We start from the raw sequence: 72,089 nt of genomic DNA on the forward strand, positions 1-72,089 counted from the left end.
ATCCACCCTGTGGCACAGGCTAAATGTTCTGGACCCACCAATGGACTTTTTTTGTGGATATCCAGAGAGTGCTTTCTGGACTGGAAAGCACTGGGTGAAAGAGGCGGTCTTGTATCTACCAGTTCATGAAGGAGGACAAGGCCTAATTGATTTAAAATCCAGGTATGCGGCTTTTAGTCTTAAGACTGTCCAACAACTTCTTTACCATCAAGATCAGAATTGGATGGAAGTGGCATGTGCCCTCTTGAGGAGGGTGGGTCGTCTGGGTCTCGACAGACATCTGTTCTTAATGAACTTGAAGAATATGGACCTTAACGGACTCACATCTTTTTATGCTTCAGCTTTACAAGTGTGGCAGATTTTTTCTGTGGAAAGAGTTAATGTCTGGAATTTGGAAGAACCTTTGTTTTTTAATGGACTTTTGTCTACTGAACTGCTGAATTCAGCCACTCTACGTAATAATCTGATAAAAACTGGCATTTGTAAGATTGGACATTTAAAGATTAACAACCAGTGGTTTACAGCAGAAGAATTGCATCTTAAAACAGATATTCGGTCTCTTCGAGTTCTTCAAAGATTGCTGGAGGAAATAAAGAATCTTTTGTGTCTTCGGATACTAGATTTGGAGAACTTTGAAGGATTATTCCCTGAAATACGTGTGTCTGCGGAAGTGGGAGATTGGGAAGAGGCTGAAGGGAGTCTATTGACTTTTAGAACACCTGAACTTGGAAACTTTGAACTTCTTTCCAAGAAAGCCCTGTATACGATTTGGGTTAAAACTCTTAATCTAAGAGCTCTTGACAAAGTGATCGAGTCAAAGTGGTTCGGAGTGGTTGAGCAAGGATCTTCCCCGAAGGGTAGTTGGAGGTCCCTATACAAGAGGCCCACTGAAAAAAGATTAGGTGATTTTCAGTGGCGGATTGTACATTGGGCAATAGCCACAAACAGATACAAAGCACATCTGGATCCTTTGCATAGTGTAGAGTGTAGTTTTTGTGGGGAATCTGAAACAGTTAATCATCTTTTTGTTGAATGTTCAAGATTAAGTGGACTTTTTTGGTTGTTAAAAGAAGTTTGCCAAAGGTTAGGTTTTTTGTTTACTAATGGGTTATTTATATTTGGGCCAAAATATAGAGCTGCAAATAAACAAAAAGTTGTATTACTGAATTTTATTTTTGGTAAAGCAAAGATGGCAATTTGGTTAACTAGGAAAAACAAGACTCTTAATTTAAGTGGAGTAGATCCAGTGCATATGTTAAAAGGTTTTATAAAGGGACGCTTGATGCTGGAGTTTGCTTATTATGAAATGATCAATGATATTGAGACTTTTTTTTTTATGTGGGGAACCGAAGGTGTGTTGTGTAAGCCCAGTGAAGGGCAAGATTATCAGATAAGTTTTGGAGTGTTATAAAACATTTTTTTTTTTTTTTTTTTTTTAAGGTGTTTGAATAATGTTTTAAGGTGGTTTTGATTATGTTTTGCAAAACTTATTGTAAAATAAATCTGTAAAATAAAGATCTCTCTCTCACACACACACACACTCTCTCTCTCTCTCTCACACACACACACACACACGCAAATCAATTCAATTCAGAAAGCTTTATTGGCATGACAAAAACATACATTTTGTATTGCCAAAGCATTAAAACAACATAGAAAGTGATTTAGAATTTCTTAACATTTAGTAAAGCTTAGAGAAAATAATAGTAATAATGAAACTAAATAAAGGCATTATTATATAAACACATGGCTAGCAGTGGCGGCTGCTGGTCTTTCAAAGAGGGGAAGCTAATTTTCGGCCTACATCATAAAAATTGTCCATTTATTTATACGTAAATTCTGCCATCGTGTGCAGTTTGCTAGCTGGCTAGTTCACCGCCTGGCCTACTGTATGAATGAATGAATGAACAAACGATCTAAAAAAACATTAAACTCGACGGAGGAAATGTGGGAATTAGGTTAAACTGAAACAAGGAATGTGGTGTATAATTGTGTGAAATGTATAATGAAAATTGGCCAGCAATTTCACCAAGCAAATATCAAGAAATAGTTGCAGCAGTTTGTCTTTTGACTACACTTGCAAAGTCCACTATGGGACTGAGCTCGAATCAGTGTTGCCAACTTCTTTCGATGGAAAGTAGCTGATGACGAAATCAAATAATGCACACAAGATAAGACAAGACAATTCCTGTGCTGTGATTTCGGCTATATTTGCATGTAAAATTAGAGAAGCAACATAATATCTATTTGAACTGAACGCGCTGCTCCTCTCAGCCGCTCACTGAACAGAGAAAGAGGTGCGTGCACGCTGACCTCGCGTCGTTGCGGCAGTACCAGCGATCACAGAGACTCGCTAAGGTTTGTCAAAGAAGTCGCTAGATTTGTCGCTAGTCACTTTTGGGGAGAAAGGTCGCTAGGGTGGTCTGAAAAGTCGCTAAGATGGCAACACTGGCTCGAATAGCTTCAGCATCAGCGACTTCTTATAGGACACAATCGGTGTCAATCAAAAGGAGATGCAGTCTTTCGACAAACCCTCCAATCATCACGCAGAAGCCCGGAGTCCAGCCCCGCCCACTCCTCCATTCACCCCCAGAGATGCTGAGCGTCCGGGGGCGGGACATAATCGCAGCATTTATCCAATGAGCATCTAGTTTTGAAGCACTGAAAAAAACTATTCAAAGCAGCCCCATTGAAGTCAATGGACGCTGGGCTTCAACAGGCAAATACACTGATGCTACGGGAATATATGAGAAGGAAATCGAGTCACCTGCTATATGTAGCTGATTCTGAACGAACTCGTCTTCGAGATGAACGTGTTCTAACGCATTTTTAATCAATAAAATGTTAACACAATAATACATGTTTGACCATTAATTTTTTGACATTATAGGGGAAGCCGAGCTTCCCTTGCAGTCTTAAAGAAATCCCCACTGATGGCTAGATATAGCGAAAATAAATAAATAAAATAATAGTGTTAATAAAATATTAATAAAATAAATAAAGAATTATAATAATAAATAAAAGATTATACTACAGACATAATGTAACAACTGAACTTAGAAATTTGAACATTGTATACATATGTGTGTAGATCTAATGGGTGTGTGTTTGGGCTGTGAGTGGGTGTGTGTTTATTGGCTGTTTGTTTCTCTCTGGCTGTCCCTCAGGAGATGACAAGATGCTACAAATCTTGCAGCTATATTAGAACATTTGGCTTCTTTGCCAAGAATGAAACTGAGGACACTCTCTCACACACACACACGCTCTCTCTCTCACACACACACACACACACACACACACACACACACACACACACACACTCTCTCTCTCTCTCTCTCTCTCTCTCTCTCTCTCGCACACACACACACACACACACACGCACACACTCTCTCGCTCTCTCTCACACACACACACACACACTCACACACTCAATTAAATTCAATTCAGAAAGCTTTATTGGCATGACAAAAACATACATTTTGTATTGCCAAAGCATTAAAACAACATAGAAAGTGATTTAGAATATCTGAACATTTAGGAAAGCCTAGAGAAAATAATAGTAATAATGAAGCTAAATAAAAAAAAGGCAATATTATAATATTAATAATAATATATACACACTCTCTCACACACACACAGAGATTCTACATAACCAAAGTTGCCCATCCCAGACAGATACACACACATGTTGGTTTTTGTGATTTATGGGGACTCTCCATAGGCGTAATGGTTTTTATACTGAACAAACTGTGTGTGCTATTGCCCTACACCTAAACGTAGCCCTCACAGGAGACTTTGCATTTTTAGATTTTCAAAAGAACACCATTTAGTATGTTTTTTAAGCCTTTTGAATTACAGGGACATAGGCAGTGTTCTCATAAACCACCTTCATATTGTAATACCTCTGTCATACCCATGTCATTATACAAATTTGTGTCCTCATAAACCACATAAACATGCACACACACACACACACACACACTTTCAGTGGCCCTCCAGGACTGAAGTTGCCCATCGTTGGTGTGCTGTTTGCAGTATCTACCACTGTAATATGTTTACATCTTCCAGTGTCTGTATATACACACCGTACAAAGACATTGGTAGATGTAACAGATATACATGCATACGTACACATTGTAAAAGACATAGGTAGTGGTCATCTACCTATGTCTTTTTTACAATGTGTACATAGGCGTGTATATCTGTTAAATCTACCAATGTCTTTGTACGGTGTGTATATACAGACACTGGAAGATGTAAACATATTGCAGTGGTAGATACTGCAAAAAGACCTTGTGGTATGTGTGTTTATATGGCTATAAATACAATTAGTGTCAATGTCACAATGTCTTATTGTTTTATTTTTTAGGTCCTATTCCAAACAATTTGGCTCTCTCTTCCATGGAATCTTTAAGGAGTGTCAGACCACAGCCACTGATCTGCAAGGTTCTGCATGGCTTGTCAGAAATTAATCTGGTGCAGTCAAAAGTTTGGTCTTGTGCCCAAAGGTTCTGTGCTGTCCTATCAGTGCCCTTCTGTGTCATCAAGGGATATTGTCAAGCATGCAGAAGCCCCAACCTTCCCTACACTTCCTTTGGATGGGTACAAATTAGATGGGAGATTTAAATTTGTCCCTAATTACCATGAGGTGTGGTTCCTAGAAAGTTTGGCAGTAACACAAGAGCTCAGCACAATAATCAGAATCAGAATCAGAATCAGAATGAGCTTTATTGGCCAAGTATGTTTACACATACAAGGAATTTGTTGAAGTGACAGAAGCTCCACAGTGCAACAGAAAGACAGCAACAGGACAGGACACAGATAATAAAAGAATAACAACAAACCAAATAGGCAATGCACAAAGCAGCAAAAACACAATATATAATATAGACAACTATGTATGTACAGGTCAAGTATGTGCAAATTAGAAATGAGTAAATAAAAATAAAATTAGTGAGTGTGGTGAATGGATAATGCATTAGTTGTGTGTTCCACGTTTATTGTTGAGTGTTCATGAGATGGATTGCCTGAGGGAAGAAACTGTTCCTGTGTCTGGTCGTTCTGGTGCTCAGAGCTCTGTAGCGTCGACCAGACGGTAACAGTTCAAAGAGGGAGTGTGCTGGATGTGAGGGGTCCAGAGTGATTTTACCAGCCCTTTTGCTCACTCTGGATGAGTACAGTTCTTGGAGAGTGGGGAGGGTTGTACCAATGATTCGCTCAGCAGTCCAGACTACCCTCCGTAGTCTTCTGAGGTCAGATTTGGTCTTCTGAGGTCAGATTTGAGAATTGAGAAAGACACGCGGGATCAGTCACAGTCTCCTCTATGGAACCAAATGCACGAATTACGTCAAGGGGATTCCGTGAGGGTAGAAACATCCAGCCTGGCACTAGCTGTCCGAATAAATAAAGGGGTTCGGCAGACTTCTGCAATGAAGCGTGGATTTGAACTAGAGCCTGAAGTCCTACTTCAGTACTCTGACATGATGAATGTCAATGTTTCACAGTGTGGGTTTGTTGTGCATCCTGATGCGCCACACCTCAGCACAAGCCCTGATGGCAGAGTTTATGACCCATCTGAAAACCCTCCCTTTGGACTTGCAGAGGTGAAATGCCCTGATGTTGACGACATTTCTCATGTAACACACATCAAATTTCTAAACGGTCAAGCAAAGCTAAAGGAAAGCCACAAATACTACTGGCAGGTTCAGGGACAGCTGGCAGTAACGGGTCTGAGCTGGTGTGATTTTATAACAAACACCAAACTGATGTCACCATTGAGTGCATCTGGAGGGATGACAGATTTATTGACTTGATGAGTCAATAAATAAACTTAACTTGTTTTTCTTCAACACATACATGGATGTGTATCTTGCCTCTAAGAGCTGCTAAGCTAGTTGTGATGTTGATTTGTAAATTATGTAATAATTTTTTTTTTCTCAATTTTTATGATTCTGCCAATGTAAATTTTTTTTTTGGTCTTTTACATTTATTTTTAATGAATAAGCAATGTTAATAAAAGTTTTATCTTTTAAGGGTTAGTGAGGGTGAGTTGACCATATTTATCCTTTTGTAACTGTAAAAATGTTGTAATGTGTATTATAAAAAGATATAGTAACATTGTAAATATTGTACAAATGAAAGAGACAGGTTAACATTTCACTTTTTATTAGTATCACAACAATGCAATCCATATTTGTACATGTGTCATATCTGTTTTAAAGCAATGCAACAAATATTTTCACTTTTTACATTTATTCTGTTTAGTTATCTTGTTTTAAAATCATTACAAATAAATTTTGAAACATCAAATACAAGTTTTTCATGTTTGTGTATTATTTTTGTAAAGTTAAACTATAAACAACTTTATAAACTATATACAAATGTGTCACTATAAATAAACTATAATCAAAAGCTCATTCTTGGAAGCAAATATTACATCATGAAATTGTTTAATTGTGGGTGAATTGTGTGTTATGCGTGTACAAAACAGTTACAAAACAACATCATCTTTGGCATCAAGGTGGCCTTGATAAATAGCCATTAAACAAGAGTTTGCCCAAATCTGGTTCACTGTGCCTGTGAGTGTGAGAGGAATGGTTGAGTCCCAGATGTGATTTTCCTTAATCCGTCGAATGACTCTCTCTCTACCACAATCCATAGACGGGCTATTGCTTGTGTGCGGTTTGTCTCCTCTTTTGAGAGTTGGGCTGCTCGTTTGAAAGGAGGAATGACAAGTCTGGCTCCCACATTCTCTAGCAGTCTCCCTATGGTACAGCCTTTATCTGCCATACAACAGTCTCCAGGCTCCAGCAGGTCCAAAAGTCCTGACTGCTTTGTTATCTCTCTGTCAGAGATGGATCCAGTGAAAAGCTGAAAAACAAAGGTTATTACCCCACATGGAGCAACTCCAATCAAGCCTTTAACCTGTTAAAGGTGGGGTAGTTTTTGTAATGGGAAAACATCTCAGATTGCAGTTTCAGTGCTGTGGGGTTTTCACACCCGATCTCAGTACAGTCTAAAATTACACGGACATCTGCGCAGTACTTCAGAAATTTTGCTGGCATGGTTGCCCTTACTTGCTCTCTTGTCATCCATATAGGCAAGGATCCCAAAATCAGGTACAGAAAATTTGCCCATGTTATGATGACTCTGCTGACAGCTGTTGTACTCACATTAAAGATATCTGCCAAGTCCTTCTCTCGTAGACCTGCAGAAAAAACTCAATGAGCTGGAGCTTCCTGTTAGGGCTTGATCCTAGTACTGTCTCAAGTCCCTGTCTCTGCGCCTTTGACCAGTAAACAAGGTTTGATGCCGATGGCTCAATAGATTCCCAGAAGATCCTGAAAACTCTCTCTGAAGCAAAACGTGTGTAAAATCGGAAATCGTCATCTGAGACAAAATTGATCTATGTGTATGTGAGTGACAGAAAGACCTTGGACCTTAGCCTCCAACTCTCTTATTCTCTCTGCTGCAGCATCCAAAACACCAGGAGAAGGGCCCGTTGAGTAGTCGTGTTCCACCAGTGAAAAGGGTCCGTAACAGACTGCAGGCTGTTTATTGCCGAGCTTAGATCCACTGTAATTTTGGCACGTTATCCTATCCAATACATTTGGACGTTTTTGGTGAACATTACCCCAGTTCTTCCATTCGAATCTCGATGGTATAACTCCTCGCTTCAGGTGTTTACGCCCGGTTGTAGACGTGTAGTCAAGACCCTGTGAAATGCTGGCTGCACACATACGTACTCCCTCTCGAAACAGCAAAGCTTTTGCCTTCATCCCACCGAATAGCGTGAATCCACCTTTTCTTAGTTTCTTCCTCAGTTGGAAAATAATGAAAACTAAGATAGGGTTGTTTGGTTGAACTATTAGAGCACTTAGGGACGCAACAACAATTTCTCCCTGTTCTCGCCGCCATTGACACAGACTAGAGCAGAAGTTTTTTTACGCTACTATTTGAAACTTCTGCTTTTCGAACACGGAAGTGTGATAAAGGCCTATGGCAATTTAAGTACTATTAAGTACAGACGAATTCCAAAATATATCATCTGATCAATGTGCTGAGGTGTGGCAACCGTAGTATAAGCAAATAATTGACTCCGGACGGTTGAATTATTAGAAAAATAATGCACACCCGAGGTGTAACGGCAACAACGTGCATTATTTTTCTAATAATTCAATGGCCCGTCGTCAATTATTCCTTACATAATTCTTACTTCTGCGCTAAAATTTTTAAAGGACTGATAGCACAAATCCAAAGGACTGATTTTGAGCAAACTAAACAAAGTTCCAAACCGACACAACTTTCAAAACAATGTACTATTCTTTAATTGCTGATGGAACAACACAGCCAAGCTAGATGTTTTTGAGGTACAGTACAGTACAAACTGATGACTGATGTCCTACTCTGTGTTTTTTGTTTAGAGACACCCTTAACATTGGTGATAGGTGGTATATTGGATAGCTGCTTGTCACTTTCATTCATTCATTTTCCTAAAAAAAAAAATAATAAATCAAAACAACATCCTTTTAATCTCCAATAGCAGTGAAAGTGTTAGGGCTACAAGTCAAGCACCCCACACCCCTTTAAACGATTCTGCATTCTTATAACAACAGTTTTGTCAATACAAGAACCTCTCATTTGAACTGGACAATTTTTTAATTGGACTTAAGGGAATATGATTTCAATCCCTTATATATAGAAAAGGTTTGGCTTTCTCTGACAATCTTCTGTTGTTTTCTTTTCATTTTACATTATTGACACTATTTTCCTTTTTTGATATTGTGCAGTTGCTTTGACACAATTTACATTGTTAAAAGCGCTATATAAATAAAGGTGACTTGACTTGACGTTTCCTCTAAATAAATAGAAAGGCAAGTTAACTGCACAGGTTTAAAAACAGCATTATATAACACAAAAAGGTGACGGATGTGTGTACTTAGCACAGGTGCAAAACAAAAAAACTATGTCTGATCATTCATCATTACATCAGATTTTTGTTCAAAATAACATAACACAGGAGGACATACATTATATTTTCTTCTACTATGTAAATCATTGCCCACCTTCCCTGACCTTTATTCTCAGAGTCACCGTGAAACCCACTATGCTTTCACCCTTTGCAGGTGCAAGTGGTTTGGATTTGCCTCTCAGTAAGGTGAGCCCTATAGAGCTGTTGCAGAACATTTCCCCCAGAAAATCCTCTGCAGTCTGATGTAAACAGGCATAGGGACAGCTCCAGTTTCTGGACAGTGTCATGCATCAAATTCCCATCAGGTTCAACCATTATAGCAGAGGAGAAGTGAAAATAGACCATAGTTTTCAAAAGAACTTGTCATCAATACGGAAGTGAGGTCGTGTGACGTCATCAGGGTTGATGAACACAGAGATAGACTTCCCTGGATTCTCGGTCACTAACTGCTGTAGCTTCTTTGCCAGCCGGTCATCTGATTGCTGGTGATCAGCCGAGGAGGGCTCCACAAGCGGAGCGAGCAGTCCTGAGGAACTCCCACGACGCTGCATCTCCTGCGTCAGTCTGTTGGCTGCCTTGGCCTGCTCAATAATGGAGCGCAGGTGCTCGGCTGGAGCCGAGCGTACTAGCGCTAGCTTACGAGCATGAAACATAGCAGTCTCATAACACAAGTGCTCCAACATATTACACTGTGGGATGAAATAGTTAGGGCAGGTCTTGTTGACAAGGCAGTGCTGCAGGTCATCTATGAGACCTAGCAGGAAATGCGCAACATAGTCTTCCTGTAACAAATAGCTTGCAGGTAGTCGGTCACAGGCCCACAACATAATGCTACGTATGTAATAGGGACTGACAGATGTAGGTTGGGCTAGTAGCTTAAGAACTATTGCCTTACAAGCCTGGTAAGCTTGCATGAGGCCTGGTGAGATACACTTTTTCAACTGAACCTCGCTGCGGGCAAAAGAGAGACGCCACTCGTTCTTTCTGCAACCTGAGGCTGAGCAGGCAGGCAGCAGATAGAAACCGCTGATAACCTCCTCCTCTGTGATTTTGCCATCCCAGAAGTGGTTCTCCATCAACCAGCTCTGAGCAACTGCAGGCCAGCCTTTAAAAGACACCACAGGAACAATGTCATAAAGTATGCGGCTGCTGCCCACACCTAAAACTATAGTGAGCAGCGTGTTGTGATGCTCAACTCGCTCCACCCTCGGGGTGCCCCTTTGTGGCTTGCGCTGTAACTCTGCCAGTACTAGTCCAACAGCTTCTTGGAACCAGTCGGCTACCAGTGAAGGTGAGAAGAAGTAGTTGGTGGTGCCATTCAGATGATCAGTAAGCGTGCAGCAGTCCCGCCAACGGTTAATGGTACCCTCGTCAAAAAGTCGCAAGCTGAGCCAAGAGTGACCAAGTGCTGACTGGCGCATGTCCAGCGTGACAGGCTGGTTGCGGTCGTGCAATTTAAGTGCAGGAACCAACAGGGTGAAGGCCATGTCATAGTTGGAGCCACGGTTGTAGATGCCAAGCTCATTGAGGTCCATGTCCACCACACCTTCTCGCACACCACCAGACAACAACAGGTACTCATTTGCGACAGGCAGTTTTTGGTCCAGCTTTTGCACCATGCCTGAAACAGAGACAAAACAGAGTCCAGTTACATAACCTTTATTTATATAGCATTTTATACAATACAGATTATGACAAAGCAGCTTAAAGGGGTCATATGATGCTTTTTTAACGATCATTATTTTGTGTATTTGGTGTATCAGAATATGTTGACATCCTTTAATGTTCAAAAAACACATTATTTTTTTAAATACTCTACATTATTTTAGGTCCTCTATGCCCCGCCTCTCTCAAACGCTTTTCTACAAAGCCCCTCCTTCAGACAAACACTGCTCCGATTGGCCAGCTAGCACAGTGCATTGTGATTGGCCAACACCACAAGCACTCGTTGGAAATGTAACACCCCTTTCCATAATCGCGAGCGTCAGCTTTCAAAATAAACTTAAAGACAGTAAATAATGTCCTTAGTTTATCAGTTCAAGCCCGAAAGGGGAACAGAGTCGCGTGACAGACACAGTGATGAAGTTATGTGTTTGCACACATGCCGCTATTAAGAATGCTGACACTCTCTCTCTCTCTCTCTCTCTCTCACACACACACACACGCGCACACACCCACACCCACACGACGCGCAAAAGTCCGCATTTGAACAGTGCCAGATTGTCATAGAAAAGTCAGAATTACCTCCTCTCCTAGGTTCATGAAACGGTCGTCCATAAAATGCTTTGCTGTTCTGGTTGTAAGTAGGGATGCACCGATACCAGTATCGGGTATCGGGCGATACTTTGTTAAAATACTCGTACTCGTATTCGTACATAAATTGCTGATACCACGCACCGATACCACTCAACAGTATTTCACTACGCGGATGTGATTTGCTATCCTACCTGACTTCAATGTCTAGAGGGAGACAACGAGCCGGAAACTTGGCTTTGGAGATTCTGGCCAGAAGCTTGTGTGTGAAAGCATCAAGACCAGACCGGTATATTTTCACCGAGAACGGTAAACAATGTCAGCAATTTGGGAATATTTTAAGATAAAAGACGACGATAGGAGTAAGGCAGCTTGTAAGATCTGTACCGCTAGTGTCAAGGGGTGGAAAGGAAAGAACATCATTTAACACAAGCAGTTTGATTAAACATCTGAAGACGCACCATAGTGCTAAGTACACAGAGTTCACTAATGCTAGTGCAAGACCGCGGCAGCAACAAAGCTTACCTAATGTCTTGCAAAAGCGAGCACAACTGTCCAAAGACAGCCAACGGGCCATAAAAAAAACAGAGGCACTTACTCACTTTATAGCGCTCGATGACCAGCCACTTTCGGTTGTCGATAATGTCGGATTTCGCCATCTCCTTGGCGTGCTAGAGCCAAGGTATGACATTCCCAGTCGCCCCTACGTCACAGATGTAATGTTGCCAAAGGTGTACGATGGAGTGAAAAATCACGTTATGTCCCTGGTGCATGATGCTACGGCAATAAGCTTCACAACTGATATATGGACTAGTAGTGTCTGCCCAATGTCTCTCCTCAGTTTAACAGCCCAGTGGATAGACAAGGCGTTTACGGCTCACCACATCATGTTACAAGCGAAACCATTTCGGGGCTCTCACACCAGCCAAGCTATAGCTAATATATTCGAAGACATGCTACAGATTTGGGGCATCCCAAAAAGTGCTGTCCATGTTGTGCTCCGAGATAACGCGAAAAATATGATTAAGGCCATGGCTGATGCTGGACTCCCTAGCCTGTCTTGTGCTGCTCACACTCTCCAGCTAGTGGTTCACGAGGGGCTCCTCTCTCAGAGAAGTGTTGCTGATGCTGTGGCTGTCGGTCGCAGAATAGTTGGGCATTTTAAACATTCTGCTTTAGCCTACTCCCGCCTCGAAGACATCCAGTTACAGATAAATCAGCCCACAAAACGACTCCAACAAGATGTCCAAACACGCTGGAACAGTACCTTTTACATGATCCAGTCCCTGGTCGAACAGAAACGGGCGCTAGGTATATACTGTATGCGTCTGAATACGAGCTCCCTGACAATCTCATGGCTAACCAGTGGACACTGCTGGAGAAGACGGCAACTATTCTGGGTCCATTTGAGGAGTTGACGCGAAGAGTAAGCTCTTTGGATGCCATGGCAGCAGACCTGATTCCTGCGATCACTGTGTTGCTAAGATTTCTATCTAGAAAGACAGAGGATGACCACGGCATCAAAACTATGAAGGGAACGTTAGCTGCAGCCGTCAAGAAGAGATTTGGCGATATTGAAGGAAACCCCCTCTACAGCCTTGCAACTTTACTCGATCCGAGGTAGGCCTCCTATGTATCTGTGTGTGTCTGCGCAGGTGTGTGTGCGTGCACGTGTGTGTGTGTGTGTGTGTGTGTGTGTGCGTGTGTGTGTGTGTGCGCGTGTACTCAGAGGTGAACGCTGAATAGGATTCCATGCAAGTTACTTGGCTGGCATGTCTTTGTGGAATTCCCAAATGACCAAACAATGATCCTACATGTTTTGTATGTTTTAGGTATAAAGGTGTTTTTTTCTCAAACACCGACACTGCTGCAAATCCCAAGGGGATGGTAATGATTGAGCTGCAGAGGCTGACTGCAGAAGAGGATAAGCAGCAGGAAGATCACAACCAGCATGAACCACCTAACAGAAAACCACGCAGGGACCAGGCCAGCAGCAGTTTAGACAATATATTTGATGAAATTGCAAATGAGCAAGCATCAGCAGCACTGACCCCATCTGCTGTAGGTTTTACTGCACAATTAGACATACCTTGGGGAGGCCCCAATGGCCCGTGAGGACAAACCACTGCAATACTGGGAGGTTAACAAAGTGAGGTTCCCTTCTCTGACCAAAATGGCAAACAGATACCTCTCAGCACCGTGCAGTAGTGTTTACAGTGAACGACTGTTTAGCTCAGTGTCACACATTGTGAATGACAGCAGAAACAGATTAACACCTGACCACGCAGAGATGATTCTGTTCATCAAAAAAAATCTCCCTCTCACTTTCCCCAAAAATACATAGCGCTAGTTCAGAGGCTGCAACATTGTTTGTTAATAGTCAACAACATAGTGTGTTGGTTTGTTTAATAATAGAATAGTGCCACATAGTTTAAGTGAAAGTTTGTGTACTTAAAAGCAGGAGGCTGTTTTGAGACTTTGTGTAACTGAATGCTGATAAGTAATAGTTCTGCTCACTTTTTGTTAAATTGGGTGTTGTTAACTATGCAGCACTTTTCATTTACTTTATCTGGTTATGTTTATCTGCCATTTTGAGAGGATTGCACTGCCGTTCCACTATTGAGTTCAGGGCAGTATTTTGATTTTCTGTCGTGATTGTTGAAAATGTCACCACTGTTTGTCATTCATTTTGCATCGAGAATTGCAAAAATAACTCTGATCATCGTTCTGACAGAATACTGGACAATGCAGTGTTTTTTCTTCTTTTCTCAGTGTAAAAACACCAAGGGAAGACACCTGATAGTAAATCTATTAATAATGTTACCTATTAAACCCACTGCCTGTCACTCAATAAAAGAATCAATAAAAGATTGTAGCTCCGCTTTTTTATTGAATCTTTACCTTACTTTCACTCTCTGTTGTTTAAAGTGATAATATATAACTTAATTCCCACCATATTTCTGATATTATCTATCAAACTAATTTAACTAATTTGATAGTTCACTTTTAAAACCACTCATTCACATTTCTATTATTCGCTCCTACCACTCATTCGCGCCTATTATTGTTTTCTTTTTTCTCGCTCCGTTTTCATTTCTCTCTCGCTCCATTTTTCACGAGTTCATCAAACAACAGTGGTAAGTGGTAAGTTAAGTTGGTATCATTCATCAATCAAGGTGAGTAATGGCTTCTCCTGCTATTGTTGTTTGCACTGCTTGCCACATGTACAGTTTATCTATCTCTGTCGGCGATGAGAGATTCACATGTAATAAATGCAGGGAAATAGGCTGACAGAGATTTTAGAACTAGAGACACGCATCCAAACTTTAGTTGAGGATAGTAAGAATGTGAGGGCTGTAGATACGGCCTTGGATGCGACTAGCTCAGGGAGTCTTGTACATTGTTCGGTTCCGGCATTAGAGCCCATGCAGCAGGGCAACTGGTTGACTGTAAGGCGGCCTAGTCGCGGGTCAAAACACCGATCTTCCGTTCCGATCAGAACATCAAACAGGTTCTCCCCACTCATTGATGTACCCACTGAGAAACCTGATGTAAGTGCTCTAGTTATTGGCGATTCTATTGTACCGAATGTGAAAATAGAAACACCAGCCACCATAGTCTAATGTTTACCGGGAGCCAGAGCGCCTGACATCTTGGGAAATTTAAAAGTGCTGGCTAATGCTAAACGTAAATTCAGTAAGATTGTTATCCACGTCGGCACTAATGATCGACTTCGCCAGTCGGAGATCACTAAAAATAATGTTAAAGAGGTGTGTGAACTTGCAAGTATGATGTCAGACACTGTAATATGCTCTGGCCAGCTCCCTGCTTACCGGGGTGATGAGATACATAGCAGACTGTCGTCACTCAATGGCTGGATGTCTAAGTGGTGCCCACAGAATAGCATAGACTTTATAGACTATTGGACGAGTTTTTGGGGCAGACCTGACCTGTTGAAAAGAGATGGTCTTCATCCCTCCTGGGGTGGTGCCGCTCTTCTCTCTAGAAATATGGCACATAGTCTTAGAGTTCGTACCTGACTGGGGCCCAGGTCAGGAAGCAGACAGACTGGCTAAACCGACCGTCTGCTAGCCGCCTCACGACACAGAAGTCTGTTAATTCTCAGCACATAGAGACTCCTTCACCTAGATATCACACTATAGAGACTGTGTCTGTTCCCCGAACTAGAAAATACAGAAAACGTCCAAACCAAATTAGGAGTAACAATTTAATTGATGTTCAACAAATAAAAAATGTTTACAATACAGAGAAACATTTGATAAAACTTGGCTTACTGAATATCAGGTCCCTTTTTGTAAATTATTTGATCAATGATCATAACCTAGATTTGCTCTGTTTGACAGAAACATGGCTAAAACCAGATGAATACATTACTTTATATGAGTCTACCCCACAAGATTACTGCTATAAAAATGAGCCACGTCCAAAAGGTAAAGGGGGAGGTATTGCTACAATTTATAGCAATAGTCTCAGTATTTGTCAGAGGGCAGGCTTTAAGTATAACTTATTTGAAGTTATGGTGCTGCGTATAACATTATCTAGAGAAACACGTGTTAGTGATAAATCCCCAGCGATGTTTGTACTGGCTACTGTATACAGGCCACCAGGGCACCATACAGACTTTATTAAAGAGTTTGCTGATTTTCTATCTGAGTTAGTACTGGCTGCAGATAAAGTCTTAATTGTTGGTGATTTTAATATCCATGTCGATAATGAAAAAGATGCATTAAGATCAGCATTCATAGACATTCTGAACTCTATTGGGGTTAGACAACACGTTTAGATACAGTTGCTCCTTTACGCTTAAGGAAGATCAAAGAAAACAGTCTGACTCCGTGGTATAATGAGCACACACGCACCCTAAAGAGAGCAGCCCGGAAAATGGAGAGCAGCTAGAGGAAAACAAAACTAGAGGTATTTCGTATAGCTTGGCGGGAAAGTACCCTATCCTACAGAAAAGGATTAAAACTGCTAGATGTGATTACTTCTCGTCTCTTCTAGAAGAAAACAAACATAACCCCCGGTATTTATTCAATACAGTCACTAAATTAACGAAAAATAAAGCATCAGCAGGTGTTGGCATTTCCCAAGAGCACAGCAGTAATGACTTTATGAACTACTTTACTTCCAAGATCGATACTATCAGAGATGAAATTGTAACCATTCAGCCGTCAGCTACAGTATCGCATCAGATATATATATCGCACTATAGATCCCCTGAGGAACAATTCCACTCATTCTCTACTATAGGAGAGGAAAATTTTTATAAACTTGTTACATCATCTAAACCAACAACATGTATGTTAGACCCTATTGTAGCATTTTGACCAATCAGACAAATAATTTTGCATTTGATTTAACAAATCAATTAGTTATTAGATTAACAAATGGTCACAGACCCCCCCCCCCCCCCCCCCCACCACCTAATACACATACTGGTGCTGGTGTGTCTGTCAACGACTCCAGGTCTCTGGTTCCATGGCAACCCATCTGATAACACTGGTTTTATTGCTCAAAGGAATGCGGGTAGAGCAACACTTCCTCTTAGGAAAGACACATTACACCATAAAAATGGACTCTTCTCTACTTAATTCATAGAAAACCCTTCTTTGAATGAACACACATATTTTTAGGTCATTGTGTATATTATTACTGTTCTTGTATATTTTTGTGTATTGTGCACTGTTTTCTGCATGCTTATGATAGATCACTAGTTAATATCACTTTAGCTGCATCTTGTTTAGTCTCTATCAATTTGTCTTCGGATGATCTAATTGAGAGTGAATATTACATGTCGATACCTATGCAACATATTAGTGTCCTAAGAATTTTTAGAAGTTTGTGCATTAACCCAGGCGAATTACCTATGCAAATTACCATGTTCAGAGACAAAGGGTCGTAAAAGTTTCCCTCCAAAAATCCAGGACTCCATTGGGTATTTGACACCCCAGAGGTGTGACCTCTACAGCAGATAAGCGCTCACTTCAGAGATGCCCAAGCAGTCTGCGGTTTTGTTAGATCCTAAGAGGATGTGAGCTAGAACTTGTTCACAAGTTTTTGTGCCAGGCCTTTGCGGCCTTGTCTTTCCATTCAACCAAGCTCCTTGGACCTCAGCAGATCTCTTTCTTCGCTCTTTTCCACTTTCTACCTGGAAAGAACATTTCTACTTCAGAACATCTTTGGAATTCATCACTCTTCAACCCGGAAGAACGTGATCGGGAGTCCAAAACTTTGAAACCATTGAGACTTTCATCTGAGACTGCATTCCGGACACCCGACCAAAGGCAGTGCAAGTATAACATTTAACTAAACGAAACAGAGGTTTAGTATAAGTTATAGACCCCATTATAAATGGTGCTGATGGTTTTACTCAGGTAGTTAAATGACTTTCTCCATAACTGCATTCTCTGGTTTTCCTGATGGTTTCATCCATCAACGCTCATTAGCCTTTCCCATGTATGAGTGATTGTATGTTTGTTTGTTTGTTAGACTAGTCTACGTTAGTGTTTCGTTAATAAAAGTTGTGTGCACAAATTACATGAGTTTCTGATTCTGCCTTGCATATTAAATGTCCCTTTACGATTTTGACCCTTGCTACAATGCTCTAATGCATTAATAGGAAAGTATTTTCTGTGGCCAAGGAAATACCGTTTCTTAGAGTTGATACAAACTTACACTGAATGTTCACTGGACAGACAAATCAGCTGATGGCAATTTAATTCTGCGACAGTTATTACTGGCAGCCGATATAAATAACTGTCATTAATCATAATTAATCGTAATTATTTAAATACAATTCCCTTTTGAGCTTATACATTGTTAGACTATTCCATCTAAACTACTAAAAGAGCTGCTTCCAGAAGTCATAGATCCTCTTTTGGCTATTATTAATTCATCATTGTCATTAGGATATGTCCTCAAAACCTTCAAATTGGCTGTTATTAAGCATCTCATTAAAAAACCACAACTTGACCCCAAAGATCTAGTTAATTGCAGACCGATCTCAAATCTCCCTTTTCTGTCAAAGATACTAGAAAATGTAGTATCCTCACAATTATATTCCTTCTTAAAGAAAAATGGTATCTGTGAGGAATTCCAGTCAGGATTTAGACCGTATCATAGTACTGAGACTGCTCTCATTAGAGTTATAAATGACCTGCTTCTATCATCTGATCATGGTTGTATCTCTTTATTAGTTCTACTGGATCTTAGCGCTGCGTTCGACACTATCGACCACAACATTCTTTTGAATAGACTAGAACACTTTGTTGGTATTAGTGGAAGTGCCTTAGCATGGTTCAAATCGTACTTATCTGACCGCCATCAGTTCGTAGCAGTGAATGAAGAGGTATCATATCGATCACAAGTGCAGTATGGAGTACATCAAGGCTCAGTACTAGGGCCGTTACTTTTCACGCTTTACATGTTACCCTTGGGAGATATTATCAGGAGACATGGTGTTAGCTTTCACTGTTATGCTGATGAGACTCAGCTCTGTATTTCTTCACAGTTCCGGTTGATCTAATTAATGCAGCCTACGATCGTCGGCGGAGGCCGGACACCTGGATGAGCCCCGGGGACATATCCCCAGTGAAGACCTTGACTAAAAATACAATACAACTAAAAATAAAAGAAAATAACTAAAAATATAATAAAATACCTAACAACATAATACTATTATTGTTAGAAATTGCAACAATATAAAAATAGAAATATAATACATTTAAAATTTTAATTAAAACAATAAGTAAACAATAAATAAACAATAATATCCTGGCCAGAGGAGAACTGGCCCCCCGACTGAGACTGGTTTCTCCCAAGGTTCTTTTTTTCTCCATTCTGTCACAGAGGGAGTTTTGGTTCCTTGCCACTGTCACCTCTTGCTTGCTCAGTTGGGGACACTTAATTTCTAGTGATTATTATCAATTTGATTTCAAAGATACTATTTAAACTAAACTGAGTTAGTCAATGACATCTCTGAATTCAATAATGAAATGCCTTTAACTGAAAATTGAGTGTTTAATCTTATTATTATACATTACTGACACTCTATCCTCCAATTTGATACTGTTAAGTGCTTTGACAATCTGTATTGTTAAAAGCGCTGTATAAATAAAGGTGACTTGACTTGACTTGAAAAACTCAAAATATGAACTTTAAATACTGTCTTTAGCATTTTCTTTATTACGATTTCTAAAGGGACGAAAGCGCTTAACGTTCAAGTAAACATGTGCATTAATATTCTGGCCTCATCTGCATGTCTTTTTAGCATCACTGTCTTACTACATTAAGCCAGCATTTTAAAATGCCACAAAACTGTTCACAAACTAGATTTAATTCTAGTTGTCATTTGTTGAAATAAATATTAGTGTGCTTGTGTCTGTCTGCTGAATGTGACCAAATCTGAATGAATCTGATTCTCCTCCGTGGCCATGGAAAAATTAAGATTTACAATGACAACAATTATACTTCATTAACCTTTCCAACAAAGAAATGGATCGACTTCTGTCAGAGCTTGCCCCAGCTTGCAACGCGGCATGACGTACCTTCACATTCTCTTTAGAAACACCCAGCATCATGGCTGCATCAACACTACTGTGGTTAAACCACGCCTTACGCAAATATTTCCACATCGTGACGTAGACACGTAGACATGTGGGGGCGTGTTTGAATGAGCCGTTTTAGGGGCGCGTGGCAGAGTCTTAACTTTGATAAAGAATATCTCTTTGGTTTTGAGACTTTAGTCTTTACAATTCAGGGATCTTATCTATGCACAATCAGCTTGTAACACTCCAAAGAGAAAGCAAAACTTGAAATCGTATCATATGACCCCTTTAACAGTGTTAAACAGGAAAATAGTGTCAATAGTGGAAACAAAATTCTGCTGTAGAGCAGCTCAAAAAAGAGGACAATAGTAAACAGGAAATGTTTCAGTTAAAGTCAATTTATCATTGATTCAGTGACATCATAGTCCAGCTCAGTTTAGTTCTCTTCAAATAGTGTATGTGGAATAAAGTTGACAATATTGCCAAAAATGAAGTGCCTCCAACTAAGCAAATCAAAGGTGACAGTGGCAAAGAACCCTAAGTCCATCAGTGACAGAATGGAGAAAAACCAGGTCCAGTTGGGGGGGCCAGATGAACCAACATGATGTGAAGTGAAGTGACATTCAAAAAAGTATGGTGACCCATACTCGGAATTCGTGCTCTGCATTTAACCCATCCAACGTGCACACACACAGCAGTGAACACACACACACCGTGAATACACACCCGGAGCAGTGGGCAGCCATTTATGCTGCGGCGCCCGGGGAGCAGTTGGGGGTTCGGTGCCATGCTCAAGGGCACCTCAGTCGTGGTATTGAGGGTGGAGAGAGAGCGCTGGAAATTCACTCTCCCCACCTACAATTCCTGCCGGCCGGGGACTCGAACCCGCAACCTTTGGATTACAAGGCCGACTCTCTAACCATTAGGCCACGACTTCCACCGTGGTTTAATTCCAAGCTTCAACAAAAGTCAGACTGTGCAAAGCACTTGTCTGGTGCACTGAGACAAAGATTCTTACAGCTGATAATTGTATAAAAATTAAAATATTTATTTTCAATTAATTTTAACTTTGAACAATAATAATAATAATATGAATAAATATTCATATTATATAATATATATAAAATATTCAATAAATAAACACACATATGAAATGCATTAATGTTTTCTCTACTGTAAATTATCAGTTTGCTGGTTGTGTGCATATATTGCACATTGTTTGTTGTTTACACATTTTTAAAACTGAATAAAATTGCATTACGATTCTAACTGAATCATTCTAAATTTGCTAAAAGTCTAACCAAACATTATAAAATAATGCTGCCCCACCAAGTTTTCGAACCACTGTGCTACTGCACACTTCCTGTCACGTGACCAAAGGTCTTCCACTTAACTGCAGACAGCAGAGCACTCTCCTTTGGCATCTATTTTCAGTTGGTCGATAAGAGGACCTGAAAGTCAGCACCAGCACTTGAAAAAAAGAGGCAGATCAATAACAGAGGAATGTGATGTTCTTTAGAGTTGTTTACATTCTATCGTGTGTCTACTGGCTTTTAGAGCATAGAGGGAGACATACAATCAGTTACTGAGTATAGATGCAGCCGGCAGTTTAATGTTCTCATGCATGTGTAATTGTTCTTCAGCATCCAGGCCCACTATAAGCTGAGATTTATCTGTCCCCTTTGAGGAATGGGATGCACTCTAATATAGCTCTTCCCTATGGAAGCAGATTGGTCTCAATAATAATTCACGCAAAAGACACGATGCACACATACGTAACTAAATTCACATGAATTTATGTGCACCAAATAAATATATACTCTCCAAAACCAATTCACGTGCGCAAAATAAGAATATTCATAAAATACGTTTCACAAATGCAAAACACAATTCACAGATGTACAATTGTGTACAAAACTTTTGAATGTTTAAAATTTACAAGTGTATCATGGACTGTCAATGTGTGAATCACCTTGGATTTGTGTGTGTATTTTTGAGACTTTCCTGGCAGCGAACTCCTCCCACACGGGACACTCGTACTCTTTAGCCAATCAAATTTGAGTCTGCCAGTCAACCAAACATAACCCGCTGTGGGCGTGCCCACCTGGATGTTATGTCATCATCGCGAGACCACAGTTTGAGTTACTATTCAGCAGCAGTATATTCCCTGGAAGAAAGTTTGGTCATTACCTCACAAATATTTAATTACTAACAAAATGAGAGGAATTGCATTTAAGTTGATTCATAGAGTTTACCCGGATAAGTGCTCTCTTAAAAGACTTAAAAATTATATTAATACCAACTGTTCTTTCTGTTTAGAAAACAATGAAACATCTTTACATTTATTCTGGAATTGCTCTTACACAACATCATTTTGGTGTGACATTCTTGACTTTATCAAATGTTATGTGAATCCTAATTTTGATTTTACTTATAGCAATGTCATTTTTGGCTTTCATGAATGTGAAAAAAAAAAGTGATGCTTATTTTATAAACCTTATTTTCCTGTTAGCTAAATATCATATTCATAAATGTAAATTTTCTAAATGCAAACCTCTTTTTTTAAGATTCAAACTTGAAATGAAAATGTATTTTGATTCTATTGAGTTCTCTATGAACATAAAAGCAATAAGAACAATGACTTTGTTGAAGGTCTTGGCACTTCCTTTGGACCGAAAGACTGAATGTGCCTGAACGGTTGTTGTATTGTTCTGTTCTGTCGATGACGGTTGTTACTGTTTTTTTTTTTTTTTTTTGTCTTTTTTCAAGCATTCAATAATAAAACAAACAAACAAAAACTATTCAGCAGAGGTATGTGCAGCTGATTGTTTAATTTCAGTTAACTAGCCAAGTAAAGGTGTATTGTTTTATTTTTGCATGTTTACCGAAGTTTAAGAAGTTAAAGCCGCTGTTTAGACACACTCGTTAATGTGACCAATGTAAGCCAGCAGCTGCTATGAATACAGATAGTGTTGCCAAAAATGCAGCTGCCTTGTGTTAGCTACAATGTCTTTTATACTGGCCAAAATGAAAAAGGAATTATGCTCATTGACCTATTTTTGTTCAGCAACGCTGGGTGGCCGATGTCCAGCCGAGATCCCACTTAGCGCTGACCCTCCCCTCATCATCATATATATTATTTTGAATTCTTTATATAATGATGAATAGACCTTACAAAAACAGTGTCTGAATAACGGTATGTTTGTACGTACCATTTGTGCAACAGGATGCATTGTTTAATTAATACACACTAATTGTTTTCCTTGCATTTTTCAGGATTTAAACACTTTGGCACAACATCTGGATGAGTTACAATCCTCTTCCTTCACAATAATCTTTGTCTTTTATGTACTTTACCTTTATGTATTCATCTCTTAATGTAATCAATATTCATTTACTTATTTTTTATATTTTATTACTGTGATTAACTATTGTTAATGTTTAATCTTATGTTGAGTTGTGATGTACAAATCTTTGAGATTACAATACACAAGATGATGTTGGGAAGCAGCAATTGTATTTTCTTGGTAACAGTTGTGGAATTTATGCTGGTCAGACAAAGACAGAATGATCATAAAAAGGAATGTAACAAAGATTGTTCAGTAAATTTGATCACTTTATCTCATGCTTCCTGCTCTTTCTGTATCTGCATCTCTTAAAAAAGTATAAGCCAAAAGTATTAACAAGCCAAGGTGTTAACTGCTTTGAATATCAGACTAAAATCTGGCACACCCTGACTTCTGACAGAGAGAGATAGTGTTGACTGGATCTAACACATTTGATTCATTAAATTTTGACAATGTATTACACCGATACATGTATTTATCATTCGGCCATGAAATTTACTTTAAAAGAATGCTACAGACTCTAAATGGGACACTATACCAGCCATTGAGTGTAATTGAGGTTTGAATACCCTTTGACTGAAGAACTTCTAGCACATTGTCAAACTGGTATCGAGCCAATCTCAGCTGTAGTTGTGCTACGCTTGTACTCCCTCAAAACTGTCAATTCATATTTCATGTTACAAGCACATTACAGTTAATCATGGTCAGGTCATTTCATGGATATTTTAAAGTATTCAGAAAAACTTAACAAAATTTTAACTTTAATAAATTAATAAATATTATACATCAACTGTAACAACTGACTTGTTTTGAATGTTTTAATTCTGACATAAAACCAGAACAATAACAAGAACATTTTACAATGCAAAACAAAGCTTTATGCCTTAACGTAGGGTACTGTTCTAAAATAAATGTAGTAATAATGCATGACTTGGAAAAAATCTGTTGAAATTGTCAAAATGGATAGGTTGCAATATGACTGTTTTGGAAGAGTTATAGTTCCAAATGAAACTTCAAGATTCACATCACCTTACAACTTGTGGTAGGGATAGTGAAGTTGGAATAGCAGGGTCATGGTTGTCTCAGCAGCTACTTGTACATCATCAGCCTCACAATTCTGAAATAAATAGTATCTGCAGCACAAACAAACTTAAATGAAAAGTACATGGTTTCCAATGTGTGCATGTTATTACATATATCATCATCAGCTGAATGCATGCCATCGCAGAACTTGAGACGCAAGGCAAGCTCTGTTGTGACAGCTCTCTCGTATCTTCAATAAACAAAAACACAGAGATGCTTGAAAAATATCCAAAAACTGTATTTTCATAATCTTCTATTTAAGACATATCCCATCAGTCAAAATCTTATTTTATGCTTTGCATTGAGTCTATGAATCAAATAACTTAATGTGGTATATGGTATCCACATGAATAATGATTATTTATTAAATAAACATAAGAATCGATCAATATTAAATCAAACCACACTCTGGACTAATCAAGATTGATCACGTTATACATTGGTCACGTTAACGAGTGTGTCTAAAAAACGGCTTTAACTTCTTAAACTTTGGTAAACATGCAAAAATAAAACAATACACCTTTACTTGGCTAGCTAACTGAAATGAAACGATCAACTGCACATACCTCTGCTGAGGCGGCCATTGTAAGTCTGCAAGACCAAAAGTGCACATGAAGGCCATTCCTCAAATGGAAGGCTGCATACTCCAGAGGTTGCATTTGCAGGCTGCATACGTCATCAAGCCTGGTTTATTTCAGTTAACTGAGCATTATATTCGCGGGTCATAAGCATATTACAACAATTTACACTTAACCAAAGACTATAGAATACCCAAGATGTCACTCGTATAGCTTTGAATGGGGAAAAATGCAACGCTTAATATGGCCACTCAAACGCAGGAAGCCCCGCCTTCTGAATGAAAGAGCCAATCGCTAATCGGGAAAGTCAGCACGTCACTGCAGATGCCGTTAGAAGTCCTGGTTGCTACAGAAACAGTCAGTGCTCTGAGACACGCGCTCAGGACTGCGCATGTGCTCTGGCTGATCCAGCCTGAAAAATAAGCTTCTTATAACGCTATTTGAGCAAAACAAACAACATTTATGACACAGTTGTTGTCCAATTTCATTGGTGATTTCAAATATGAATTTTAATCATAAGCTTAGTGAACAGTTTTGGAGAATTTGATGTTTCCCCATACAAAGTGATAGGAGCTGCACTTGGATGCCCGAGAGGCGTTTCAAAGATGGCCGCAGAGTGACATTACTTGTCTTAAAGTGACTTTGGCTTAACTAAGAATAATGGTAAAATTTATAACTGTTACTATTCTAAAATGAGATCATCTTTATGACGTATGCAGCCTACAAATGCAACCTCCGAAGAATGCAGCATTCCATTTGAGAAAACAGCCGAAGTGTTCCATTTGGAACAGGGCCTGAATCGTAACTCGAACTATGGTCTCGCGCTGATGACGTAACATCCAGGTCGGCACGCCCACAGCGGGTTATGATTGGTCAACTGACAGGCTCAAAACTGATTGGCTAAAGAGTACGAGAGTTCCAAGTGGGAGGAGTTTGCTGCCAGGAAAATCTCAAAAATACACACACAAATCCAAGGTGATTCACACATTCACAGTCTATGATACACTGGTGAATTTTAAACATTAAAACATTTTGTACACAATTGAACATCTGTGATGCATTTGTGAAATGTATTTTATAAATATATATTCTTATTTTGTGCACGTGAATTGGTTTTGTGAGTATTTTTTTTTCGTGCACGTAAATTGGGTTTCATGGATGTGAATTTGGTTACGTATGTGTGCATCGTGTCTTCTGCGTGAATTATTATTGAGACCAATCCACTTCCATATTTCCCTGAATGAGACAGCATGACTCAGTGCCCTTGGAATCACTTACTATGGTCAAGTTCTTTGCTTTCTTTTGCCACTTAATGTATATTTTTAATCTGTCTTCAACACTTCTTATGCCAGCTTCCCCGAAAAAAAAGTAGGACTGCACTTTTTTCAAAAAAACATGTTCACATAGGCTACTGATTAGGGATGTGCAGGTCTAGTCGACTAAACAGTACAGCTCCTACTAGTCGACACTGAAAACAATAGTTGATTACACGTGAGAGAGAAAAAAAATATAATTCAAATTACCATAATTTTTACGTTACATTTGACATTTTAAATAAGTTAAAATAAAATGTTTAAAAAATAATACTTAAAAAAAAAAAATATTAAAGTGTATCGGGCGGAAACTACATTTTTACCTCAGACCTAGCATATGCAATTTCTTTGTGTCAGTTATTGCGGCGAGCTCAAAAATGACCATGCGAAAGACGAGCAAGGTGTGGGATTATTTTGAATTAGAAGGAAACTGAAAAGTTGTGTGTAAATTGTGTAATGGCAAATTGGCATACAATAACTCTACTGGAGCGATGCGTAATCATATTCAGTACAGGCACGTAGGAGTTAACTTAGAGGCTAGCCAAAGCCAGCAAATGCCAATAACGTCATTCACTACAACCTGCCGCCGCTGTGATGTCGTCCGCACTGAAAAAATAACCGAGCTGATCTCTGAGATGATATCAAGAGACCTGTTGCCACTCAGTTTTGTCGAAGGAGAAGGCTTCCGCAAACTCATGGACTTTGTTGAGCCTGAATACAGAGTACCAGGGAGGAAAATGATCACGTCACGTTTGGAGCTGGCGCATCAGAACATACTTGTGAATATGAAGAAGACAGATTATGTAGCAATAACTACAGATTGCTGGACATCATTAAAAACAGAGGCTTACATGACCATAACTTGCCACTTTATCATCGAAGGCGAATTCAAAAGTAGCATACTACAGACTCGCGCACTCGATGAACGCCACACCGCGGAAAATTTAGCAGAGCACCTCTGAACAGCAATTACAAATTGGGATCTGAATGGCAAGGTCACTGCCTGTATCCACGACAATGCAAGCAACATCGTGCTGGCCAACCAACACCTCGAGTGGGAGTCAGTTGCATGCTTTGCCCACACGCTCCAGTTAGCGGTAACGGATGGATTTAAAGCTAACGCCATGACACGGTTAATTGGTGCATGCACAAGACTAGTGAGCCATTTTCACCATAGCACTGTTGCAACCGTTGCACTCAAGAAAAAGCAGGAACAGCAAGCTTTGCCCCAACACACACTAATACAGTCCTGCAAAACTCGCTGGAATTCAGTCAGCGATATGTTTGCACGCCTAAACGAACAGAGATGGGCCATTTCTGCTGTATTATCTGACAGATCCGTCACCAAACTTTCAGACGCCAGGACTTTGGAGTTGTCTGATGAGAACTGGATGACCATCGAAACCATGCTACCCGTACTGGAGTCTCTCAAAAGTGCTTTATGCAGCGAGACATATGTGTTGGTTTCCATTGTGTTTCCCGTGACAATAAGCTTACTGAACAGGTAAATAAATATAGCCAAATATAGACTACATTATATTTAATATAGTGTTTGTATTATTATTAATAATAATATGATCTTTAATCTTTATCTGCAAATTAAATTGTTTTATCAATAAATCCTCCTAGGCATCTCTGCCCAGCAGCAGGTGATTCAAACAAAGTTGCCGAGTTCAAAGGGACGGTTGCAGCATCATTGGAGAGAAGGATAGGTACCGTGGATACAGAAAAGGCCGGAAGTGCAGCACTGCTTGCCTCTGCACTTGACCCGCGACACAAGCATCTTAGCTTTCTACAAGTGGGCATGCAACAGGCTGTGAGAGACAATATCGCATCACTGTACCAAAGCCTCCCATCAAATGATGATGAAAACAGCGTTACTGTTGATGAAGACTGCACCAGCACTCCAAAACAGAAGAAAATGTGTCTGAGTGCTTTCTTTAGGGATGACTACAGAGAGTCCATGAATGAAGACGAGCTGGAGCTCTACTGGAAGGAGCCGTCAATTCCTCTAAACGAAGACCCACTTCGGTGGTGGTGCATGATGTACAGACGCTTTCCGAAACTCTATCGGCTTGCCTGCCGTTATCACTGCGTGTCTGAGACTTCAGTTCCGGCCGAGCATGTTTTTTCGAGTGCATGAATAATTGTTAATCGCCTCCGGTTGTCACGAATCCTGGCCATGCTCTTCCGTTAACTCGCCACCAGATGTCACTCACTCACCACATGGACTCGTACAGCACACCGGACTACAGTTCCCACAATACATTGCACTGACGACACGCACAGCTGTTCTCTATCTCGCCCACACCTGATCATCATTTCAATCACCACCACACACCATATAAGCCTGGGACTTGCTCTTGCTCAGGGCCGAGTATTGACCTGCGTATAGTGCTCACCCAGCGCTAGCTGCTTTACCGTGCCATTCCGTGTTTCTGTTTTGTTCCTGTAATTGTTAGCGGTTATCACTCACCAAGCGATAGCAACTTTACAGAGCCATAGTCATTGTCACAGTCTTAGTCTTGCCTTGTGTTCCTGCCGTGTCTGACCCTGCCCTTGTTTACTGGATTTATCCTTTGCCTCTGCCGTTTGGACTCTGTTCGCTCCCCGTTTGGACTATTGCTCCCGTTTCTGGATTATCTCTCTGCCTTGCCCCTTTGGATACTGTTCGCTGATCGTCGACCCTCGCTTGTTCCACGGATTGCTCTGTCTTGCCCTTGCCATACCTGTTTGCCGATGTCTGACCCTGCCTGTTTCTGACCATGTTTTATAATAAAGCCTTGCATATGGATCCGCACGTCTCACGTCTCGTCAGCCCCGTAACAGAATACTCGGCCAAAAGAGGATCCAGCGGCTTTTCTAACAGACATTGGCCAGGTATGGACACTGCACTACTGTTGTTAACCCTCGAGCAGGGTTCGAGACCGCTCGAGGAATACATACAGGAGTACTTAGACCTCGCCTATTTTTCTGATCTGCCGGACTATGCACTAATAGACTTTTTTTGTGAGGGCATTAATCAGCCGCTCAAACGACAGTTAATCCGTGAGGGTCCCCGTGCGTCACTCAGTCAATTCATGGATTATGCCTTGCTGTGTGTGGGCTCTCCGTTCACTGTGGGTGTCGCGGAGGAACCCAACACCGCACTCACTCGCAAAATGGTGGCAACAACAACACCCCTTCACGTCATGCCTGCCAAGCCAGAGTCTGCTCACGTCGTCGCTGTCAAGCCAGAGTCTGCTCACGTCGTCGCTGTCAAGCCAGAGTCTGCTCACGTCGTCGCTGTCAAGCCAGAGTCTGCTCACGTCGTCGCTGTCAAGCCAGAGTCTGCTCACGTCGTCGCTGTCAAGCCAGAGTCACACCACGTCACAGTGCTCCAGCCAGAGTCTGTCACACCCAAGGATTTAAGGTCAGTCCTTCAAGTTCCCTGTCTGATATCCAGTGTGATGGACCCACCACTGATGTCAGTGCGAGTAGCTGGCATTCCCAGGACCTCAACCCTGTCTGTTACAGAGACTGTTCCCCTGACCTCAGTACTTCCCGTTATGGCGGTTGCCATTTTGAGTGTGTGGGCTGCACACTGTGCTCCTGAGGCCTCTCCTGTCCACGAGTCTGCTCCAGTGCCTCCAGAGGTGGCGGCTTCCGCTGCAGAACCTCCCGAAGTGGTGGCACCTACTCCTGAACTCACGGTCTGCCTTGTCATGGCCACGGAGGCCGTTCCTGACCTCATGGTCTGCCCTGTCATGGCCATGGAGGCCGTTCCTGAACTTACGGTCTGCCTTGTCACGGCCACGGAGGCCGTTCCTGACCTCATGGTCTGCCCTGTCATGGCCATGGAGGCCGTTCCTGAACTCACTGTCTGCCCTGTCACGGCCATGGAGACCGTTCCTGAACTCACTGTCTGCCCTGTCACGGCCATGGAGACAGTTTCTGAACTCACTGTCTGCCCTGTCACGGTCATGAAGGCCGCCCCTGAACTCACTGTCTGTCCTGTCACGGCCAAAGAGGCCGTCTGTGAGCTCACGCCCTGTTCTGTCACGGCCAAAGAGGCTGTCTGTGAGCTCATGCCCTGTCCTGTCACGGCTAAAGAGGCCGTCTGTGAGCTCTCGCCCTGTCCTGTCACGGCTAAAGATGCCGTCTGTGAGCTCACGCCTTGTCCTGTCACGGCTATAAACGCAGTCTATGAATCCTCGTCCTGCCCTGCCACGCCCCCTGAGATCATGAATGCTCTCCCTGTATTGTCTGTCTCTGCTCTCCCTGTGTTGTCTGTCTCTGTTTCCCCCAGATCTCAGACTCTGCCATGGTTTCCTGCCCAGTCTGCTTCCTGGCGAGGGTCTTCTGCTCAGGTCTGGTGGTCCTCTGCCCCGCCATGGTGGTCTTCTGCTCGGGTCTGGTGGTCGTCTGCTCCGCCGTGGTGGTCTTCTACTCCGGTCTGGTGGGCTCCTGGTCCGTCTACTCCGCCCTGGTGGGCTCTTGCTCGGGTCTGGTGGTCGTCTGCTCCGCCGTGGTGGTCTTCTACTCCGGTCTGGTGGGCTCCTGGTCCGTCTACTCCGCCCTGGTGGGCTCTTGCTCGGGTCTGGTGGTCGTCTGCCCCGCCATGGTGGTCTTCTGCTCGGGTCTGGTGGTCGTCTGCTCCGCCGTGGGGGTCTTCTGCTCGGGTCTGGTGGTCGTCTGCTCCGCCGTGGTGGTCTTCTACTCCGGTCTGGTGGTCATCTACTCCGCCCTGGTGGGCTCCTGGTCCGTCTGCTCCGCCCTGGTGGGCTCTTGCTCTGTCCTGGTCTCCGGTTCCGCCTGGGTGTCCTGCTCTGCCGGTTCTGCCTCAGTCCCCGGTCTTCCCACTTCCTCACGGACCTGGCCCTCCATCCCTCCCCCTGTTCCGCCTCCGCTCCACCGCCCTCCTGGACTATATAGGAGCGTCTGGAAGCCGCTCCTTGGGGGGGGGGCTATGTCACGAATCCTGGCCATGCTCTTCCGTTAACTCGCCACCAGATGTCACTCACTCACCACATGGACTCGTACAGCACACCGGACTACAGTTCCCACAATACATTGCACTGACGACACGCACAGCTGTTCTCTATCTCGCCCACACCTGATCATCATTTCAATCACCACCACACACCATATAAGCCTGGGACTTGCTCTTGCTCAGGGCCGAGTATTGACCTGCGTATAGTGCTCACCCAGCGCTAGCTGCTTTACCGTGCCATTCCGTGTTTCTGTTTTGTTCCTGTAATTGTTAGCGGTTATCACTCACCAAGCGATAGCAACTTTACAGAGCCATAGTCATTGTCACAGTCTTAGTCTTGCCTTGTGTTCCTGCCGTGTCTGACCCTGCCCTTGTTTACTGGATTTATCCTTTGCCTCTGCCGTTTGGACTCTGTTCGCTCCCCGTTTGGACTATTGCTCCCGTTTCTGGATTATCTCTCTGCCTTGCCCCTTTGGATACTGTTCGCTGATCGTCGACCCTCGCTTGTTCCACGGATTGCTCTGTCTTGCCCTTGCCATACCTGTTTGCCGATGTCTGACCCTGCCTGTTTCTGACCATGTTTTATAATAAAGCCTTGCATATGGATCCGCACGTCTCACGTCTCGTCAGCCTCGTAACACCGGTCCCGTCTTTCACCAGACCACGTTGACATGTTAATTTCACTGAACAAAAACGCATGGTCTGATTAAGTAAAATAGTCATTGTTGCATTGTTTTGTTTTTAGACGATACAACCTACATTAAGTACATTTTTAAAAGCTGTATTATGCTTTTCCTTGATAAACTTTCCTATTGATTTTGACTAGTTTTAATATGTTGGCTAACGTTATATGAAGATGAAGAATTTTTTCATTGTTCGGCATTGCCCCAGCTGATGTTAAGTGTATGCTTTTTTTTTTTTTTTTTTTTTTTTTTATGATGATGATGATAATGTGAGGTAAGGCATAATCGTGACCTGTTTTAGCGGAATTCATTGAGGGATTTAAGTGTGATTCATAGATTAAGTATTTCAAATGCAGGCTATTATACACACACACGCACAGAGGTTTTTTTTCCTACCATCTTTTGGAGGTTTCTTACATTTAGACTAGTCGGATACAAAACTTCTGTTTAAACGACAGTCAAATTAGTCGTAGCGCACATCCCTACTACTGATGAGTGTCAAGATCACTCGATCATACAAGTATAAATTGCTCTTTCAGGCCCGCCAACAACATCTTAAAGGGTTACTCCACCCCAAAATGAAAATTTTGTCATTAATCATTTACCCCCATGTCATTCCAAACCAGTAAAAGCTTTGTTCGTCTTCGGAACACAATTTAAGATATTTTGGATGAAAACCGTGAGGCTCGTGACTGTCCCATTGACTGCCAAGTAAAAAGCACTGTCGAGGCCCAGAAAAATATGAAAGACATCGCCAAAATAGTCCATCTGCCATCAGTGGTTAAATTTTAACTTTATGAAGCAACGAGAATACTTTTTGTACACAAAGAAAATAAAAATAACAACTTTATTCAACAATTTGTCTTATCTGCATCACCGTAGCGCCATTTTGAAGAATATCCGCTGGATGCAAACTGTGTACGCTGTTCTGTCAGCCGCACCGCACAAATATATGTCGTCTACGTTTATTTACCCTTTGATTTGAATGAAAACAGCGTATGCGAACGTATTTTAAATATAGCCTATATATAAAAAGATAAGGATTAGTACTTTTCAAGTTGAATCTTATGCTGTTCCCACACCCCTCCACTCCGTCGTTCTTTAAAGACTAGACTAGGCTACAACTCTCAAAGACATTCAGTGTTACTTTTGTTCCATCTGTCTCATTTGCATACATAGACACTGCAGGCCAGTCAACCTCCTGCTATCTTAACTGAGCCTTTGGTGAATGGCAGTGAATGAAAGTGTGAGAACAGAAAGAAACAGAGAGCTGTACATTACTTCTGCCTCAATGGATATGAGGTTCCCACAACTGCCTGAATGCAGCCTTACACCCACTTCCTCCTAGTTTGGAAATAAAAACCTAGCGCTGGACAGTCCTATTGATTTTCTGCTGAAAACAGTCCCAATACTAAATCTGTCTTAGACAACCCAGTGTCAGAAAAATATTTTTAGGCAATCAGTGAAAAAAAAAAGTAATGTCTAATAACAAATAGGCCTAAACACACATATACTATGAACCAAAATAGGGGTTCGATACTAAGTAAGGAATTAAGATCTAGAAACAAAAGTTATTGATATTACAGCCAGTTGTACTGTAATTTTTTATTTTTTCTAATTATTAGTCATAAATTTTGACCATGTTTAAATACTAACTGATCTCATGTCATTCACTTTTTAATTAATTTATTAATGTATTTATTTATTTAAATTAACCCCAGTATGTCTGCGGGACTAGATAATTAACATTTTTTATGCAACTATGTCTGCTCTGTCCATGGTACTGATGATTTATTTATTTATTTATTTTTTGCTGCCGGTAAGCAATTGTTCTTTACAACCTTCACTTTTTCATTTAGTGGTTTGGGGGTTTCAATGTGGACATAATCATTCTGATCCTCTCAAACAGCAGATCAGTAGCATGCATTCACCCAGCTATGGCAGAATTATTATTCCACAAGAGGTCAAACACAAACCAGCTTAAGAGCAGACCAAACTGGATTCAGTGTTCAGATAATGTAAAATACTGAGATGTTGGCTAAAGCACACAGCAGGGATTGTAACTACTCACATAAGCATGCAAGAATTATTTTATAACCCAGATTAGTACATAAATCTATTTTAAATTCTATATCTAAAACCCCTGATACAGAATTACGGGTAATATATATATATATATATATATATATATAATATTATTATTCTGTAATTCTAAACAGATTCTACCATTTATTTAGGTAATATAATGGATGAATCGTGAAAAATAGGTGAATAGCCTAATGAATATTAATAATGCTTATTTTAAAAATATATTTAAGAGTTTTAAATAGATGTTACCGAGCATGGAGAAGATGAAATCCTTGGCGGTGTGTATTTCCAGTGCCCTCTGGTCATCATACTCTCGTTGGTCTTGTTTACTGAATTCATGGATGAGTCGGTTGAGCTCTTCGATCTTCATTCCGGACCTGAAATCAAGCTCAGGACAGCACCACTGCTTGTGGTTGTTGCTTAAGCCGCCCGGTGTTGCGGTTGGACTGTTTCCCAGACTGGTAACGGATCCGGTCCGGCTGCTTTGAGTTGGGACCGCCATCTTCACACCAGAGGAACCGTCAGGGATGTGACGTTTCTCTTGGTTTCCCCTCCTTTTTTAATACATCAGGTGGTCTGGTCTTTATGTGGAGCCGTGATGTCATGCAATCTAGTCCATATATTCTTAGATTACAGAACAGCCCACTGCAAAATAAACTTAATAAATAGGTTGTGAGAAATCTTGTATATTTGCTCAGACAGTTGTAAATCACGCGGTTATTAAACACTGTTCCATTCCATAGTGAAAAAGACTATGGGCGCGCTACCCGGACAGCACGTCTGGCCGAAACTTCGGCCTGACTACCTAAAACATTTAAAAAAACATCGGCCAGGCGTAGGCGGATACAATTCGGTCAGTGCTCTTCAATCGTCGGCCCTGAGCCGGTTCACAACCGCAGGCCGATGCCGCGCGCGAGCACAGTTATTCGTCTCTTAGCAACCCACAGAGAGAAGAGACTCATCCCGGCGACATCTGGGGCTTTCAGTTAAGATTTCACTTCAGCTAAATTAGAAAAAAAATACTGCGTTGTTCATTCTGTGACACTTAAAAGGTAGTAATGCAAACGGTGCAGATGAAGAGACTGTGCCTCATTTCCATGTTAACTTGTTTAGCTAACGGTCACGGTAGCGATTTTTAAAATTAATGTTAACGCCTTAATGTGTTTCTCTGAGGGGAAATGTTAAAGCGGATTATTAAAGAGAAGTCCTAACTGCTTTTTCGCCGTGTTTTTCACTCTGTTACAGGCTGCCAGAGAGATTCCGTCTCTATACGGTGAGCTATTGTTGTTGTTGCTTTTTGAACTCCAAATTTAGTTTTAAATTCATTATTGAATAATTATTGATTAATGTAATGTTTTAATTCTAGATGTGTATTTGTGTAAATGTGTGTGCGTTGAGCTGTGCGCGAGCAGGGGAGGAGCAGGGGATTGGAGCAGGGAGCAGAGTTGCCATGGAAACGGGGCGTCAACACAACTTCTGGCTCTCGCTGCGGTTTTCACTGCTTTTAGGTAAGTTTAGTCCCTAAAATCACACTAATATTACATACAAACGTTCCTGACACGTTTCTTACTTGTTATTGACGTTTCAATTAAATATTTATTTTATAGAAATGGTTTAGTGTCTTCGAAAAAGTCCGTTAGCATCTTAGCAGTTTTTAGGTAAGGTTAACGTTAGGCTAACTCCATAGATTGAGCTCTTGTTTATGAAACTCTGGGCTTTTAATCAAATATTCGCGCGTGTGTATATATGATTAGTTAACAAATAAAATAGACATGGTGTGACATAGCAACCTACAAATAACTTGAGAAAAATGTATCTTCATTCTTAGAGTTACAAATAGCATGAGAGAGGTTTATCTTCAATGTTAGAGTTTATTTTTATTACATTTTTGCTGTCATACCATAGGACACATTGATACGTCAACTACCCATATGCCCATATGAGAGATTTTGATAGCTCTGTAAGGTTTTGCTGGTGATTTGTAAATGTTATTGGAAAAGGCTAATTTACTGAATCGATAACGTCACTTACATGGAGAGTGTAAGCGACTGAAAACAAATTTTGATATTTCATGGTTAACAAATATTAATAAAAAAATTGTTCTGTGATTTCAGGAGGACAGAAAGAAACTACAGAACAGAAGGGAAGCTCCAAGATTTCAACATTTCTGAAGGGAGCTACTGATTTAGAAAAACTGACGAACTGAAGAAGATGAAATATAGATCATGAAATGCATTAATATGCACTTTTCAGAATATATTTAGCCAATTTTAAGAAGGCCTTGACATCAAAACGTAAGTGACACTCAACCTAAAACTAAAAACATAGATTATGTTATATTAAGACTATATTATTATTAGTAGTAGAATTTGTTGTATATTATTTATGTAAAAGACATGATTGATTCAGTCAGTGTGGAAGAACTTGACTGTTCTGCAGAAAGCCAAGTCCTAATCCCAGCTGAACACCTCTGGTGTGACTTTAAATGCAGACCTTAAGCCAAAAACTCATCACTAAACACCAATGACTTGTACATAAGGGTACTGTCATTTTAGACACGTCCAAAACTGTTGCAACAGAGATGGAAATACAATTTTTAAATACATGAATTATGTTTCTTATCTTTGTTGCCACAGTTTTGTTAGTGACTTTTTCTGTTCTAAAGAAGGGGGTGTCCCAACACTTTTGTCTTTATAGTATCTATACAAGTCATTGGTGTTTAGTGATGAGTTTTTGGCTCAAGGTCTGCATTTAAAGTCACAGAGGTGTTCAGCTGGGATCAGGACTTGGCTTTCTGCAGACCAGTCAAGTTCTTCCACACTGACTGAATCAAATCATGTCTTTTTGAACCGTGCCTTATACACAGAGGCACTGTCATGTTAGAATTGAAAAGGGTCCTGTCCAAACTGTTGCTATAAAATTAGAAGCACACAATTCACAAAATTTCATTATATGCTTTAACATTAAGATTTGAACTCATAGAAATTACTAAAGTAGTCAAACATGTTCATTAGAAGGGGGTGACCCAATACTTTTGGCAATATAGTGTATGAAATAAATACAATTCACTACAATTTAAAATAACTGTTTTCTAATTTAATATATTTAGATAATTAATTTATTTCTGTGATGATAAAGCATCATTACTCCAGTCTTCAGTGTCACATGATCCTTCAGAAATCATTCTAATATTCTGATTTGCTTCTGAAGAAATATTTCTGATTATTATCAGAAAACAGCTGTGCTGCTTCATTTTTTCAGGATTCTTTGATGAATAAAGTTTTAAGACAGTACAGTGTTTATTTGAAACAGAAATGTTTGCTGTAACTTTTGATAAATGATAAGACATTGATAATAATCAAAAATGTTTGTTTAGCAGCAAATCAGCGTAGCAGTTTGATTTCTGAAGGATCATGTGACACTGAAGACTGGAATAATAAAAATTAGCTTAGATCACAGAAATAAAGTACATTTCACCATATATTCACATAGAAAACTGTTGTGTTAAATTGTAATAATATTTCACAATATTACTGTTTTTACTTCATTTTGATCAAATAAATGCAGCATTGGTGAGCAGAAGAGACTTCTTTCAAAGACGTATAAAAATCTTACCAACCCCAAACATTGAAGAGTAGTGTCAATTACAAATATGATGTTCCACCCACTTAAAATATACTGTGGCATGTGTAGTCCATTAAAATACATATTTTAGCCAAGTATTCACACAACACATCTGATAACCATGCACTCCAGTTACACTGCCCTCCAAAAGTTTGGAAACACCCCTGGGAAAGTGTGGTTTTGGACGATATCAGCATAAATCCTTATCATTTTTTTGGTGCAAATACAAACCCGATTCCAAAAAAGTTGGGACACTGTACAAATTGTGAATAAAAACAGAATGCAATGATGTGGAACTTTCAAATTTCAATATTTTATTCAGAATACAACATAGATAACATATCAAATGTTTAAACTGAGAAAATGTATCATTTTAAGGGAAAAATATGTTTATTTTAAATTTCATGGCATCAACACATCTCAAAAAAGTTGGGACAAGTTTAGGAATAGGAATGTTGTCCCATTCTTGTCTAATACAGGCTTCTAGTTGCTCAACTGTCTTAGGTCTTCTTTGTCGCATCTTCCTCTTTATGATGCGCCAAATGTTTTCTATGGGTGAAAGATCTGGACTGCAGGCTGGCCATTTCAGTACCTGGATCCTCCTTCTACGCAGCCATGATGTTGTAATTGATGCAGTATGTGGTCTGGCATTGTCATGTTGGAAAATGCAAGGTCTTCCCTGAAAGAGACAACGTCTGGATGGTAGCATATGTTGTTCTAGAACTTGGATATACCTTTCAGCATTGATGGTGCCTTTCCAGATGTGTAAGCTGCCCATGTCACACGTACTCATGCAACCCCATACCATCAGAGATGCAGGCTTCTGAACTGAGCGCTGAAAATAACTTGGGTTGTCCTTGTCCTCTTTAGTCCGGATGACATGGCGTCCCAATTTTCCAAAAGGAACTTCAAATTTTTGATTCGTCTGACCACAGAACAGTTTTCCACTTTGCCACAGTCCATTTTAAATAAGCCTTGGCCCAGAGAAAACGCCTGCGCTTCTGGATCATGTTTAGATATGGCTTCTTTTTTGACCTATAGAGTTTTAGCCAGCAATGGCGAATGGCACGGTGGATTGTGTTCACCGACAATGTTTTCTGGAAGTATTCCTGAGCCCATGTTGTGATTTCCATTACAGTAGCATTCCTGTATGTGATGCAGTGCCGTCTAAGGGCCCGAAGATCACTGGGATCCAGTATGGTTTTCCGGCCTTGACCCTTACGCACAGAGATTGTTCCAGATTCTCTGAATCTTTGGATGATATTATGCACTGTAGATGATGATAACTTCAAACTCTTTGCAATTTTTCTCTGAGAAACTCCTTTCTGATATTGCTCCACTATTTTTCGCCGCAGCATTGGGGGAATTGGTGATCCTCTTGCCATCTTGACCTCTGAGAGACACTGCCACTCTGAGAGGCTCTTTTTATACCCAATCATGTTGCCAATTGACCTAATAAGTTGCAAATTGGTCCTCCAGCTGTTCCTTATATGTACATTTAACTTTTCCAGCCTCTTATTGCTACCTGTCCCAACTTTTTTGGAATGTGTAGCTCTCATGAAATCCAAAATGAGCCAATATTTGGCATGACATTTCAAAATGTCTCACTTTCAACATTTGATATGTTATCTATATTCTATTGTGAATAAAATATAAGTTTATGAGATTTGTAAATTATTGCATTCCTTTTTTATTCGGAATTTGTACAGTGTCCCAACTTTTTTGGAATCGGGTTTGTACATTAAAGTAACTTGACACTATCATTGAAGACCAGCAGTAAAACATAATAATGGCAATATATACATGTCAAAGTCAGACATGCCCCTGTGCCAGCTGTGATGCCTGGTTACTGGTTTAAACTTGGCCCATGTTTTTAAAAGATTTTTGGGTCAGCACACCTTAATACTGTAGCTTCAACAATTGATTGCCAATTCAAAGTCAATGTTTGAATAAACTGACAGCTCTGATGCCCAGATTATGCAGAGCTTTAATAGCCGCTAATGGTGGATATTTTGATGAATCGAAAATTTAAGTTTTTTCTATGTATAAACTGTGTTTACGTAGTTTGTATTGTCCCTTATCAGTGCAAAATTATCACAAATTAAAAAGGATTAATGCCAATAATGTCCAAAACCCCACTTTTCTAGGGCGTTTCCAAACTTTTGGAGGGCAGTTATATGTGATGAAATAAATAAACTTTTGTCTGAAATAATATGAACAGCAGCTATGCTAAACTTTTTTCTTTTGATTTCCTATTTCTATCTCAGGATGCCCATCCCAAAGTTACTAGAGATTACACCAGCTCCAGACTGAATCCAAACTCACTTGTGAAGACTTCAGATGACGCCAATGCTCACAAAGACTACAGATGATGGCAACTGTGCATGGACACACAAAGCAATTATTATCCTTATATTGCCTATAAGGGTAAGTTTGACGATTTTCAACCCGCTTTGTATTATTGCAACGTCTCTTAATATCTGTAAATGAACAATGTTTACTCTTTCTCTGAGTTATGTGTCCTCTTTTATTTGTTAGCAGCACTCCGCAGGATGACACAAAATGAAATGACAAGTTTTCACAAAATGACACAAACACTTTTTGCAGCATCTAAATGAAAAAATGCTGTTTTGCATCAGTTTTGCTGACAAATAAACTGGGTATCTCAGAGAAAGAATAAACATTGTTCTTTTTAGGGATGTAACGATTACCGGTTTGACGATAAATCATGATAAAATTCCCCACGGTTAGTATTACCGTTTCATATTTTAATTATCATTAAAACCGTATTCGATTACCGTGATCTGAACAACTGATGATAAATAAATACTGTCCAGCATAAAGCAGAGTGTAACTGTCTCGCGCGCGCACAGCAGCAGATTAGTTTCATTCTGAGTGAAAACCGGGACGGAAAAGCTGGGAGGTTTTAAAAGAGTGCTTAGGGAATTATACAAATGAATATATCAGTGAATTAATTACATGAATGTACCTCTGAAGGATCTGACTGTCTTCAGAAACGATTCGATGGCATTTTGTTTTCATCTTAGCTCCATGTAATACCTAAAGGAAGTGTTCTTAAATACAATACTGCTTTGCTCGCGGAGTTCACGGGAATCAGCTGTAATTCAGTTTTTCCATATAAAGTGCCACCTGCTGTCAGAGAGTGGATTTACAGAGACTTATTTACATTCAGCCTGTGTGCAGTTTCTGTCTGGCCAAAAAAAAAAAACGGACCAAATTTGCATGCCCTGCTGTAAATTTTGACCGGTTGATGAAAAACAAGCTTATGTGGATTCTACACATTTAAACAATTCAGATAAGCTATATAGAATTATTTATGGAGCAGATAAGTGGATAGAGAGTTGGACTTGTAACCTGAAGGTTGTGGGTTTGAGTTATTGTAGGTGTCACGAATCTGGTCCATGCTCTCCTGTTTTACCACCACCAGAGGTCACCCGTTCACCACATTGACTCTCACACTACACAGCACACTGGACTCCATTTCCCACTATGCATTGCACAGATCACAGCTGTCACCATTCACTCATCACACGCACCTGATGCTCATTTCACAATCACACACACACTATTTAAACCATGGACTTCCTCAGCATCAGGGCCGAGTATTGTTTAGCATTTATCACTCCCCAAGCGATAGCTACTTTACAGAGCCATAGCCTTGCCTTGCCTTGCCTTGTTTTCCTGCCGTGTCTGACCCTGCCCGTGTTTACTGGATTTACCCTTAGCCTCTGCCGTTTGGACTCTGTTCGCTCCCCGTTTGGACTTATTGCTCTCGACTCTGGATTATCTCTCTGCCTTGCCCCTTTGGATACTGTTCGCTGATCGTTGACCCACGCTTGCTCCACGTATTGCTCTGTCTTGCCTCCACCATACCTGTTTGCCGATCTCTGACCCTGCCTGTTTCTGACCATGTTTAATAATAAAGCTTTGCATATGGATCCGCATGTCTCACGTCTCGTCAGCCCCGTAACAGAATACTCGGCCACTCAAGGATCCAGCGGCTTTTCAGAAGATCAGGAGAATGGTATGGACATTGCTTTTCTTTTGTTACGGTTTAAGCAGGGTACCCGATCACTTGAGGAGTGCATCGAGGAATTTTTAATGTTAGCTAATGACTCTGATTTGCCGGACTGTTTTTTGATCGACCTGTTTGGGGATGGCCTTAATAGACCTCTCAGAGCGAAACTCTTTAGAGAGGGTCCGCGTTCGTCACTTGCGCAGTTCATGGACTATGCCTTGCTGTGTGTGGGCTCTCCGTTCACTGTGGGTGTCGCGGAGGAACCCGACACCGCACTCACTCATCTAATGGCGGCCACACCAGAGCACGCTCACGTCGTCGCTGCCAAGCCAGAGTCTGCTCACGTCGTCGCTGCCAAGCCAGAGTCTGCTCACGTCGTCGCTGCCAAGCCAGAGTCTGCTCACGTCGTCGCTGCCAAGCCAGAGTCTGCTCACGTCGTCGCTGCCAAGCCAGAGTCTGCTCACGTCGTCGCTGCCAAGCCAGAGTCTGCTCACGTCGTCGCTGCCAAGCCAGAGTCTGCTCACGTCGTCGCTGCCAAGCCAGAGTCTGCTCACGTCGTCGCTGCCAAGCCAGAGTCTGCTCACGTCGTCGCTGCCAAGCCAGAGTCTGCTCACGTCGTCGCTGCCAAGCCAGAGTCTGCTCACGTCGTCGCTGCCAAGCCAGAGTCTGCTCACGTCTCCGCTGTCAAGCCAGAGTCACACCACGTCTCCGCTGTCAAGCCAGAGTCACACCACGTCACAGTGCTCCAGCCAGAGTCTGTCACACCCAAGGATTTAAGGTCAGTCCTTCAAGTTCCCTGTCTGATATCCAGTGTGATGGACCCACCACTGATGTCAATGCGAGTAGCTGGCATTCCCAGGGCCTCAACCCTGTCTGTTACAGAGACTGTTCCCCTGACCTCAGTACTTCCCGTTATGGCGGTTGCAATTTTGAGTGTGTGGGCTGCACACTGTGCTCCTGAGGCCTCTCCTGTCCACGAGTCTGCTCCAGTGCCTCCAGAGGTGGCGGCTTCCACTGCAGAACCTCCCGTAGTGGTGGCACCCGTCCCTGAACTCGCTGTCTGCCCTGTCACGGCCACGGAGGCTGTTCCTGACCTCATGGTCTACCCTATCACGGCCACGGAGGCTGTTCCTGAACTCACGGTCTGCCTTGTCACGGCCACGGAGGCCGTTCTTGAACTCACTGTCTGCCCTGTCACGGCCATGGAGGCCGTTCCTGAACTCACTGTCTGCCCTGTCACGGCCATGGAGACCGTTCCTGAACTCCCTGTCTGCCCTGTCACGGCCATGGAGACCGTTTCTGAACTCACTGTCTGCCCTGTCACGGTCATGAAGGCCGCCCCTGAACTCACTGTCTGTCCTGTCACGGCCAAAGAGGCCGTCTGTGAGCTCTCGCCCTGTCCTGTCACGGCTAAAGAGGCCGTCTGTGAGCTCTCGCCCTGTCCTGTCACGGCTAAAGAGGCCGTCTGTGAGCTCTCGCCCTGTCCTGCCACAGCCATAGAGACCGTCCATGAACTCTCGACCTGCTCGGTCACGGCTCCTGTGACCATGGGGACTCTCTCTGTGGTGTCTGTCTCTGTTCTCCCCAGATCCCTGATCCTGTCATGGCTTCCTGACCAGTCCGCTCTGCCGTGGAGATACTCTGCCCTGTCTACGCCACACTGGTGGGCTCCGGCTCCGTCTACTCCGCCGTGGTGGTCAGTTGTCTGGCTCTGGGGGTCTCCTGCTCCGCCCAGGTGGGCTCTGGTCCCGTCCTGCCCTGCAACGAAGACTCTCCCAGTGTTGTCTGTCTCTGCTCTCTCTGTGTTGTCTGTCCTTGTTCTCCCCAGATCCCAGTCTCTGTCATGGGTTCCTGCCCTGTCTGCCTCCCTGTGGTGGTCTTCTGCTCGGGTCTGGTGGTCGTCTGCTCCGCCATGGGGGTCTTCTGCCCGGGTCTGGTGGTCGTCTGCCCCACCGTGGTGGTCTTCTGCTCGGGTCTGGTGGTCATCTGCTCCGCCGTGGTGGGCTCTGGTCCCGTCTGCTCCGCCCTGGTGGGCTCTGGTCCCGTCTGCTCCGCCCTGGTGGGCTCTGGTCCCGTCTGCTCTGCCCTGGTGGGCTCTGGTCCCGTCTGCTCCGCCCTGGTGGGCTCCGGTCCCGTCTACTTCGCCCTGGTGGGCTCCCGTGCCGTCTGCTCCGCCCTGGTGGGCCTCTGCTCTGTCGGTCCTGAACTGGCCTCTGGCTCCGCCCTGGTTTCCTGCTCTGCCGGTTCTGCCTCTGTCCCCGGTCTTCCCACTCCCTCAAGGACCTGGCCCTCCATTCCCTCCCCCTGTTCCGCCTCCGCTCCACCACCCTCCTGGACTATATAGGAGCGTCTGGAAGCCGCTCCTTGGGGGGGGGGCTATGTCACGAATCTGGTCCATGCTCTCCTGTTTTACCACCACCAGAGGTCACCCGTTCACCACATTGACTCTCACACTACACAGCACACTGGACTCCATTTCCCACTATGCATTGCACAGATCACAGCTGTCACCATTCACTCATCACACGCACCTGATGCTCATTTCACAATCACACACACTATTTAAACCATGGACTTCCTCAGCATCAGGGCCGAGTATTGTTTAGCATTTATCACTCCCCAAGCGATAGCTACTTTACAGAGCCATAGTCTTGTCTTGCCTTGCCTTGTTTTCCTGCCGTGTCTGACCCTGCCCGTGTTTACTGGATTTACCCTTAGCCTCTGCCGTTTGGACTCTGTTCGCTCCCCGTTTGGACTTATTGCTCTCGACTCTGGATTATCTCTCTGCCTTGCCCCTTTGGATACTGTTCGCTGATCGTTGACCCACGCTTGCTCCACGTATTGCTCTGTCTTGCCTCCACCATACCTGTTTGCCGATCTCTGACCCTGCCTGTTTCTGACCATGTTTAATAATAAAGCTTTGCATATGGATCCGCATGTCTCACGTCTCGTCAGCCCCGTAACAGTAGGTGGGGTAGTGAATAACCAACACTCTCTCCACCCTCAATACCACGACTGAGGTGAGACCCTTGAGCAAGGCACCGAACCCCCAACTGCTCCCCGGGCGCCGCAGCATTGGCTGCCCTCTGCTCCGGGTGTATGTTCACTACTGTGTGTACACTTGGATGAGTTAAATGCAGAGCACAAATTCTGAGTCACTATACTTGGCCACACACCACTTCCCCCCTCCCCTTCCCCTTATTAATCAATTATCATTTTGACTTAACTCTTTTCTTTAAAGGCTGAAATGTGAGGTTTACCTGTATATGAAGCTTTATTTGAACATTTACATTATTTATTTGAACATGCTATTAAACTGGGGTCAGTCAAGTTGTCATTTAAAATCCAGACCTCGTTGGTAATGTTATTGTTTTAGTGATTATGCAAACAAAAAGTCATTTTATTTGCTGTTTGTTGATTTTAAGTATAAAACTTGGTGAAGTGATTTATGTATCGGTACTTTTTGAACATCTTAACAATCTTAACATTTTAACAATACCGTGATAATACTGATAACCGTGATAATTTTGGTCACTATAATCGTGATGAGAAATTTTCATACCGTTACATCCCTAGTTCTTTTACATATGTTACCAACATTGTAACAATACAAAATGTACTGAAAATGTTTTAACTAGCAAATGTTTTAATTTTATCAGAAAATATTTTTTAATTTTTATCATGCAATTTAAAACATTTTAACTGCTTATTATTTTGTGTTTATGTAACTGCTGTATTATTGTAACTCAGTTTTTGCCATGAAGATAGCCTTCGATTCTGACAGCACTGAACACATGACCTGTATTATGAACTGCTGTCATATGGACATTATTTTGTTGCCAGAAGAGGTCTTCCCCAGCGAGTCTCAGTCACCTCTGGCTTTTTAAATTGTAACCTTGAAACATGCATTTTCTGTAAACCTACTTTAAAATGATAAGTATTGTGAAAAGTGTTATACTTTTACAACATTTAACCATGGTTTTACTATAGTAAAATTGTAGCAAGGATGATTGTAGTAACCATGTGTTTTTTGTGTTTTTTTTTTTTCTTTCCAAACCATGGTTTTGATGCCATATTCTACTATAGTAATATTGTAGTAATACTTCAGTAAAACTGGTAACCATGACTTAGTAACCATAGTTTTCGAAATCCTGGTAAATGTTGTAACTATGCTTTTACTGCAAATGCTGTAGTAACGGTTATTTTTGTCGTTACTATGGTTTTACTGCAACAGTTATAATTAAACCATGGTGATTGTAGTAAAACTATGGTTGATTTTGTTTTTATTATGGTTTTATTGCAAATGCTGTAGTAAAATCATGGTTAATTTTCAAAAGACTACAAATAATCATGAATTATCCACTTTTGATCAAAGCATCTGGTAAATGTAATGTATTTGTACATGTAATAGGAATTAAGTGAAAATATCATTAAATTTGCAACTGTTATTAAGAGTGGTGTGTATTGTTTTATTATAAACCAGCAGCGGAAGCCGAGGGTGGTCTGTAACGATGAGCAAAATGCCAGTGAACCACGTCCACGCAGAGCAGCCAGTATTTACAGCTGCATCGGCCGGAGGGCATTTACGATCAGAGGCCGACGTCGTGGCGACGTATTCCCGATTAGCAAACGCTCCATGAGCAACATCGTGCCGATGGGATTTTATTCCGACATCAATAATAATAACTAAATATTCTAATTTAAATTTCTATATAATAATAATAATGTGTGGAAAAATCATGTTTACTGTGAAAAATATTTGTAATAGTGACCATTGAAGATTGTCCACTACTTACAGTCTAAAGATAAGAAGATAATTGAAATCACTATAATTGAAAAAAAACAAAAAACATTTATTTACATTATTTGCTCTAAATTCGTCAAAAAAATACAGTAAAGACAATTCTGCAGTTACAATAAAACAAACAGCATCTGTTACAATATTTATTAGCCTAATATTTGTTAACGTTAGATAAGAAATATACAACTGTTCAATTTTAGCTCATGTTGGCTCAGGATCATTAAATCATATTTACAGATTAAACTTTTGATTTTAATAATGTTACTAAATATTGAAATTACCATTAAGATTAATAAATGGTTTCTTTTTCATTGCTAGCTCATATTGTTAACTGATCATTATAAAGTGTTACCCAATAATTTTTCTAAATATCTGTTAATAAAAGATCCTTTACACGCAGAAATAACAGGCCATATGTTTATTTATTTTCTCAATTCTACAAAGGGAAATCCTTACTTTAATAAGGCTACGTTTACACCAGAATGCAGTCAAAAACGGAAGTGTGTTTCCCTTGCATTTTCAAAACGATTCGCGTTTACACATATCCACGAAAACGGCCAAAAATGCGGTATTACGTATGCCAGGCCAGTAGTTGGTGCTGTCACCTTCCCAGCCAACACATCCATGTGGGGCCCAAGGGGTTGCAATTGGGCCGATATCTGGGGCCCACCTAGGCTAACCAACTTGGACCCAGCTAATTTTGTCCTCAGTTTCCATGGTGGCCCCACATGGGTTAACCCAGATGGGCTGATGATGGGCTCCATATAGGGCCCATATGGGTTAACCAGGTAGCTCCCATTTGGTGCCTACATGGGTTAGTGATGGGACCCAGCTAGGTCTTATGTAGGTCTCTTATGGGCCATAACAGGTATTCACATGGGCTAACATATTTGTCTGCTTGGGTTACCTTATTTTACAGTAAACCTCTAAACACAAACATTACATTAAATCCACTAAAATGATAAAGGTATTCAATAAACAGAAACCAGTACAGTAGTTCATGCTTTTAAGCAAAGTTTATAGAGAATAATTTAAACATGACTATCATAACTTGTACATTTACAACTTTATAAAACTTTAAAAAAAAGTTATTTTAAGTTATTTTTAAGATTCCTGAAAAACTATATAACTTTTATTCGGAATGCTTTAAGCAAAGTTTTGTTGGAATAATTTGAACATGACCATTAAAACTTGTATATTTACAACTTTACAAAACATAAGTATCTTAAAGTTAAAGTGAAGCTCCTGACAAACATTATTTGGCATAACTTGTATCGTTTGTTTAATCATATCTGAAAACTCTAAAATGCATTTCACAAACAAACAAACCAACAGTGCAGCTCCTCAATCCTCGCTCTCACAACGGCCCTTTGAAAAGACAACAAATAATCAACTACTGTGCCACTTTTTCAGTTAAAACAGATGTTTCTTGTCTTTTTAAAGATTGTATTTCCATTTAAAAATCAAGAATATCTTAAGATTTATCCATCTTGCTCTCCACTACGTGACTTCGCAGAACAGTTTCCTCCCGTCACCGATTAACCACTTTGACAATGACTTTTCTGCCTCTTTTCTGGTAATTTGCTTTGTGAGAGATTTTTTTTCAAGCTTCCTGTAAAACACAAAGAGCAAAGTTAGATTAAATTCCATATGTAAGCCCTTGCAATAAATAAGCAGTCATCTCCATTTTTTTTTTTTTTCAGGAAATACAATAATGGTATCAGATATGATATGTAAACAAGGGCACAAAGCAACATTTAAATGCATAGTTCACAAAAATTAAATGCCTCATTTAAATCACAAATGTAAAAATCTGTCAATCTGAAATTCTTTTAAACAATTATAATTTTTATCAGGCAAATATAGGTCCTTTTCATTGCCATTACAGTGAAATAACTGAACAAACATAAGAGCCATTTCAAACGGTTTTTGCATCTGATGTCTTCATTTATTTTTATTTTAGTATCACTTCTCTTGTATTAGTGTACACTCTAAAAAATGCTGGGTTAAATACAACCAAGTGCTGGGTAAATATTGGACAGAACACATGCTGGGTTGTTTAACCCAACCTTCTGAGCGGTAACCCAATCGCTGGGTCTAAACAACCCAAACACTGGGTTGTATTTAACCCAGCATTTTTTAAGAGTGTACTTGTCTTTAATAAAGTTTGAATTTTATTATTTATTATAAACTGAGTTTTGTGATCGCTACACCACAAATTAACAGTTACTTATCACTAAAATAAGCAGTACACATGGTCCATATTCTCATAATTTGGGGTATTGTTTGTCCAAGTATGGACAATTGTTTGCATACAATCAAACTCATTTGATTACACTGATTTATGAAGAACAAACTCAACTCTACCGAATAACCTCTGTTTGCACATGAATGTTATAAATAATCTAACAGCAAGTAAACATACCTTATAGAACCTCAAGCAGTTTGAGCCCCCGAAACTCTCGCTTTCCATGCCGGCCAACAAAATTGAACTCTCTTGATAAGGGGTGGTCCAAAAGGAAGGCCATCATTCTTCTTGTGGCTTCATCCACAGTACTCCCTCCAATTTCTGCCACCACAGCAACCTGACGGAAAACAAGATTATCATTATTATGGGAGACAGCACAAAATAATTAACCCGAATAATTGCAATTACATTTCCCCCCAAATCGTACAGTCATAGGTTAATCGATGTGCACTGCTATTTTACACTGGAAGTTGTAATCTACTATGTGCAACGAGTCCATACATATATACACACACACACATATATATATATATATATATATATATATATATATATATATATATGTCTCCTATAATTCCTATGCAGTTGCCTCTGTAACAGGTATTTTATATTTGTACTACAATTGTGTTGCCTGTGGTACAAAAATATTCTGCCTCTGTAGCAGAAAAGCTACAGGACTGTGAAAATGTCTTATATAAGGCAGAAACTCCTGTTTGCATGATAAATATTAAATATTGTTGTAATATTGTATTTTATGTATTGTTAAACGTACAACAGCCTTATTGTTTACTCTTCAAATCGAGATCTGTTCCAGGCTAACATACCTTATTTACACTAACGTTAGCTTCTCTGTTATTTTAGCCATTTGACCTCATCATTGTAATCTTCCTGTATCATGAGCACACAGCCCGGTGACAAACTTTGCAGTTTAAGTATGAGCTTTTTTAGTGTCTTTTACTTTTAGAGGGCGTAGGAAACACCAAGACATACAGCATTATCGTTTAGGCACTGGCGCCAGAAATAAGAGGAAAAATATGGCGAGATCTGAGTATGATGTCTAAAATATAACGAGACAAAAATCCAAACTATGTTTCGGTTAACATTATGGTTGGTAAACTATATAATTACATTTTCAGTTTTAAAAATTGAAATTCTTACCTTGGATACACTGAAGACAAACATCTTCTCCAGAAAATTAGTGAGTAGTAATGACGCCGGCGCGATGCAGCGCGTGCCGCATGGGGGATGGGAAATAGGGATGGGCGGATCGATCCTATCTGTTTTTTTTTTGTTTTAGGATATTTTAATAACAGTAGTACACCGTATACGTATTATTGAAATATTTACTTAAATAGGAACGGCAATGGGAACTACTTCTTCCGCTGTATCTCCGCTTGTCAAGACAGCATTCGCTCACTCTGTCAAAGGCAAGCAAGCACGCGCAGCGCAAGGTTAAAGAGTGTGTGGCTGCGGTCATGACTGAAAGAAAAAGAAGCATAATCTGGAGTTATTTCACTCCAGTTAACAATGACGAATCTTCATGTGACGTTTGTCATAAAACAATACGCCACTGTGGCAATACCACAAATATGATAAAGCATCTAAAAGTAAAACACCCTAAAGAGCACGACGAAGTACAGCTGAGGCGAGCAGAGGAGGTAACAGAGACAAGACCCCCATCTTCTGGCTTGAGGCAGAGTTAAGGCCCTTTCACACAGGACGCGGCATGCGCTGCGCCTGCCGCTGGATTCAGCGCAGCCCTTCAGATACAAGGCGATTTGCGCTATGCTCGCCAGAGCGAAGTAGGCGGAGTTTTCAAATTTTTTTAGGGGGAGTACTATACGACTAGTCATTGGATTGTTGTTCCACCTTTCGGTCAGCAGCAAAACATGTATCTGTCCCGTGCTAAGAAGCGAGCGATAGTAGTAGCCCTGCTAGTAATAAGAAGAAAGAGAGCAGTAAGAAAGAAGAGGCTGTGGGTGCATGAAACCCTGAGGTCCAGAGAACAGTTTGGGGAATTCAGGCTTGCAAAGGAGCTCCGTTTTCACAGCGACCGGTCCCAGGTGAACTTTCGGCTCAGTAGGGAGCAGTTCGACAGCTTGTTGAGCAGAGTCTGACCTAGAATCTCAAGGATCCATACAAATTACAGAGAGCCAGTTTCTTCAATGGAGCGTCTGGCAATTTGTCTGAGGTGGGTGATTTATATTGAAATAAAATGTTTTAAAAAAAAAAATCTACTTTTATGAGAGACAGAATGGGGGGAAAGAATCCAGGAAATCACATTGTAGGCCTTTTAATGAATTAATTGGTAAATTCCTCGGTAAAATAAGTATTTGGTCACCTACAAACAAGCAAGATTTCTGGCTCTCACAGACCTGTAAGTTCTTCTTTAAGAGGCTCCTCTGTCCTCCACTCGTTACCTGTATTAATGGCACCTGTTTGAACTCGTTATCAGTATAAAAGACCTGTCCACAACCTCAAACAGTCACACTCCAAACTCCACTATGGCCAAGACCAAAGAGCTGTCGAAGGACACCAGAAACAAAATTGTAGACCTGCACCAGGCTGGGAAGACTGAATCTGCAATAGGCAAGCAGCTTGGTGTGAAGAAATCAACTGTGGGAGCAATTATTAGAAAATGGAAGACATACAAGACCACTGATAATCTCCCTCGATCTGGGGCTCCACGCAAGATCTCACCCCGTGGGGTCAAAATGATCACAAGAACGCTGAGCAAAAATCCCAGAACCACACAGGGGGACCTAGTGAATGACCTGCAGAGAGCTGGGACCAAAGTAACAAAGGCTACCATCAGTAACACACTACGCCGCCAGGGACTCAAATCCTGCAGTGCCAGACGTGTCCCCCTGCTTAAGCCAGTACATGTCCGGGCCCGTCTGAAGTTTGCTAGAGAGCATTTGGATGATCCAGAAGAGGATTGGGAGAATGTCATATGGTCAGATGAAACTAAAATAGAACTTTTTGGTAAAAACTCAACTCGTCGTGTTTGGAGGAGAAAGAATGCAGAGTTGCATCCAAAGAACACCATACCTACTGTGAAGCATGGGGGTGGAAACATCATGCTTTGGGGCTGTTTTACTGCAAAGGGACCAGGACGACTGATCCGTATAAAGGAAAGAATGAATGGGGCCATGTATTGTGAGATTTTGAGTGAAAACCTCCTTCCATCAGCAAGGGCATTGAAGATGAAACGTGGCTGGGTCTTTCAGCATGACAATGATCCCAAATACACCGCCCGGGCAACGAAGGAGTGGATTCGTAAGAAGCATTTCAAGGTCCTGGAGTGGCCTAGCCAGTCTCCAGATCTCAACCCCATAGAAAATCTTTGGAGGGAGTTGAAAGTCTGTGTTGCCTAGCGACAACCCCAAAACATCACTGCTCTAGAGGAGATCTGCATGGAGGAATGGGCCAAAATACCAGCAACAGTGTGTGAAAACCTTGTGAAGACTTACACAAAACGTTTGACCTCTGTCATTGCCAACAAAGGGTATATAACAAAGTATTGAGATGAACTTTTGTTATTGACCAAATACTTATTTTCCACCATAATTTGCAAATAAATTCTTAAAAAATCAGACAATGTGATTTCCTGGATTCTTTCCCCCCATTCTGTCTCGCATAGTTGAAGTGTCCCTATGATGAAAATTACAGGCCTCTCTTATCTTTTTAAGTGGGAGAACTTGCACAATTGGTGGCTGACTAAATTCTTTTTTGACCAACTGTATATATATATATATATATATATATATATATATATACAGTGTTGTACAAGTTACTTCCAAACTGTAATACATCACAGATTACTTGTTACTGTTATTTAAAAGTAATTCCTTACCTTACAATATTACTGTCTCAGAATTGTAATGCGTTACATGACTCCTGTATTACTTTTGAGTTACTTTCACCAAAATATCTACAGAAGTAGAACTTAACATACAAAATGTACTAGAGCCCTGCCCTAATGGCAAAGTGTTTATATTTTGTTCCGGCTTTTTATTAAGTTCATTTAGAAAAAAAACGTTTGGAGCATTTTTTGTTCATTAAATAAGTTTTTTCTTTCTTAAAGTAACGACCAAGCAGCCAGTGGCAGACCGGCAGGCTGATCATAGCTTATGTTTGATGACTTGCCTAAAATAAAATCTATAGATATACTAAAACAGTTCAAGCATATAACAATGTTTAAACGTTAAACTAAAAAGTAATCCGTTACTGTAATGCATTACTTTTGTAACGCGTTACTCCCAACACTGGTGGTGACCACTGGGAGGTGCTCTGGGCATATATCTTTCTTGGTTTTGATCCCTGACACGACACATGTTGCAAAGTGAAAGTAAAAGTCTCACCCAAGTTTGTTGCATTCTAACAGGAAAGAGTTCTGTCTTTATTTAAAATCAACAATTCTTTTATAAAGAACACCGCTTTCTCACATTACGCACTGAAGCAGCCCCTGCATAGTGAATAATCCATTCTCGATCCATCGATATCAACCAATTCAGCACCACCCTCATGGACAGCACATGGTAACATCGCACGTCAGAAGGTATACCTGTAAGCATCCTCCGAAGGTATAGTTCGGGGAACACGCCTAGAAATGGTATACCTTTAGTTAAGATATACATTTAGAGTCTTCGTAGTGCACTAAGAGGCAATGTTATCAGAAAACGCACACCAGTGACATAATGTATTGTGACAGATTTTGTTTTTAATTTTCTCCAAAACTTCAAAGTAAATCCCAATGAAGGTTGACATAGACAGAGTCATGGTCGTCCTGAAGAAGAATTAATTGAAATTTCCATATTACCTCTGAAGGATTTGAATAATGCCTGTCTAAATGTGAAGGAATGGTCAGTGCTATAATGCATTGTGAGATTTTGCCATTCATTTTCTCTAAATTTCTACAGTAAAATCTCATGAAACTTGACACAGATAGAGTCTTGGGTGTCCCGAAGAAGAATTCATTCCAATTTTCTTGTTAACTCTGAAGGAATTTGAATAATGCCTGTATAAATATCAAGGAATGGTCAGTGCTATAATGCATTGTGACAGACTTTGCCATTAATTCTCTCCCATATTCTGCAGTAAAATATCATGAAACTTGACACAGACAGAGTCTTGGGTGTCCTGAAGAAGAATTCATTCCAACTTTCTTGTTAACTCTGAATGAATTTAAATATGAAGGAATGGTCAGTGCTATAATGCATTGTGACAGACTTTGCCATTAATTTTCTCCCAAATTCGACAGTAAAACCCAGAGAAAGTTGACACAGATAGAGACTTGGTCGTTCTGAAAAATAATTTATTGACATTTTCGTATTAAGGAATTTGAATAATGCATGTAGAAAATAGTAGGAAATAAGCAGTGCTATAATGTATTTTAGCAAACTTTATTTTTTATGGAAAACTACACAGTGTAATATATTCGAACGTAATATAACTATCTTTTATCTTTTGTGTTTTGGGACACATTTAATTCAAAACCGCTGAAATATAGCTTTTTGGCCGCTCCGTGTCTCCGTTCCGTAATACCACAAACAGACGTGCAACGAGATCCAGGTGGCGGCTCACTTGACCGGGTGTTCACAGATGGCGGCTCACTTGACCGCGGTCCTGTAACACAGCTTTAAGAACTTATATTTATATATTTTATATTTCATAGATGACTCTCAGAGAGCATCGGCAATTACAAGAAGCATAGGAGAGATGATTGTGAAGGAGCTCCAGCCAATCTCAGTGGTAGAAGACAGAGGATTTATGTGTCAAGACTTGTCAAGACTCTTGATCCACGCTACCAAATCCCAAGCCGGAAAAAGCTGATGGAGGGTACAATAAACAATATGTATGAAGACTGTAAAGCCAAAGTAATGGCAACATTACAAAATGAAAACCATGTGATACTCACAACGGATATGTGGACCTCAAGGTCCACAGAGGCATATCTAACTGTGCCCTGTCATTTTATTAACAACTGGCAAATGCAGGAATTTGTGTTAGAAACCGGCCATTTCAGTGCACAGCATGTTGACAATATTAGTGCAGAGCTGAAAAGAATAGCTGAAGAATGGGGCATAACTCAAAAGGTGCTTGCAGTTGTCACAGACAACGGTGCGAATATGGTTTCTGCAGTGCATAAGGCTGGGTGGAAGCATTACCCATATTTTGCCCATACATTAAACTTGGTGGTCAAAGATGCAATAAAAGCATCTCCTGAGATCTTCCTACTTTGTATCATTTTTCCACCACAGCACAAAAGCCACAGAGAAGCTTAAACAGATCCAAAAGCAGCTGAAGGTGACAGAACATAAACTCATAATTTCAGTTGAAACCAGGTGGAATTCAGCTTTCTACATGTTGGAGAGGCTACATGAACAAATGGATCCAGTTACAACAGCCCTCTGTATACTTGGGAAGAGTGACCTGTGGTTTACAAATGAAGAGTGGGCAGTTATCCACCTGACTATTCAGGCCTTGAAACCTTTTGAGGAGGCAACACGTGAAGTATCAGCAGAAAAACACATTTCTATCTCAAAGGTCATTCCCCTAGTATCACTGCTTCTTAGAGCAACTGCTGCCAGTGAACGTCAAGGTTGTTCTTTTGCCACAGAACTGGCACAGCAATGTCAGCGCAGATTCCGTGGGGTTGAAACCATACAAAGCCTCACTGCCAGCACCTTTCTTGACATGAGGTTTAAGCACCTGGCATTTTGTGACAAAGATCATGTAGAAGCAGTGAAAAAGCGACTCCTATCTGAAATGCAGGATGTCCACTTGGCCACATCCGAGTTAGCTGCTGCACCACTAGAAGCTACCTCAACATCTGTCCTAAGGTCTGTGTCAGTACCTTCAGCAAGCTGTGCCTCATCAGTGACTCCTCCAATGACCCTACGTACTGCATCAGCTGCATCTAAAGGAGGCATATGGGAGGATTTTACATCCAGGTTATATCAGCACAACAACAACAATTGGGAAGCAGTGATTCTATAATTGAAACGCGTCACTATGCTGAGGAGAAAGTAGTTCCCCGAAACCAAGACCCACTAGTTTGGTGGAGAAATCATGAGCAAACCTTCCCAACTCTCAGCAAACTAGCAAAAAAATATCTTGGGATCACTGCATCATCTGTTCCGTCTGAGAGAATTTTCTCAAAGGCAGGGGAGTTGATCAGTCAAAGAAGAAACAGGCTAAAGGGGAAAAATGTCAACATTCTCTTGTTCCTTCACAAAAACTTATAAACCAGTTTTCATGGTTTACACAGGCTTGTATATCAGTATGCACAAACGAAGACTGCGACTTAAATGTAAGATTCAACCTGAAGTTCAGCTGATTTGACATTTAAATAATTTGAAGTGTTTGTAACCTCTCAGACATCCCTGGTTTGATTTTCAGTGCATTCCAGTCCATTGACTGTTATTAGTTTTTTTATTATTATTATTTATTAGGTATTTTTGGTTTAATTTTTCAAAAGCAAGAGATTTTGATCAGTCAAAGAAAAACAGGCTGAAAAGGAGAATGTCAACATTCAGTTGTTTCATCTCAAAAACCTATAAAGGGAAGAAATGTAGAAACATTATGGAAGAATTATTGAGAAAAAGTTTGTGTGATGTGTTACATTTTTTGTTATATAGCCTACAGTGTTATCTTTGTTTATTTAATTAATAATGTTCAGTATTTTTTAATAAATGGAAAAAAAGGATCATGTCCATTGCAGTTTATTTAATATTAATAATGATGGCTATCAAAAAACAATATAAAATCACTCACATAAAAATATTTCATTGGAGTATCGGTATCGATATCGACGATACTTGTCTTGAAAGTACTTGGTATCGGATCAGAAAGAAAATAATTGGTATCGCTCATCCCTAATGGGAAATGTTGAATGAGATCTCGCGGGATCCACCCTGTATACCAGCTTGCGGTAGTTTGATGTCGTGGGGGATGGGATCTCGCGAGAAACTCGCGTGTCAGCACAATTAAAGTGGCTGAATTCTATTTATTTTATTGTATTTTTTGCTAAATGTCAGTGGGAAATTGGTTAGAAATGCATGAGTGTTGGAATAATAGACTGTAAAAAAGGAGGGGAATTTTTAGATTTTGATTAAATTAAGTAATCCAAGTGTCAAAACAACAACAAAAATAATTTTAAAGACACATATGTGCACTATAAATCCATGTAATCATCCTATATGGGATTAATTATGTTTGCACTTGTATATTTGATAAAACAAATAGGATCCCATGTGTAGCCCATTTTGAGCCCATGCACACATTTCCCATTAATTACCCTTCTGGGAACCACATTGGGAGCCCACCTGGGTTCACCCATGCGTGTCCTAGCTGGGTCACCCAAGTGGGCCCCAGATAAAATGCCCATCTTGAGCCCATGCCCACTCTGTACCCCTGTAGCCCATGTTAAACCCATGTGGGCCCCACATTCACGTGTTTTCTGGGTTGTTAGTAAACAGTAAGGGCTGTGAGATTCCAAAATTTTTGGAATCGAGTCCGATTCTGATTCCTGGTTCAGGAATCGATGGGATTCAATTCCGAGAATCGATTCCTCTGTTGTTTTCAATTCCTGTTTTTTAGATTGAAGGAACCTAATCTCGCCATGACGGCACAGGATAAGGTTGTAGAAAGTATCCTTATCATAATATGAAGCTTTATTTGTAAAAACGATACTTTTCTATAGCTCTAAATTGATTTTTAAATTGTAATTTTGAGGAGCACCGGGAGTTTTCCCGGTGGGCTGCTGTACAATGTGGGCCAGCCCTTTGCGTAAAACTAGGCTATAAAAATTAATTGTAGTAAATGTGCATATATCAGAGGCACTTCCTCCGAGGAGGCAAGGGAGACAGTGTCTCCTCTCCTCAAAATTGGATGAGAAAATAATTGATTTTCAAAAATAAAATAGCCCAAATATGACTAAATATGACATTAAAAGTCTAAAAGTCACTCGTTTTTATAAAGTAACACTGTCCAACAGCGACACCCGCAGGTAAAGTTGCAGCGGAGGCTTGCCTCCCTTCGCTCCATAGACCCCAAAGCGTGCGGTGACTTTTCTGGAGGCTCATTGAGATGAATGGGGGAAAGTCACGTGAGTGGAGGCAATGCCTCCATCACGCTATAATTGGATATGATCGGTTATGATTGGATGTGATTGGTTCATGTGATAAATCCCGCCTCTTGTTTTTGTGCGAGTTCTCGGCATGAATGAAGGAAATAATGGTGTTATTGACTATTTATAAAGTAAGTAAACAACTCTCCCGGTTAACTTAGATATCACTGCTTTGTGTCATGTCAAAATGAAACATGAAATGGCTTGAAAACATGATGACTGTGTCAGTTTTTAGTGAGCATTCAGCTTGATGAAATGAAAGATGTATATTCGTGGCTGTGAGTCGTGACACTGTTTGTGACAAGGCTTTTATGACGATGACCTGAAAATAAGTTGACTATGAAAAACACAGCTGAGCATCAGTTCACAAATATAAAAAACTGTTTATTTACAAGTGCATATGTTGGAATATGGCTTTTTGATGCGGTCGACCTTAGTTCGAATCTGCGAAAAGCATGTATTAAGTAATAATGAAGGAAATAATCTAAAAGTTGAACTTAAAGTATCGGGTAGGGCAGGGGCGGATTTAGTGAATTGGGGGCCCCAGGCAAATATAGAAATGGGGCCCTATACGTTTGCACACATTTACCTAGATCAACCTTGAGGTTTATTTTTTGTTGTGATGCTTCTGCACAATGGTGCCCCATAGTTGTGTCCAATGTTTCTACATTTTTCATGTACATGTTAGGAATTATTTCATTTACATTTATTAATTTAGCACACACTTTTATTCTTTCATGTTGTAGACCACAAAATAGCAATTGATTTACCATTGAAATACAAGTTTTAACAAAAAAATAAATCAATTATAAAATGATAAACTTTACAATTGAACCTTTAACACTAGAAGTCCCAGAAATTTGTAACCCTCCTTTAGCCAAGTGGATGCTAACTGGCTAGTCTTTTGGCTATCATTAGCATCAATTCATGTGTAAATGTGGTCATTACCTGAGCAATCTGCAGGGGGGTTGTGGGTGTGTGTGTGAATGGTTGCTGGTGGCTTGTTTGTATGTGTGGGGGAGGGAGGGCTGCTAAAAGCAGAGAACTTCATTGACCATGTCTCACATTGGCATTGCCAAGTCAGCAGTCTTCTCCATTATTGTTGTTTCAGCGAAGAGATACCCAGAATTTATACTGTAGGGATGGTCATTATTTGAAACTCAAATGTAAATATTCTAATATTTTGAGATACTGATTTTTGACTTTCATCAGCTGTAAACTATAATCAAACAAAAAACAAACAAAAAAACTTTTGAAATGTTTTACTTTACATGCAATGAATCTAAAACATATGAAAGTTTAACTTTTTGAAATAACTTACAAGAAAAAATGATTTGAAAATTTTTCACAACATTCTAATTTATTGAGATGCACCTGTATATTTAACCGTGGTAATATTTTAATCCCGGTTTGTACTAAACTCATCTGGTGGGTTTGCTGCCAAAAAGCTCTTTTTTCAGTTTCTTCTGACCACAGAAGCCAGTGCCATTTGAAGTTCCAATCGTGTCTGACAACTGAATTTGTTGGAGTTTGTTTTTGGATGAGTGAGGAGAATTTTCCTTGAAACCCTCCCGAACATGTAGGTGATGTAGGGGATGTTTAAATGTTGTTTTTAGGTTTCTGACCCAAAGACTCAACTAATCTTTACAATTTTACAGCTGTGTCCTCTTCCAGGCAGATTTTTAACATCTTTAGTTGATTGGAAAGAATTTTTCAATGCTTTAACTAATTTCTTATTCTGCACATCAGAATTATATTCTTAGGTTTCACTCCTTGTGATGGATGATTAAGGGAATTTGGCCTTTGTGTTCCTCATATTTATAATCCTGTGGAACAGGAAGTCATGGCTGGACAATATCATACTCTTAGTCACCCTGGTGTGCTAAAAAATATAAATATGAATGGGAATATATGCACATACACGTACATATATAGCTACATATACGCGTGTGTGTGTTATATTACACAATTCAAGATAAGGGGGCAGGGAGGGCTGCTAAAAGCAGAGAACTTGGTTGACCATGTCTCACATCGCTGTCACTTGCGCATAAACTCCTTAGCCGGAAAACCACCATCCTCGGCACAGTCAACAAGATTCGCCGGGAAATCCCTCAATCCGCTAGACACACAGATCGCAATGAATTCACCACTCAGGTATGTTGCAGGTCTTTTGTGGTTCTATGTGGCCCCACATTGTTTACATAACAAAAGCAACTGTTCACAGCCAATTAAGGATATTAGCCTAAAGCCTTCCAGCCCATCGGCTGTCCTGCGGGTTTTATAGGTAGAAAAGCCAAATGGCTGCTCTCTGGGAGTTCTAGTGTTAAACCATTTTTTTAAGAAAAGGGATGAGTCAGAAGTATAAATTATTATATTATTTAAAACGGATTTGTGTGGGTGGATTTTCACATTGGTCTGAACAAAAACGCCAGACTGGATTATTGAAAATGCACATATATATATTCATCGGGGGAAGTCGTGGCCTAATGGTTAGAGAGTCGGACTTGTAATCCGAAGGTTGCGGGTTCGAGTCTCCGGCCGGCAGGAATTGTAGGTGGGGGGAGTGAATGTCCAGCGCTCTCTCCACCCTCAATACCACGACTGAGGTGCCCTTGAGCAAGGCACCGAACCCCCAACTGCTCCCCGGGCGCTGCAGCATAAAATGGCTGCCCACTGCTCCGGGTGTATGTTCACGGTGTGTGTGTGTTCACTGCTGTGTGTGTGCACGTTGGATGGGTTAAATGCAGAGCACGAATTCCGAGTATGGGTCACCATACTTGGCTGAATGTCACTTCACTTCATATGTATGTGTGTGTGTGTTATATACAGTATATGTATGCATACATACGCTTTGGATAAAATATACGCTTTAGATAAAAGCGTCTGCCAAATGACTAAATGTATAGCCTACATAAACCACGCGGTATTAAAGAGACAGTTCGCACAATGGGTCCAAGTGAAGTAATTTAATACGTGTCCGCTGCAGCTCTGTTTACACAACAATTGAAGATATTAGAAGACATGTTTGTCGTAAGAGTTTTATAGTAACATAGCATATCAACATGATGATAAATTTGTAAGTAAATGTAAAACATCAAAATAAATTCACAAGAACAAGTATATTGTTTGCACATGTTTATTTACATTAAAGGCAAAATAACAGAAAAAAATAAGAGCACAAGTATAGATCTGGAACTTCTTTAAACAATCAGCAATCACATGTCCCGATTTATGACAATAAAAACACTCACGTCTTTCTCGAGTTCGAGGTGGACTGGTTTTTAAACGGGAACTCTGCGGTTGATGAGGAACAAATTGAGTCTTCTCAGAGCTTGCAGTTGTAAAAACGCTTTTGTGTTCGTTAAGATAAACAACATGCTCAGGCAGACAACTTTTAAATTCTTCCAACAAAACAAGCTCTCGCAACGAATCGAAATCATTCACTTTACTAACTGTGCACCATTTATCAAATAAAATTCCTTTCTCCCTAGCAAACTCTACAAAAGTCTGGTTAGGATTCCTCTTATGTCCCTGAAATCGCTGCCTATATGCTTCTGGCACTAATTCATAAGCACGAAGTATAGCGGACTTTACAGAGTCGTATTTTACACTCCTTCTCTAACGACAAGGTAGAGCAAACTTCCAGTGCTTTACCCATCAACTTACAATGTAAAAGTAGGGACCAGACATCTTTAGGCCAACGGAGAGAAATAGCAATGCACTAAAGTAGGAATCTATTTCCGACTCTCTAAATTGAGGTACTAATGCAATATGTCTACTCACGTCAAACGTATGCTGAGGTGAGTAACCCGGCGGTGGAGCATCCGTGGAGACCTGACCTGGAAACAACCTCCATTGCCTATAGATCAAGCTGTCGCAGCTTCACCTGTGTGTCAGCCTCAATCTCAATCTGCGAACTGCCAAACGCAGATTTAGCTCAGCCTGACGTGCTTGGGCTTTCTCTTGGGCCTCGTAATGCAACCGGGCCAAACGGACCTTCAGTCACGCGTCCTCTCTGAAGTCAACAGAGCTGGGAGTGAATGGATCAAAAGATGGCAAGGCGGCCTTAGCATCGGACTCTGCCTCCGCCTCAGCATCAGCTTTACCATTTTGCAGATCCTCAACCCCGAGGCTGAGACGCTCCACAGAAACGTTCTCATGGCTTGAAACTCCGCCAGTAACAACATCATCAGCTGTATTTGACATAGGGAGAACTTTTAACTCAATCAAGCACTGTATAAATTTACTCGTTATGTCTCTCTTAAGACTTTGCTTATTCACAACAATCTGATAGTGGTCAGATATCAGAAACAAATCTTGCTTCCTGCATGAATTAATCTGCTCTAACGACGGGGTGAAAATAAAATTCTGCAGGCTAAACATTCCCACAATGCACAGCCAGCAAACAATCACCGATACACAATTCCACTTAAAAAAAAAAAAAACGTTGCAATACTCCAACTAAAGTACAGTCAATTACCACCAGCATATACACAAAATGGTCACAAATTATTTACCAGCCTCCATTAAAATGTTACAAACTTTTAATTTATAGTATAGAGATGGAAGTAGTAACATTGAGATTGTGACCAGCCTTGTGGCAATGCAGGTGGCAAGAGACAAAGCACAATCAGAAGTATCAGCAAAAGGTAGTTTATTTTTACAAAATTAAGGAAAAAGTAAGAAATAACAATATTAATGGCAACAAAAATAATATAGATTCATTATAACAATAAAGAAGTGGGATAAATAAAAAGATAAGTAAATTATATACAATATTTACTTGAAAATAGTCAAAACAAAAACCCTCACAGGAGAAAAGGACAGAAGTGGCGCTAAAGAAAAGAAAAGAACAAAACAAAACCAATCCAACTCAATTTCAACCTCTAACCTAACTAAGAGAAACAAATCAATGAAAGCAAGTCTTCAGCATTTACACGCCCTTACTTTCTTACTTTCTCCCTGTACTAACCAAACAAAAAGATACATAAAGAGCGCTCACTTCTAACCTGATGCATCTAAACATTGGAATCACTAGGGCCACGTTCAGTCCTGAAAAAACGGTGGTTTAAACAAATCATTTATTAAACGGAAACGGTTATTCGTTGGACACCTTGTTCTGATGACGCAAGAGTTGCAACTATGGCAGCTGAGAAGGCCACTCTGTGTGTTCTTTTTGAAGAATTTTCAGAGCCTGATGAAATCGGTATAAATACATGTTTAATACTGCAAAATACCCTCGATGTTACAGTCACTGCCCTTGCTGTCCAGAATAAAAGAGAACATTCCAATCGAGTGAAGGGATTTGTGGAAACTGTGGTTCCTAATTATTGTGATCCAACATTTGCCCCGCATTTCAGGATGAAAAGAAATTTCAGGTGAAGGATAATCCACTTCTTACCTCCGAGACTGTGTTATGATCTATATGACCTTATTATTTTTATTGTGAGTATTAGGCTTATCATTATTGCTGATCATTGCTGTTGTGCTATGATATTGTAATATTTACCATTATATAATCAGAGGAGCATAGAAAAGTTTATAAAAGTGTCACTCCACAATACAATAGCAAAATATATAAATATGCATAGTATTTTTATGTTACATTAATTAGTGTCTAGCACACCTTCCTAAGGAAAGGATATGGACCAGAAGACATTGCAATTACTACATGATATTTAGACAGACTTAACTTTAAAACTCAAACAGCAGCCACAAACTAAAAGTGTCGGGTTTGTGAAAACTCTTAAATCAGTTGTTGCTAAACCTCGTAAGGATAGAATTACCTTTTGTTTTGAAAGGGTTCATTTCTTTGACTGGTAATAGTGAGGATCAGAAAGAAATCGGAATGCTCAGAGACACAGGTGCAATGCAGTCATGTATTGTAGCAGATACATTTCACTTCACTGATGAAACCTCTTGTGGTTCAAGTGTAATCGTACAAGGCATTGACATGGGTTGTATACAGGTACCACTGAACCGAGTGCATTTGCGGAGCGAATTATGCACTGGGTTCCTGCGAGTCGCTATTCGCCCTTCCCTTCCTGTGAAAGGTGTGGATTTCATTCTCGGGAACGACCTGGCAGGAGGAAAAATAATGCCCGTTTTAGAGGTTATTGATAACCCAGATGTTTTTTGCCAGTCAGAGGATTTGTCTGATACTTATCCTGGCATTTTTTTCCGCGTGCGCCGTCACTCGCGCTCAGTCGTGCAACAGGGAAAGTGCCGTTGACCTGTCTGATTCATTTATCCTGCCACTTTTTGTTGGTGAGAAGGCCCTGGATGCTGCTGTACCTGAAAAACAAAATGTCGATTTGGAGAGTTCTAGTGTGACTATGGCTGATGCAGACTTTGTCTCGAGAGAAAATTATTGCTATACAGAAAGAGGACAAGTCGCTCGTTCCTAATTTTTAATTCTATAGTTTCTCCTCATATGATTCAAAACCAGAAAGTTGCCTATTTTATTGACAATGGCTTACTGATGAGAAAATGGTGCTTAAATATGGATAAGGATTTAGACTGGAATGTTGTGTATCAAATTGTTATTCCTTTTCCTTATCGTCAGCATGTTTTATATTTAGGACATGATCATTTGCTTGCTGGTCATTTTGGAGTCACAAAAACCTACAATCGAATTTTAAGACATTTCTTTTGGCGAGGGTTAAAAAAAAAGATTTTATTAGTTCATTATTGTCGTGCCTGTCATTCATGTCAGTTGGCTGGGAAGCCGATTCAAATTATTCCACCCGCTCCTCTGACTCCCATACCAGCAATCGGTGAGCCATTCAAACATGTTATTGTAGCTTGTGTTGGGCCGTTGCCTAAAACAAAATCGGGTTACGAATTCCTGTTAACCATCATGTGTGTGGCTACTAGATTTGTGGAGGCAATTCCATTAAGACAAATCACTGCCATTATTAAAGCCCTGGTGAAATTATTTTCTACATTCGTCTGCCAAAAGTTGTACAGAGTGATCAAGGTAGTAATTTCTTATCTAAGCTTTTTAAACAAGTGTTACAGTCTTTGGGAATCACGCATCGCGTTTCAGCTCCGTACCATCCGGAAAGGCAGGGGGCATTGGAACGCTTTCACCAGACTTTAAAGTCGATGCTTCAAAAACACTGTATGGATACGACTCGAGACTGGGATGAGGCGGTTCCTCTGGTTTTATTTGCTGTAAGAGAAACCGTGCGGGAATCCCTCGGGTTTAGCCCAGCCGAACTCGTCTTTGGTCATCAGGTAAGAGAACCACTAAAAGTTCTTAAAGAACGTATGTTGTCGGTTGATTCAATCCGAGTGTTAACGTATTGGATTATGTTAGTAATTTTTGTGATCGGTTGCATGCTGCATATTCGCTAGCTAGAGAATCCCTAACTAATGCCGGAGAAGGGAATGAAGTGTAGGTTTGATCGTAAAGCGGTGGCACGTTCTTTTATGCCTGGGGATGAAGTGCTTGTAATTTTGCCCGTCCTTGGGTCATCTTTATCTGCTCGTTTTTATGGATCCTATGTAGTGAAGAAGAAAATGAGTGAAACTGACTATATGATCACTACGCCTGATAGGAAACGCCAGACTTGTGTGTCACATAAATATGCTAAAAGCTTACCATGTCAGGGAGAGTCCAGTGGGGAAAGCTTCGGAACAGATTGCAGGGCCCGCTGTCTCTTCTGTCACTGTAGCCATGGAGCCAACCTCCTTTCCCGGTGGTCTGAGTGCGGATGAGGATGGCGTGGTTCTTCGTAATGCTCCTCAGCAGTGCGTAAGGTTAGAAAATTGAGATATTAAAAGATTTTAAAATTATTTTCTTGACCATCTGACTACTGATCAGAAAACAGACGTTGTTCAATTAATTTCTGATTTTAACTGTCTGTTTAGTGATGTCCCTAAATTAACGAATGTCCTGCAGCATGATATTAATGTAAATGGTGCTCGCCCTATTAAGCAGCATGCTTATCGTGTGAACACGGTAAAAAGATCAGTCATGCGTCAGGAAGTAAACTATTTGCTGGAGATAACCCTAATCCATATGGTTATAACCCCTGGAGTTCACCTTGTTTACTCGTTCCTAAAAAGGATGGGACATTTAGATTTTGCCCAGATTTTCGTAAAGTAAATGCTGTAACTGTGCCAGACAGTTACCCATTACCGCAAATGGAAGACTGTGTCGGTAACATTGGATCTGCTTGTTTTGTGAGTAAACTAGATATGTTAAAAGGCTATTGGCAAGTCCCACTAACCTCACCAGCATCGGAAATTTCTGCGTTTGTAACGCCTGACGGTTTTCTTCAATACACGGCAATGGCGTTCGGGCTTAGAAATGCCCCCGCAATATTTCAACGACATGTAAATGTAGTGTTGGCAGACGTACCAAACTGTAATGCTTATCTCAATGATCTTATCTATTCTGTAGACTGGACAGAACATGACTGTTTATTATTATTATTATTATTGTTTATTAAGAACTGTGATTGAACGTCTTGCCAAGGTTAATTTGACACTTAACTTGGCCAAGTGTGACTTTGGACAAGCGACAGTCACCTATCTTGACAAAGAAGTTGGTCAAGGCCGATAGAAGCTAAAATCATTGCTATTTCAGAATTCTCAGTTCCTACTACACGTCAAGAGTTGAGATGATTTCTGGGTATGGTTGGCTATTATCAAAGTTTTTGCAGAAGCTTCTCGACTATTGTTAGCCCTCTTACTGCCCTGCTTAGCCCGTCTAAACCTTTTGACTGGTCCACTGAGTGTCCGTATGCTTTCGACTGTGTGAAGACTCTCTTGTGTAATGTGCCTCTTCTTCTAGCTCCAGATTGTTCTCAGGGTCTTAAACTGGAAGTCGACGCAAGTGCTGTTGGAGCCGGGGCTGTCCTTCTTCAGGAGGATAAAAATGGTATAGTTCATCCTATTAGCTATTTTTTGCGAAAGTTTAATAAGCATCATTTGAATTATTCCACAATTGAAAAGGAAGCCCTTGCTTTGTTGTTTGCTTTACAGCATTTTGAGGTTTATATTGGCTCCAGCAGTCTTCCTGTCATCGTGTTTACGGATCACAATCACCTTGTGTTTTTATCTCGCATGTACAATCAAAATCAGCGTTTGATGCGATGGTCTCTAATAGTTCAAATCTATAATTTGGAAATTAAACACAAAAAGGGTACTGAAAATGTTGTAGACGAAGCTCTTTCGAGGGCTTAGTTATGGTGATGTAATATTATCACAAACTGGTTTGTTCTTAAGGGTGGAAGTGTTACGTCCCGGCAGGTGTGCCTTCGTCTTTCTCTCTCGCTTTTCTCTCCCTCCCCCTCATTTTCTTAGGATCAACCCCTCGGGACTGCTATTGGCTTAGGAGGCTGTCAATCTTCATTAACTCGAGTGACGTCATGGCCTTCGCTGCCAATCTGGGCCATCGCCAGTCTTTTAAAAGAGACGTCTAGATGAACGCCAATCAGAGGCGACTTTGGTTTTCTGCTCTGTTTAGTGATTATTAATTTGCCTCTCTCTTTTTTTTATATCTTTTTGTCATATTTTCTTGTTATAATTTAAGGTGTCATCTTGTTAAATTTTGTGATTACTTTTCCTTCAGCTTGCTTTGTTATTAGCTGATGACAACCTGCGCTTGTCACAGGAGTTTTGGACAGGTAATGTCACATGACGTAAACGCTACACACACCTAGTGATTCCAATGTTTAGATGCATCAGGTTAGAAGTGAGCGCTGTTTATGTACGTATCTTTTTGTTTGGTTAGTACAGGGTAAGAAAGTAAGGGCGTGTAAATGCTGAAGATTTGCTTTCATTGATTTGTTTCTCTTAGATAGGTTAGAGGTTGAAATTGAGTTAGATTGGTTTTGTTTTGTTCTTTTCTTTTCTTTAGCGCCACTTCTGTCCTTTTCTCCTGTGAGGGTTTTGGTTTTGACTATTTTCAAGTAAATATTGTATATAATTTACTTATATTTTTATTTATCCCGCTTTATTGTTATAATTGTCTATATTATTGTTGTTGCCATTAATATTGTTATTTCTTTCTTTTTCCTTAATTTTGTAAAAATAAACTACCTTTTGTTGACACTTCTGATTGTGCTTTGTCTCTTGCCACCTGCATTGCCACAAGGCTGGTCACAATCTGGTCAAAATCCATTTAAACTCAAATGAAAAGATTAATTAATCACTGATGTGAACTGACCACACAGAATATGAACAATATTAAAAACTGCAGCTGTCCACGGTAGTCAGATATCAGCACAATAACACACTCTTCAAAATATCGTCTAATTATCGTTATTGAAAAAATCCAAAAAAATATTGAGATCATTTTTTTTTCAATATCGCATACCCCTACCATGCAGGGCCAGTGCTAAGGGGCCAACGTTTTGCCAATGAGCAAATTCTCAGGGGCCCTGTGTATTTTCTGTGTAATCTCAGGTGATATTTTATATTTAAGCCTATAAAGTTGGGTAGGGGAATGAATGAAACTCCGTCTCCAATCACGCTAACGGAAAGTGCTTGAGAAACAGTGGGTCTCATTCACTAATAAGTGCGTACGTTTTTCGTATTTATACGCACATTTGAACTTCTCACGAAAACTTTCCGCCTAATTCACAACACGTGCGTACGCACATGAGCTTGTTCTTAAACTCGTTCTTCTGTTAGTGAATCTGGAGTCTTCTAAAAGAGCGCCCGCGTGCACGAGGTTAGTGATTAGCATAATACACGCCCAAACCAGCTCCATATAAGGGCTTTCCGCAAAGCGGCACTCGTCTAGAGAAAGACAATTATGGCATCGAAACAAAAGACAAAGAAAAATAACTTTAACGATAATGAACGTGAGGTTTTGCTGAGGTGGAAGCCCGAAAAAATTTGTTATTTAAAAGCAACTGAACAGCCATTCGTCACTCTCAGCAAACATATCTTTGCGCCAGAGCCGGTGCCAGGGCACCTCCATCGGGGGGCATTTAAATTTCTCGGGGGCACAAATCACGTTGTGTGTGTGTGTGTGTGGGGGGGGGGGGGGTGTATTCGTGAAGAGCATGCAATCTGTGATCGCGTGCAGTTGCTGACGCTCGCTAAAGCGTTCAATTGCTTTCTTATGTGCGCTGTTTTATCGGTACTTTCGCTTTAAAGATTGATCGCGTTCAGCAAGGAGGGGAGAGGAAGGAAAGTGGGGAGGCACAGTAACTCGTTTGGGGGGCCACGTACGGTGGCCCAGTAGTGCACAACACAACGCATTTAAAAAAGCAAACATAAACTCACAACACAACGCATTTAAAAAAGCAAACATAAGCTCACAACACAACGCATTTAAAAAAGCAAACATAAGCTCACAACACAACGCATTTAAAAAAGCAAACATAAGCTCACAACACAACGCATTTAAAAAAGCAAACATAAGCTCACAACACAACGCATTTAAAAAAGCAAACATAAGCTCACAACACAACGCATTTAAAAAAGCAAACATAAGCTCACAACACAACGCATTTAAAAAAGCAAACATAAGCTCACAACACAACGCATTTAAAAAAGCAAACATAAACTCACAACACAACGCATTTAAAAAAGCAAACATAAACTCACAACACAACGCATTTAAAAAAGCAAACATAAGCTCACAACACAACGCATTTAAAAAAGCAAACATAAGCTCACAACACAACGCATTTAAAAAAGCAAACATAAGCTCACAACACAACGCATTTAAAAAAGCAAACATAAACTCACAACACAACGCATTTAAAAAAGCAAACATAAGCTCACAACACAACGCATTTAAAAAAGCAAACATAAGCTCACAACACAACGCATTTAAAAAAGCAAACATAAACTCACAACACAACGCATTTAAAAAAGCAAACATAAGCTCACAACACAACGCATTTAAAAAAGCAAACATAAACTCACAACACAACGCATTTAAAAAAGCAAACATAAGCTCACAACACAACGCATTTAAAAAAGCAAACATAAACTCACAACACAACGCATTTAAAAAAGCAAACATAAGCTCACAACACAACGCATTTAAAAAAGCAAACATAAGCTCACAACACAACGCATTTAAAAAAGCAAACATAAGCTCACAACACAACGCATTTAAAAAAGCAAACATAAGCTCACAACACAACGCATTTAAAAAAGCAAACATAAGCTCACAACACAACGCATTTAAAAAAGCAAACATAAGCTCACAACACAACGCATTTAAAAAAGCAAGCATAAGCTCACAACACAACGCATTTAAAAAAGCAAACATAAGCTCACAACACAACGCATTTAAAAAAGCAAACATAAGCTCACAACACAACGCATTTAAAAAAGCAAACATAAACTCACAACACAACGCATTTAAAAAAGCAAACATAAACTCACAACACAACGCATTTAAAAAAGCAAACATAAGCTCACAACACAACGCATTTAAAAAAGCAAACATAAGCTCACAACACAACGCATTTAAAAAAGCAAACATAAACTCACAACACAACGCATTTAAAAAAGCAAACATAAGCTCACAACACAACGCATTTAAAAAAGCAAACATAAACTCACAACACAACGCATTTAAAAAAGCAAACATAAGCTCACAACACAACGCATTTAAAAAAGCAAACATAAGCTCACAACACAACGCATTTAAAAAAGCAAACATAAACTCACAACACAACGCATTTAAAAAAGCAAACATAAGCTCACAACACAACGCATTTTAAAAAGCAAACATAAACTCACAACACAACGCATTTAAAAAAGCAAACATAAGCTCACAACACAACGCATTTAAAAAAGCAAACATAAACTCACAACACAACGCATTTAAAAAAGCAAACATAAGCTCACAACACAACGCATTTAAAAAAGCAAACATAAACTCACAACACAACGCATTTAAAAAAGCAAACATAAGCTCACAACACAACGCATTTAAAAAAGCAAACATAAGCTCACAACACAACGCATTTAAAAAAGCAAACATAAGCTCACAACACAACGGAAATGCTCCCAACCACTAGGGGGCAGTTGGTCTGTAGAAACAGGCAATTGTGCGCATGTTGACTGCCGGGCAGTCTGAACCTGTTTTGATCGTTTTAACGCTGCTTGCTCCCTGACGTTATTTCAGTTGGCAATGTATTGTCCATTTTGTGGGGCTACGCTCGAAAGCTGCCCTTCTTTTTGCAGCACATGTGGAAAAAGCGTCAAGTTTCTCAAAGACAAAGTGCCTGATGGAAATGAGCCCAACACCAGTGCAGGTAAGTTACATAGCGAGGCTGTTAACGTTACTGTATTGATTTGCTTGGTGAACTGTAGAATATAATGTGAGAGATTTCTATGACAATGTTTTTAAAGCAGGAACAACAGAGAAAAGTTCAGTGGATTGTTTCATGAAGTACAGGGCATTAAAGGAGAAGGAGAGGAAAACCTTCTTTACAAAGAAAAACCATGACTCAAAGAAGGATAAAAAAACTGTGAAGGTATATTTATACATCAGAGTAGGGATGAAGACTATTGCAACCCTTGTACCCTTGTCTTGAATGTCTGTTTCCTATGGAATTTAGTGCAGTGCTGAATTGAAGAATTGTAGATATTAACTAGTTTCACAATCATGATTATCTTTTTATCAGTCAGTTTTATAAGTATTTTATAAATTAGTCTCACACCCATATTAAAGCCTATTTCAGTGTTCAGTTTGTGACATTTTTATTTATTCTTTTCACATGCAGATTTTCATTGGAATTATGAAAAGACATGATGGTGTTCTAAAGGCCGTGAGAGGGAAGAACCTGCCTCTTGAAGTTCAAACAAACTGGTCATCTGAGCAAGTGTTAATAGCTGGTGAAAAGAAAGAAAAAGATTTTAATCAGGACATGGAAGAGGGCCCCTATGTTTTACTGTACCCAGATTGTTCAGAGGTTAAAAATATTCCAGGAACAAACACCCCTTTTAAACTACAACTGTACAAAGAGGCAGTTGGGAAGGCTTACCAACGAATAACACTGTTCATATGCACAGTTCAAGACTTTTCAGCCACAGGTGAGCATATTTAATTTAAAGAAAATCTTACATAGACATGTATAAAACACTATATACACATGGCTTTAAATCTAAATGAATTTTCCTTATGTTCATAATTGTTGTCTGAAGACCGTAATGAGGATTCTTCTAGTGAAGACAGTGAAGTGCAAGTAAAATCTACCTCTCACAGTACACTTGATGAGAATGACACTTTGGTGGGTGCATTTAATTGCATGTCTCCAAACATAAATTTAACATTTAATTGTAACTAATTTTTAACTCCTGCTTTGTGTTCTCTATGCAGATATGGGATAGTCCAGATGAAGAAAGAACACCAAAGGCAGGAAGCACATTAGACAGGTATTACTAGCAAAATTAACAGGAC

At 40.4% G+C, this 72,089-nt stretch overlaps 2 protein-coding genes across 3 annotated transcripts in view; one reads left to right on the top strand and one right to left on the bottom strand.

Moving 5' to 3' along the window:
• Positions 1-8,306: 8,306 nt before the first annotated feature.
• Positions 8,307-34,380, bottom strand: mb21d2 (Mab-21 domain containing 2). Its single transcript, XM_079379750.1, has 2 exons — positions 34,105-34,380; positions 8,307-10,592 (listed from the first exon to the last, which is right to left on the bottom strand). Exons 1-2 carry the CDS (start codon positions 34,355-34,357, stop codon positions 9,322-9,324), a joined length of 1,524 nt encoding a protein of 507 aa, XP_079235876.1. The 5' UTR covers positions 34,358-34,380; the 3' UTR covers positions 8,307-9,321.
• A 36,322-nt stretch (positions 34,381-70,702) lies between these two features.
• LOC306846388 (G2/M phase-specific E3 ubiquitin-protein ligase-like) overlaps positions 70,703-72,089 on the top strand; it is a 3,813-nt gene continuing 2,426 nt past the window's right edge. Inside the window, exons 1-5 of one of the 2 annotated variants that reach the window (XM_079379748.1) lie at positions 70,714-70,941; positions 71,039-71,163; positions 71,413-71,722; positions 71,834-71,919; positions 72,009-72,064. In XM_079379748.1, the coding sequence (XP_079235874.1) occupies positions 70,818-70,941; positions 71,039-71,163; positions 71,413-71,722; positions 71,834-71,919; positions 72,009-72,064 (701 nt within the window). In that variant the 5' untranslated portion in view covers positions 70,714-70,817. Of the gene's footprint in view, positions 70,942-71,038; positions 71,164-71,412; positions 71,723-71,833; positions 71,920-72,008; positions 72,065-72,089 lie in introns of both variants that reach the window. The other variant, XM_079379749.1, reaches the window with a different exon arrangement.

Source organism: Barbus barbus (genome assembly GCF_936440315.1).
Source record: "Barbus barbus genome assembly, chromosome: 26".
In the NCBI taxonomy this organism is placed as follows: Eukaryota; Metazoa; Chordata; class Actinopteri; order Cypriniformes; family Cyprinidae; genus Barbus; species Barbus barbus.

What these genes read in the sequence shown, in the direction of transcription:
- mb21d2 (XM_079379750.1), bottom strand. Translation starts at nt 34,357, where the DNA reads ATGGCGGTCCCAACTCAAAGCAGCCGGACCGGATCCGTTACCAGTCTG. An exon ending in TTTCATCTTCTCCATGCTCG is followed by an intron (nt 10,593 to 34,104) that starts GTAACATCTATT and finishes TCTCTGTTTCAG; the next exon opens with GCATGGTGCAAAAGCTGGAC.